Source organism: Pinus tabuliformis, chromosome 6 (genome assembly GCF_031772625.1).
Source record: "Pinus tabuliformis cultivar Carrire ecotype Pingquan chromosome 6, CPIR1, whole genome shotgun sequence".
Classification (NCBI taxonomy): Eukaryota; Viridiplantae; Streptophyta; class Pinopsida; order Pinales; family Pinaceae; genus Pinus; species Pinus tabuliformis.
In genome coordinates this window covers 1609882624-1609954712 of record NC_142292.1, presented here as the reverse complement: position 1 = coordinate 1609954712, position 72089 = coordinate 1609882624, and the positions used below count along the sequence as shown (strand labels likewise).

At 36.9% G+C, this 72089-nt stretch overlaps 1 protein-coding gene across 2 annotated transcripts; it reads right to left on the bottom strand.

The window, feature by feature from the left end:
* Window positions 1-23742: 23742 nt before the first annotated feature.
* On the bottom strand, window positions 23743-41598 carry INO80 (DNA helicase INO80-like protein). 2 transcript variants are annotated; one of them, XM_089429103.1, is made up of 23 exons: window positions 41117-41598; window positions 39340-39421; window positions 39078-39174; window positions 37953-38860; window positions 37149-37349; window positions 36759-36869; window positions 34220-34644; window positions 33986-34094; window positions 33815-33895; window positions 33484-33650; window positions 33202-33327; window positions 32871-33032; window positions 32470-32527; window positions 29591-29821; window positions 28995-29141; window positions 28309-28872; window positions 27867-28124; window positions 27518-27625; window positions 26582-26676; window positions 26213-26369; window positions 25668-25868; window positions 25152-25301; window positions 23743-24962 (listed from the first exon to the last, which is right to left on the bottom strand). In XM_089429103.1, the coding sequence occupies exons 1-23, from the start codon at window positions 41134-41136 to the stop codon at window positions 24654-24656; spliced, it is 4767 nt and encodes a 1588-aa protein (XP_089285229.1). In that variant the 5' UTR covers window positions 41137-41598; the 3' UTR covers window positions 23743-24653. The 2 variants fall into 2 exon arrangements, with proteins under 2 accessions (XP_089285229.1, XP_089285231.1); XM_089429105.1 differs by having other exon boundaries at window positions 37953-38857.
* Between the last annotated feature and the right edge of the window lie 30491 nt (window positions 41599-72089).

Below are 72089 nucleotides of genomic sequence, written 5' to 3'. Positions count from 1 at the left end.
CCGTGTGAAAGAGATGGAAGTGATAGTGAAACTACTGAACTTGCTCTTATGGGTGAGCAAGAAAAGTATCAAATAGAGGCAGTATTTAGAAGGCTTACAGACAAAATTAAAGATCAGCAAGATCTATTGAACAAAAGGGAATGTGCTTTGAAAGAAGAAGTTACCAAACTAAAAGCTCAATCAGAGGAAGGAAACAAGGTAAGAAAGTTACTCAAGGACAAAGAAAATCAATGTCAAAAGTTGCAGGGTGAAGTGACATCATTAAGAGATGAAGTCAATGAAAGAAGCACAACCATCAAGAAACTCAGAGATAGATCCAGTTACTATGAAAGTCTTGAAGCCACGATCCGCTCGCTAAAGGAAGATCTTGAAGAATCAAAGAAGCAGAATAAAGATCTACTCCAAGCTATTGAAAAACAAGACAACGAAGTCATCAGCTTAAAGTCCCAGTTGGAAAGTGCCTTTAGATCTCGTCAAATGCAGCAGGATCTGAATGAAGAACAAAAAAAGGATATTCTCAAACTAAGGGAACAAATGGAAGAAGGAAGGAAAGCTGAAGAAGATTTGAAAATTCAATCTCTTGAAAAGGAAGAACAGCTTCAAGTTGAGGTAAATATCTTGAAAGGTAAATTAGAAGAAAAGGATAAGCTTTTACGATTTCAAGATAGCTCTAAAGTCCTGGATGATATGCTTAGTACTCAAAGGTCTCCTGCTATCAAGACTGGTCTTGGTTTTCATGAATCTTCTGAAGGTGAATCTAGTTCACAAGGTGAGGCAAGGAACTCTAAAGAGAAATCTAAAATGACCAACAAGGAGATGAAGGGTCAACCCCATCAACAATCAAGGAGAGAGACTCCTCAAAGAAAATCTTTTACTCCTCCTATGAATAATGTTGAATGTTATGTATGTCATAATCTTGGACATGTTGCAGCTAGATGTAGAAGAAGAAGGGTTCAAGACGATCATGCAGAAAGCTCATCACACTCAAGGTACTTTAATGGATATTGCTTTTCTTGCAATATGTTTGGCCACAGAGCTGCTGATTGCTACAGGAGGAATATGAAACATGTAAGATGTTATGAATGTAACAAGCTTGAACATATAGCAAAGGAATGCAGGAACAAAGAACGGACATCACACCAAAAGGAGAAAACAACATCACACTTGAAGATATGGAAGAAGAAGGAAGTACAGTCAGAAAGATGTGGCACAGCACAATGTACTCAGACACAGCACAGCACAGACATAACATACTCAGAGGGAGCTGAAAGTATAAAACTTCAGTGCCCTGAATCTCATACGCAAGTTCCATAAAGGGAAGTCGCGTATATACGCGAGTTAGACACTGCAAAGTCGCGTATATGTCAGTCTGAGGAAAAGCAGTGGGGACAGGCTCAGAAAAAGGACGTGATATGATTCAGTCTATTATCTGCTCTATTGATTAATATTTACAGTCTGCTGAGGATGTCTGGAAATGTTTTGATCCTTGTAAGATGTCTAGAAGCGTTTTGATCCTGACTTGATGATGTCTTGATGCTTATTGTTGATATATGCATGATCAGATCTAACAGATGGCACAGGTTGAGGGGGAGCATATGCCTTTAATAATTCATTGTTGGCATTATGGCTAATATTCCTTGGTGATGATGCTTATATGGCTAAATGATATATCTTGCTATGATATGGTTATGAGTTGTCCATGATGAAATATCATATGATTCTTGGGGATACTTAGTTGATGTTCAGATCAGATTTATGGTTGATTCCATGATGATGCATATATGGTGCTTACATGGTAATCTTCATAAGGATAAGGAGAAGTACAAAGCTTGAATTCACATCTTCCTCACTTGATGATGTCATCATATGCATACAGTTATGATGCAGGCACTCTTGTGGATAAGGATTGTTGCTGTTGATGATATCAATAAGTTTTGTCAAATGAGCTTGAGCTCAAGATACATAGTGCTGATACATGGATGATTACTCAAAGTTGCTTTGTTGGAGACATGGTGATGAGTTCTTATCTATATGATGATAGGTTGATACTTACATATGTTGATTGATGCAGATGTTCCCAAGTAATAATACTTGGATCATGTAGATCTTGACGTTGATGTAATGGCTATGGTGGTTTCACATATAATGTGAATGATTTCATGATTATGTTTAAAAGGAGGAGTTGACATCTATGTTCAGACATACCTTGTTGCAGGACAGTTACAGGTTGCTGATATGGAAATGGTTGTACGCAAGTTTCATAAGGCCTATCCGCGTATATACGCTTGTTTATGTGGATGCAGACGCGTATATGGAGTTTTGAAGGAAATCAGCAGGGACAGATGTTGGTTGCAGAGAGTCTGATATGGGTCTGACAGAGACCATCAGGCACAGGTTCAGGGGGAGCAGATAATCTTCTAATAATGCATTGTTGGCATTACCTTAGAAGCTCTTGGTTCTAGTACTCAAGTTGTTTTTGGTTCAGGTGGATCAGCTGCAGAAAGAAGATCAGAAGGAGAACATGACTGCTGATATATACAGTGATTGACAGATGCTGCTGATAGTAGTTATTGATGATTTGCATAGTCTTGATATTTCATCTCTATGTCATATATCTCTTTTGTGGTATCTCTTTCATGGTGTCAAGGTCATGTAACGGCCTATATTGGTTTCCCCACTATGCCTGGGATGAAGATGTAATGTAATTGGTTGTCATATGTAAACTTCTGATGTATCCCCAATTAGTTGGGAGGTTGATCCCCACTTGGTTGGGTAAAGGATGTATGTATGAGTCTTTGGTTCTAGGAAGGTCACTTATGATGTATAGAGTCATGTTCTTTCTTGTAGAACATCTTTTTGCAGACCTTGCTTATAGTCAGGGGGAGCATGAACAGCTAACTTCAGCAGTAAAGAGACTTGGCATGTACTCAGAGGGAGCATGGATAGATTGGTACACTTTGGCATATACAAAGGGGGAGAACATTTGGAGATTTCAACAGGTACTCAGGGGGAGTATGGACAGCAAAATGTTTATCAAGGAAAGAGAATATCTTGGTCCACCCTTTGCCCTTGATGTCAAAGGGGGAGAGTGATTTGGTGTTGTTGCCATCAAGTCCAAAGGGGGAGATTGTTGGCATTATGGTGCATGTGTTGTACTTGATGGCAACCCTCTCACAAAAGATCATCTCTCTTACATATAACTAGATGAATCTACAGAAGGGATATCAGATGTGACTGAATGCATGGGATGCAGGACAGATCAAATGATAGATCTAAGTGTGACAAGTTAGCTTTGCCATCAAGTCCAAAGGGGGAGATTGTTGGCATTATGAGATAAGTGTTGTCCTTGATGGCAAACCACACTGATGACAAATCATAGTGCAGAAGGTCAGCAGCAAGGAATTGATGATCAGACTATAAGAAGAAGAGAAAATTCATATACGCAGGTTCATTAAGCCCAAGTCGCGTATACACGTTGGTTCGCTATATACCAAGTCGCGTATACGCAGGTTCGCTATACACCAAGTAGGGTATACACCCAGGTTCATGAACGGAAAAGAGCGTACGTGTCGGAAAGCTTACTTTTGGTCCGTGGTAGTTAGTCCTCGGTACTTGAGCCTGTGTTTTTGGACCAAAGTATCTCGACAGACGTGTTGATCCCTAGTATTGAGTTGATGGTATTGTTTTATTATGGTTTTGGACCGTGGTATTATGAAAGGCCTAAACCTATATAAGGAGAAGATCATTAGGCCAAAGGAGGAAGTAAGGAAGGAATATCTGATGAAGAGTGAGATCCAAATGCTGGTTATGGGTTGGTGATCTGAACCATGGTTTCACTCATGTGGAGGATGATGAACTATGGAACGGGATCTCAAGGCTTGGAATGATTATCTTCATATGGTTTGACAGTGGATAGACTAGATCTATTGACGCATGTTTATTGTTATGATCTGGGTATGTTTTGATGTCTGATATAGCTGCAGAATTATAAGTTAGGATTTGCAGATCTGTACGCAGGTTGTCTTTGGCAAAAGAGCGTATACACGCAGGTTGGGTTTGTCCAAGTAGCGTATACAATGTGAAGTATGATATTTGAAGATGAAGTTGGATCTGGTTATTGCCATTGGTCTTCACAAACTGGGTTTTTCATATTTATACCTAACAGTTCCTTCTTTTCTCCTCACATTTTGTCCTGATGATGAGTCTAGTTTCAGACTCGAAACGTCGACCAAAATGAGCACTGTGGAAAATCCGATCTCCATTCAAAAATCACACCATAGTAATCTGCAAACCAAAAAAGGGTTTCAGTGATTCAGTATTGGGTGATTCAGAGATTGATGATGCAGGTTGTTTTATGGATCCAGTATGAAAATGTATGAAACGTGGTCCCGGGAAGATCGTAGATTTCAGTAGGCTAGCACCTACGTACTGGTAAACATATCAGCCAGTACAAGAGCCAGGGGGTTGTAGCTCCCTTCCAGGAGCAGCTGGAGAACGAGTAAAGGTTGGAGCATTCTGTAGGCAGGCACCTGCGTACTAGTAAATGGATCGGCTAGTACAAGAGCTAAGAGGGTTGTAGCACTCTGCAGGTTGTAGCCTGCGTGCTGGTAAAGGACTGCACCAGTACATTGTAAAAGAAGTTTCTTATTAAAGGAAGATAGAAACAAATTGCAGTAGGTGGTTTTCACCCACATTGGGTTTCCACCTTATATCATGGTGTTCATGTGTGTGCCTTATGTGTGATGATCTGTTATGTTATACTGCACCTGTTTACTGTTAATATGGTTAATAATGTTCTGATGCATTTACTGAAGATAAGCTAACTGAATCATAAGATTACTGCATGTACGCTAGTTGCCCTTAACGAAGTCGCGTATATACGCTAATATCCTTAACTGAAGCTGCATGTATGAATCTGAGTATGAAATTGAAAAAGTTTTATCTGATCTGATAATATTGATTCAGCCCCCCCCCCCTCTCAGTATTATTTCCAACAATTGGTATCAGAGCAGGTCCTTTGATAGAAGCTTGATCGCTTGAAGGAGATCCGTGGAACAATGGGAAAGAAGCTTAAGAAGAAAGCACCTAAGAAAAGGAAGGCATCTCTGAAGAATTATGACAGTGGGAGAATCGATTGGGGATTAGGCATAAGAAGCTCTTCAGATTCAGAATCAGATTCAGAATCATTATCAGGTATGAATGTGTTATCCTCTGATGTTCCAGCTATATTTCCGTGTGAAAGAGATGGAAGTGATAGTGAAACTACTGAACTTGCTCTTATGGGTGAGCAAGAAAAGTATCAAATAGAGGCAGTATTTAGAAGGCTTACAGACAAAATTAAAGATCAACAAGATCTATTGAACAAAAGGGAATGTACTTTGAAAGAAGAAGTTACCAAACTAAAAGCTCAATCAGAGGAAGGAAACAAGGTAAGAAAGTTACTCAAGGACAAAGAAAATCAATGTCAAAAGTTGCAGGGTGAAGTGACATCATTAAGAGATGAAGTCAATGAAAGAAGCACAACCATCAAGAAACTCAGAGATAGATCCAGTTACTATGAAAGTCTTGAAGCCACGATCCGCTCGCTAAAGGAAGATCTTGAAGAATCAAAGAAGCAGAATAAAGATCTACTCCAAGCTATTGAAAAACAAGACAACGAAGTCATCAGCTTAAAGTCCCAGTTGGAAAGTGCCTTCAGAGCTCATCAAATGCAGCAGGATCTGAATGAAGAACTAAAAAAGGAGATTCTCAAACTAAGGGAACAAATGGAAGAAGGAAGGAAAGCTGAAGAAGATTTGAAAAGTCAATCTCTTGAAAAGGAAGAACAGCTTCAGGTTGACGTAAATATCTTGAAAGGTAAATTAGAAGAAAAGGATAAGCTTTTACGATTTCAAGATAGCTCTAAAGTCCTGGATGATATGCTTAGTACTCAAAGGTCTCCTGCTATCAAGACTAGTCTTGGTTTTCATGAATCTACTGAAGGTGAATCTAGTTCACAAGGTGAGGCAAGCAACTCTAAAGAGAAATCTAAAATGACCAACAAGGAGATGAAGGGTCAACCCCATCAACAATCAAGGAGAGAGACTCCTCAAAGAGAATCTTTTACTCCTCCTATGAATAATGTTGAATGTTATGTATGTCATAATCTTGGACATGTTGCAACTAGATGTAGAAGAAGAAGGGTTCAAGACCATCATGCAGAAAGATCATCACACTCAAGGTACTTTAATGGATATTGCTTTTCTTGCAATATGTTTGGCCACAAAGCTGTTGTTTGCTACAGGAGGAATATGAAACATGTAAGATGTTATGTATGTAACAAGCTTGGACATATAGCAAAGGAATGCAGGAACAAAGCACGGACATCACACCAAAAGGAGAAAACAACATCACACTTAAAGATATGGAAGAAGAAGGAAGTAAAGTCAGAAAGATGTGGCACAGCACAATGTACTCAGACACAGCACAACACAGACATAACAGACTCAGAGGGAGCTGAAAGTATAAAACTTCAGTGCCCTGAATCTCATATGCAAGTTCCATAAAGGGAAGTCGCGTATATACGCGAGTTAGACACTGCAAAGTCGCGTATATGTCAGTCTGAGGAAAAGCAGTGGGGATAGGCTCAGAAAAAGGACCTGATATGATTCAGTCTATTATCTGCTCTATTGATTAATATTTACAGTCCGTTGAGGATGTCTGGAAATGTTTTGATCCTTGTAAGATGTCTAGAAGCGTTTTGATCCTGACTTGATGATGTCTTGATGCTTATTGTTGATATATGCATGATCAGATCTAACAGATGGCACAGGTTGAGGGGGAGCATATGCCTTTAATAATTCATTGTTGGCATTATGGCTAATAGTCCTTGGTGATGATGCTTATATGGCTAAATGATATATCTTGCTATGATATGGTTATGAGTTGTCCATGATGAAATCTCATATGATTCTTGGGGATACTTAGTTGATGTTCAGATCAGATTTATGGTTGATTCCTTGATGATGCATATATGGTGCTTACATGGTAATCTTCATAAGGATAAGGAGAAGTACAAAGCTTGAATTCACATCTTCCTCACTTGATGATGTCATCATATGCATACAGTTATGATGCAGGCACTCTTGTGGATAAGGATTGTTGCTGTTGATGATATCAATAAGTTTTGTCAAATGAGCTTGAGCTCAAGATACATAGTGCTGATACATGGATGATTACTCAAAGTTGCTTTGTTGGAGACATGGTGATGAGTTCTTATCTATATGATGATAGGTTGATACTTACATATGTTGATTGATGCAGATGTTCCCAAGTAATAATACTTGGATCATGTGAATATTGACGTTGATGTAATGGCTATGGTGGTTTCACATATAATGTGAATGATTTGATGACGATGTTTAAAAGGAGTTGACATCTATGTTCAGACATACCTTGTTGCAGGACAGTTACAGGTTGCTGATATTGAAATGGTTGTACGCGAGTTTCATAAGGCCTATCCGCGTATATACGCTTGTTATGTGGAAGCAGACGCGTATATGGAGTTTTGAAGGAAATCAGCAGGGACAGATGTTGGTTGCAGAGAGTCTGATATGGGTCTGACAGAGACCATCAGGCACAGGTTTAGGGGGAGCAGATAATCTTCTAATAATGCATTGTTGGCATTACCTTAGAAGCTCTTGGTTCTAGTACTCAAGCTTTTTTTGGTTCAGGTGGATCAGCTGCAGAAAGAAGATCAGAAGGAGAACATGACTGTTGATATATACAGTGATTGACAGATGCTGCTGATAGTAGTTATTGATGATTTGCATAGTCTTGATATTTCATCTCTATGTCATATATCTCTTTTGTGGTATCTCTTTCATGGTGTCAAGGTCATGTAACGGCCTATATTGGTTTCCCCACTATGCCTAGGATGAAGATGTAATGTAATTGGTTGTCATATGTAAACTTCTGATGTATCCCCACTTAGTTGGGAGGTTGATCCCCACTTGGTTGGGTAAAGGATGTATGTATGAGTCTTTGGTGCTAGGAAGGTCACTTATGATGTATAGAGTCGTGTTCTTTCCTGTAGAACATCTTTTTGCAGACCTTGCTTATAGTCAGGGGGAGCATGAACAGCTAACTTCAGCAGTAAAGAGACTTGGCATGTACTCAGAGGGAGCATGGATGGATTGGTACACTTTGGCATATACAAAGGGGGAGAACATTTGGAGATTTCAGCAGGTACTCAGGGAGAGTATGGACAGCAGAATGTTTATCGAGGAAAGAGAATATCTTGGTCCACCCTTTGCCCTTGATGTCAAAGGGGGAGAGTGATTTGGTGTTGTTGCCATCAAGTCCAAAGGGGGAGATTGTTGGCATTATGGTGCATGTGTTGTACTTGATGGCAACTCTCTCACAAAAGATCATCTCTCTTACATATAACTAGATGAATCTACAGAAGGGATATCAGATGTGACTGAATGCATGGGATGCAGGACAGCTCAAATGATAGATCTAAGTGTGACAAGTTAGCTTTGCCATCAAGTCCAAAGAGGGAGATTGTTGGCATTATGAGATAAGTGTTGTCCTTGATGGAAAACCACACTGATGACAAATCATAGTGCAGAAGGTCAGTAGCAAGGAATTGATGATCAAACTATAAGAAGAAGAGAAAATTCATATACGCAGGTTCATTAAGCCCAAGTCGCGTATACACGTTGGTTCGCTATATACCAAGTCGCGTATATGCAGGTTCGCTATATACCAAGTAGGGTATACACGCAGGTTCATGAACGGAAAAGAGCGTACGTGTCGGAAAGCTTACTTTTGGTCCGTGGTAGTTAGTCCTCGGTACTTGAGCCTATGTTTTTGGACCAAAGTATCTCGACAGATGTGTTGATCCCTAGTATTGAGTTGATGGTATTGTTTTATTATGGTTTTGGACCGTGGTATTATGAAAGGCCTAAACCTATATAAGGAGAAGATCATTAGGCCAAAGGAGGAAGTAAGGAAGGAATATCTGACGAAGTGTGAGATCCAAATGCTGGTTATGGGTTGGTGATCTGAACCATGGTTTCACTCATGTGGAGGATGATGAACTATGGAACGGGATCTCAAGGCTTGGAATGATTATCTTCATATGGTTTGACAGTGGATAGACTAGATCTATTGATGCATGTTTATTGTTATGATCTGGGTATGTTTTGATGTCTGATATAGCTGCGGAATTATAAGTTAGGATTTGCAGATCTGTACGCAGGTTGTCTTTGGCAAAAGAGCGTATACACGTAGGTTGGGTTTGTCCAAGTAGCGTATACAATGTGAAGTATGATATTTGAAGATGAAGTTGGATCTGGTTATTGCTATGTTGTCTATGTTGTTGACAGGGTTTCAGTGATTCAGTATTGGGTGATTCAGAGATTGATGATGCAGGTTGTTTTATGGATCCAGTATGAAAATGTATGAAACGTGGTCCCGGGAAGATCGTAGAGTTCAGTAGGCTAGCACCTACGTACTGGTAAACATATCGGCCAGTACAAGAGCCAGGGGGTTGTAGCTCCCTTCCAGGAGCAGCTGGAGAACGAGTAAAGGTTGGAGCATTCTGTAGGCAAGCACCTGCGTACTAGTAAATGGATCGGCTAGTACAAGAGCTAAGAGGGTTGTAGCCCTCTGCAGGTTGTAGCCTGCGTGTTGGTAAAGGACTGCACCAGTACATTGTAAAAGAAGTTTCTTATTAAAGGAAGATAGAAACAAATTGCCGCAGGTGGTTTTCACCCACATTGGGTTTCCACCTTATATCATGGTGTTCATGTGTGTGCCTTATGTGTGATGATCTGTTCTATTATACTGCACCTGTTTACTATTAATATGGTTAATAATGTTCTGATGCATTTACTGAAGATAAGCTAACTGAATCATAAGATTACTGCATGTACGCTAGTTGCCCTTAACGAAGTCGCGTATATACGCTGATATCCTTAACTAAAGCTGCGTGTATGAATCTGAGTATGAAATTGAAAAAGTTTTATCTGATCTGATAATACTGATTCACCCCCCTTCTCTCAGTATTATTTCCAACAAATATCACATGAATGAGCTCGACCAATTAGGCAATGCATTGTTTAGCATAATTTGAGAAGTTGGAAGACCAGCAAAAGCAACAAAAGTTAGAAAAAAACCCAAAATAAAGAGGTTGAAGATTCACTACAAGAGATCAAGAGTGCCCCAATCACCTTCATCAGAAAAATTTACCAAGAGAGTTCACTTCATTAGTCCTTGGATGTTGGGATCTTCCACTTAATGAAAAGTAAATTCAAAGGACATGTGAAGATGTGATGAATGAATTGATTCCATGAGAGAGAAATATTTCATAACACAACATTAAAGTAGAGTAATACTTTGAAGTTTCATAATGCAGAGTTAAATATATCGCAAGAAAGAAATAGATCATTGGTACTCTTAAATAATTGCTAGATTTATGACCATGAGATGAATAATGGTTAGATTTACAAGAGATGTTAAATACGAGGGTAATGTTTAAATAATAATTTTATATTAGTTTTAAAAGCATAATATATATATATATATTATTTATTTATTTATTGAAGAGAGATTTAACATATATATACAATATCAAAATTGATATATATAAAAAAATTAATATATCAAATTTAAACATAAAACACATGAAAGATATAATATAATACAATACACACACAATCAAACTATATTTTTATTATATATTTATATTTAATTAAGTTTTGAATTTTCAATTGTATTAAGTTGTTAAACTATGACCAACCAAAACCTACTTTCAATAATTAAAGAATCTACAACTCTAAAGATATTCACATGGATATTTCCTAATATAGAAAATGAGAGGATTTGTTTAAGGAATATTGTTAAAAAAAAATCACAAAAAAATTGCATTGATTTACCTCAAATAGATTTAACATGCAAAATAAAAGTGCAGCAAGGCAAGGATGATTGGTAAAAAAAATGCATAAAAACTTATACCATGTATAATATGTGTTCAAATTACGTGGAAGGTTATAAATTGGCATTCTAGTGGAATCACCAAAAGTACTACTGAATTTGCAAACTCAAATACAAAACCTTCATTCATTAAAGAGCAAATGTCCTAAGATTTCAGCGTTAGACTCAAAATTAGCATCAACTTCAATGTCTATGTGAACACCAATGGCGTCAATAGCATAAACACATTCAAATTATTCCTATCCAAGAATTACTATAGCATTATGTACAAGTTTTGTGTCTCTTTGTCAAGGGATTGGTGCTGAGATTTGTTAAGATGTTGTAAGTTTTGTTCCACCAAGTTCCTAGAGCACGATAAGGGAGTGCACATGGGGCCATCTGGGAACAACCCCATATTTAGAAAGATTCATGGGGGGTGGGGGAATGTTGGGTCCCTCACATAGGGGCCCTTGTCTCTAAAACTATAAAAACTAATAATGATGATGATAAAATCTCAACTTCAACCATTCATCGCATGCAACTCATTAGTGCGCAATGTAGATACTAAATATTAAATGTTGAATAGTGAAACACTAAATTCAAATTTCTAAATGATATAAAAACAATAAATTTATATTCAAAATTAAAATATATTGATTCAAAAATGAAACAAAAATACTACATTAATTTTAGATTCATCATTCATCCTTTTTTTTAACTTTCATAGACAGGAAATCAAAGTGGTGATTGTCCCTTATAGTGAGGGGAGTGCCTCTCTAGAGACATATCCACAGATCCTCTTTTTTTTTTTTTTTTTTTTTTTTTTTTTTAACACTAGGACAATCGGTAACTGGTGAGAGTTATCCTGGGCAGGCCCAGGATCAAACCCAACTGGTTGCCACTATAAACCTAGGCTAGGTGCAGCAACCTGCAAGCCACACATAGCAAGAACTTATGCCTCAACAAGAGCCGAGACGTCCACTCTGGGGTCGCCTACTCTTCGAGCCAAGACACAACAGGCCATGTACTCAACGAGATTTGAACCTCCGTCTCGTGGGTTTCACCCAACGAAACCCCATATCACTGTACACAGATCCTCTTTTTTTAGAAACATGCCCATATAATGAGTGGAGGCCCTTTCTAAAGGTACATCTAGAAATTTATCTTTTTTTGGAAACATGCCCACCACAAGGAGACATGTTTCCTAAAGTTTTCCAAAAAATAAACATGGAGAATGCCCCACAAATCCCCCTACGAGCATGGAAAGTAACAAGGATACAAACCGTCATAGGGGATGTATTCCAAAATGAACCACAAACCCCACTACAGAGAATGGAAAATAGCATTGATACACCTCCACAGTAGGAGATGCATCCCTACAAAACCCATATTATAACTAGTATTATATATGAATTTTTTTTAGGTCAAACACCCATTAAAGCTAACTTGACTCTAGATCAAACACCTAATGGAGTCAAATTGCTCATTATGAGAATCATTGAATCACCATTTGTGGATTATTTGTTTTTTACGATCAAGTCATTCATGAATCATTATTATTATTATTATTATTATTATTAAGGTCATAGCCAAGCTAGACACCAAATTGGTGTATGATACCTCTTTGTTTGTGGGACAAGGGACCCACCTCCACACAACGATTTATATTAATGCATTGTCAATGAATTGATGACAACATTGTTTCATTGACTCAATCAAACCATTGAATAGATCTTCTGCACTGAGTTAAGCTACATATACCACAATATTGTCTAATAACGATTGGGGAGTCAAAGAATAATAAAACCTTATTGCACATTTTCTTACAATGTTTACAACTTTACTACTTCTTTTTCTATGTGTGAATGTATATTATTATTTTCTCGTATATATATTTAATTGATTCCTTATGAATGTTTTACTTTTAGGTGAGCTAAGAACACATACTAATTGCATTAGAAAATGAGACTCATATTCTAATCACATTTACATAAAAGACTCGTTTCTAGAATAGGACAAAGTCCAAAAGTAATTATAGGTATTGTGGCAAGTCACATGGAATCTAGTATGGAATATGGTATGAAATTGAGATGACATTAAATTTTTTGTATGCAATAATAAATTGAGATGGAATTAAAGTTTTATATGGAATTGAAATATGGTATGAAATTGAGATGACATTAAATATTGTGTATATGGTAAGGAATTGAGATGTAATTGAAGTTTTATATGGAATTGAAATGAATAGTAACATAGAAAAAAACAAAAACAAAAATAAAAAATTTTGGTTGAAAATTAAAACGAAATTTTTCAAGACAAAAAAATATAATGTGCTACTCAAAAACACAAATTAGGGTACACTGAAATCCAATCATATGACCACATTTTGGTTGCAAAATATATGTATGGTACCAAGGTCAAATGAAGAGAAATCAAGTACTTCCATCTCATCGTGATCACAAAAAGAAGATAGTTGTAGTGATCTCATCCTTTCACAATCACAAAAAGAAAGGGAAATAAAATTGAAAACATCACATGAATGAGCTCAACCAATTAGCCAATGCATTGTTTAACATAATTTGAGAAGTTGGAAGACCAACAAAAGCAACAAAAGTTAGAAAAAACAAAAAAGAGGTTGAAGATTCACTACAGGAGATCAAGAGTGCCCAATCACCTTCATCAAAAAAAATTACTAACAGAGTTCACTTCATTAGTCCTTGGATGTTGGGAGATTCCACTTAATGAAAAGTAAATTCAAAGGACAGGTGAAGATGTGATGAATGAATTGGTTCCATGAGAGATGTGTTTCATAAGACAACATTAAATAAGAGTAATACTATGAAGTTTCATAATGCAATCTAGTTAAATATATCAAGATTATAGGTACTCTTAAATAATTGCTAGATTTATGACCATGGGATGAATAATTGTTAGATTTACAAGAGATGTTAAATATGAGAGTAATGTTTAAATAATAATTTTATATATTATTTTTAAAAACATAATAATAAACTATATATATATATATATACTTTCACATATTGAAGAAAGATTTATATATATATATATAAACATAAAACACATGACAGATATAATATAATACACATACAATCAAACTATTTTTATTATATATTTATATCTACTTAAATTTTGAATTTTCAATTCTATTAAGTTGGTAAGCTATGACCAACCAAAACCTATTTTAAATAATTAAAGAATCTACAAACTCAAAATAATAATTAAAAATATTCACATGGATCTTTCCTAATATAAAAAATGAGAGAATTTGTTTAAGGAATATTGTTAAAAAAAAATACAAAAAAATTGTATTGAGTTACCTCAAATAGATTTAACATGCAAAATAAAAAGTGCAACAAGGCAAGGATGATTGGTAAAAAAATAAAATAAAAAATTATGTATAAAAGCTTATACCATGTAAAACATGTGTTAAAATTATCTGGAAGGTTATAAATTGGCATTCTAGTGGATTCACCAAAAGTACTACCAAATTTGCAAAGTCAAATACAAAACCTTCATTCATTAAAGAGCAAATATCCTAAGATTTCAGCCGTAGACTAAATATTAGCATCAACTTCAATGTCTATGTGAACACCAATGGCATCAACAACATAAACACATTCAAATTATTCCTATCCAAGAATTATAGCATTATGTACAAGTTTTGTGTCTCTTTTTCAAGGGATTGGTGCTAAGATTTGACAAGATGTTGTAAGTTTTGTTCCACCGAGTTCCTAGGGAACGGTAAGGGAGTGCACATGGGGACATCTGGGAACAACCCCAAATTTAGAAAAATTCATGGGGGATGGGGGAATGTTGGGTCCCTCACATAGGGGCCCTTGTCTTTAAAACTATAAAAAATAATAAAGATGATGATAAAGTCTCAACTTCAACCATTCATCGCATGCAAACTCATTAATGCACAATGTAGATACTAAATATTAAATGGTGAATAGTGAAACATTAAATTCAAATTTGTAAATGATATAAACATAATAAATTTATATTCAAAAGTAAACTATATTGATTCAAAAATGAAACAGAAATACTAAACATTAATTTTAGATTCATCATTCATCCTTTTTTTTTAACTTTCATAGAGAAGAAATCAAAGTGGTTATTGTCCCTTATAGTGAGGGGAGTGCCTCTCTAGAGACATATCCAGAGATCCTTTTTTTTAGAAACATACCCATATCCTTTCTAAAGACACATATAGACATTATCTCATTCAGTAAACATGCCCACCACAAGGAGACATGTTTCCCAAAGTTTTCCAAAAAAAAACATGGAGAATGCCCCACAAAACCCCCTACGAGCATGGAAAGTAACAAGGATACACCCCGTCATAGGGGATGCATTCCAAAATGCACCACAAACACCAGTGCAGAGAATGGAAAATAACATTCATGCACCCCCACCGTAGGGGATACGTCCCTATGAAACCCATATTGTAACTAGCATTATATATGAATGTTTTTTGGGTCAAACACCCATTAGAGCCAACTGAGTCTGGATCAAACACCCAATGGAATCAACTTGCTCATTATGAGAATCATTGATCATCATTTGTGGATTATTATTTGTTTGTGATCAAGTCATTCATGAATTATTATTATTATTAAGGTCATAGCTAGGTTAGACACCAAATTGGTGTATGAGATCTCCTTATTTGTGGGACAAGGGACCCACCTCCGCACAACGATTTATAGTAATAAATTCTCGGTGAATTGATGACAACATTGTTTCATTGAGTCAATAAATCCATTGAATAGATCTTGTACACTGAATTAAGCTACATATACCACAATGTTGTCTAATAATAATTGGGGAGTCAAAGAATAATAAAACCTTATTGCAAATTTTCTTACAATGTTTACAACTTTACTACTTTTCTTTCTATGTGTGCATGTATATTATTATTTTCTCTTGTATATATTTAATTGATTCCTTATGAATGTTTTACTTTTAGGTGAACTAAGAACACATATACTAATTACATTAGAATATAAGACTCATATTCTAATCACATTTAAATAAAAGACTCGTTTCTAGAATAGGACAAATTCCAAAAGTACTTATAGGTATTGTGGCTAGTCACATGGAATATAGTATGGAATATGGTATGAAATTGAGATGATATTAAATTTTGTGTATGTGGTAAGAAATTGAGATGGAATTAAAGTTTTGCATGGAATTGAAATGAATTGGAATATGATATGAAATTGAGATGACACTAAATATTGTGTATATGGTAAGAAATTGAGATGGAATTAAAGTTTTTTATGGAATTGAAATGAATCGTAACCTAGAAAACAAAACGTTGGTAGAAAATTAAAACAAAATATAATGTGCTACTGAAAAACACAAATTAGGGTACAATAAAATCCAACCAAATGACCACATTTTGGTTGCAAAAGGTATGTATGGTACCAAGGTCAAATGAAGAGCAATCAAGTACTTTCATCTCATTGTGATCACAAAAAGAAGATAGTTGTAGTGATCCCATCATATCACAATCACAAAAAGAAAGGTATTTAGTATGGGACATTATGGCCTTAAAAAGGTATTTTGAAATTAATAGTCTATTTACTTCTTTGTAGAAATTAAATAAAAAAATCATATCATTGTTAAAAATAAAATTAAGATAAAAACATCTTATTATAATAACAAAATAAACTTCATAATGGAAATCATAATTATCGTTATTTCTATCAATGAACATCTTGAGTAAACTAGAAACACCATGTAGGCAATAACAATATAAATTTCATTTTAAAAGTAATAGTGATTATTAATTTATATCCATTAATATGTGAAATAACATTAAAAATGAACATCAAAACATAATGTCATAGTGTTGATACCTCATCTTTATTCTAGCAACCAACAAGTGACAAATGTGTTATGGACATAAATAAAATTGTAAATATGTACAGTGAAAGAAAGAGTAGACAACTAAGATCATATATCCCACCAAACAACACATTTTGTAGTGAGCAATAGTGATAAGGTTGTCCACTCCCATGGAGTTGCATGTTTGCATGAGGTGACGTGAACCATCACATCAAGGTTAGATGGTCATGAAAGGTTCACATGGAATCACAAGGTGAGGTCATAGATGACTATGTACATCCTACAAGGCCCTAACCAAGGACTCAAGTGAGATGGGTATGTGGCTTTGAATGCAGACTCAAGGCTATGTCCCTGCTTTGGATGCCTTATTAGTGGACTTCAAAGGATATAACCTCCTAAAACAGAACTCAACCAAATCACTATCTAAAGGAACTGGCCAGCTTCTCAAAACAAAACTAAAGTGATGGTGGTTATTAGAAAGTAATCCTATTTGTTCATTCGCACACCATGGTGCAAGCTATAATGCACAAAGTGAATATGCATGAAAGGAGCTTTCTCTAGCTCGGCATGAGTGATAAATTCAAAATTTGTTACTCCATTTCCAAGATGGATCGTAACATTGGGCACTTCATGATTAAATGTTTTATGTTTAATATCAATCTTCACATTTTTCGTAATTTCCTATTTTAATTCACAAATTAAAAAATCATATCAAATGTTGTTTTATATTCAAGATCAATCTTCACATTTTTTTTAAATTCACTATTTTCTTTCAGAAATCAAAAAGTCATGTCACTAGGCACCTCAAGCATACAAAAGCCAAATCTAAGATTTAATATTCCATTTCTAAGATGTATCATACACACATTGTGACATAAAGTTGTTTTTTGAACATCAATGTCACATTTTATTTTCTACTTCCATCTTTTAATTACCAAATTAGAAATTCTTACAACTACCATACAAAAGCACATGAAGTCAATGTTATGTACTTTTGTATCAAAATTCCATCTCTAAAAGCGCATGAGGCCACTGGACTTTGGATCTCTATTAAATTTTATCTCTAATTGCTAAGATGTATTCTCGTTCTCTCCTTATCAATGACACTTGACCTTCTATATCCACTTTATCCATAAGTTGTCTTTATGTTCTTTTTCATATTTATATCTATCCCATATTAATCAACATATAGGTAGTTATAACCCATTATTTTGCAGCTATTAAAGTCTGCCATAATCAAACATGACATGAATTGACCATTTTTAGTATCAGTCAAGGATGCAAAACCAAGGATTTTTCCCTAAAATCGGACAAGAATCATATTGAATATGATGGAATTGCAAATGTGAAATGTTAACAATGCACAATCCTATTGCAACGGGAGTATTCAAGTGTCATGAACCCATTTATGGATTAAAAAAAATTCATCAAATCTCAAATTGCAGTTTTGGCAAAGATTCCCTAACCAGATTTGTATTAATGAAATTTTGAAAAAGGTAAAAAAATAAATAAAATGTTTTTTAACCACCTTAAAATTTAGTGAATTTTATCTTTATTGAAATATCTAATTCCAAAATAACACCAAAAAATAAGGAAATTTTGGCCACCTGGCAATTCTATAAATGTTAGGTCCCATTTTGTTAAGTCTCTTAGCAAGACCAAGTTTTAATATAATTGAAACATATTGTCCAATTAAAGACAATCGCGTACCATTAAAACATGTTCCACATCATTTATTCATTATAGACTATTCCCTAAGTTATTTCTTCTTTTTCTACTCTTACATGAGAGCTTTTATATTAACCAAAAAAAGGCTTGTGGAGCTACAGAATAATTTATTCATGCTAGTGGGTAGCATTCAATAACACCCACTACCATGCACAAGGAAGGAGTTTCACCAATGCTCAAAAACACTCAGCCAAGCAAAACCACCACCAATTAGCACATAATGCCTTTCCAGAAGTCCTCACTCTCCTGACAGCCAAAGCCTCTTCAATCGCATTGTAGTCCAATAAGCTATAATCCCACCATCATAAATAAAAATACATCAACAAGGTACATAATTGTATGTAGGCATGAGCCTAGGAGTGTGGCAGGAGACTAAGGTCTCACATAACTTCCTCTACTATATAGTTAGGTTACCATGCATTGAGCCATGTGACACCTTACTGCACTACTATGTGGCTTGGTCCGTGTGTTGAATTGTTTATACTATGGGTCATGGATTTAAAAATCAAAACTACGTTTTCAACCAATTATCTATCTAACCGGGATTAGAACTGCAATTGAATCAAACCAAATAGAGTGTCGTTTGGAATATCTGGTTCTAAAAATCAGAACTAGGTTTTAAAACAATTATCTATATAACCAGGATTAGAATTGGAATTGGATCAAACCAAATAGAGTATTGTTTGGAATATCCCATCTATAAGTGGGTAAGCAAGATAGAACTACCCTTATAACCTTAAGACACTAGCCAAGATAGGAACTAGAGAGTATCCAGGGCATATCACCACTAGAGACAAATGCAAAGTTTGCTATCTATATATTATGTAAGGGTGAATCTATCAAAATGGCACAGAGTACAATACATATTAACAACAAAGTATATAATTAATGAGACTCTAAGTGGCCTCCAGAGTTCAAAAACAATGCTACAAGTTATTGGGCCATTACTACAAATCAACATGATCACTCATCAAACTCATCACTAATTCACCACTACTAGAAATGGGATAATCAACAAGAGCTACATAAACATCATCTAGCTCAAGGTCTTCAAACTAGGATAATACCTCAACCTTATAATATGGCGGAAACTAATATAGCTTACTATGTCAAACCAATGATTTTGGTTTAAGTGAAAGGTTCATCTCAACCTTGTATGGTAGAAAAAGTTTAACATGTTTAACCAATTATTTTGCTTCGAGTGAAGGGTACATTTTTGTGAAGGCCATGGTAGAAGAGTTCAACAATTAATACCACCAATATCAACATAGTTCAACAATCATTGCCACCAATATCAAGGTCCAGAAAGGGTTTCATGCTCTTGATCAAATGTCAATCTCATACCCTCACACAATACATTACAATCAAATGGAAACATTGCAGTCCCCCAAATCATGAAACCCAAAAAATTGTTAAATCTTTTGGATATTGAACGATATCTACAATTATAGATTTTCCATATGAAAACCAATGAGATTGAAACCACTCCCAAACATCCTCAAACAATGAATGGTCATATTAAAAATTAAGTAAAAGATGAAAATGGAAGATAAATGAAATTTTGTCCTTAAGAATTTAACAACCATTGATTACCAACATTGCGAATAGGAACTACCCTTATAGCCTTGAAAAACTGGCTAAGATAGGAACTAGAGAGTACCTCGAATATATCACCGATGAAAGGCAAGATGTCTCGTAGGTGTTACACATGTTTTAGGGAGTCAAAACAAATTATTAATTTTTAATGAATATATATATAAGATTTCAAATCATGATTCCAAACCACCAGAGACAAATGCAAAGTTTGCTATCTATATATCATGTAAGGGTGAAAATATAAAAATGGCATAGAGTACAATACATATTAACAACAAAATATATAATTAATTAGACAAGTAGCCTCTAGAGTCCAAAAGCAATTCTACACGTAATTGGGTCATTACTACAAATCAATGATCAACATGATCACTTATCAAACTCATCATTGATTCACCACTACTAGAAATGGGATCATCAACAAGAGCTACATAAACATCATCTAGCTTAACCAAATATTTTGCTTTGAGTGAAGGGTACATTTTTGCTGAGGCCAAAATAGATGAGTTCAACAATTAACACCACCAACATTAGAGTTCAACAATAATTGCCACCAATGTCAAGGTACATAAAGGGCTTCATGCTCTTGACCAAATGTCAAATCACATACCCTCACACAACACATTACAATCAAATAGAAACATCGCAGTCCCCCAAATCATGAAATCCTGGAAACTATAAAATCAGTTGGATTTTGAATGATATCTACAATGATATCTACAAAGATAAAAGGAATTGTTATCTACAAAGATAAAAGGAATTGAGATAGTTTTTTGCTTAGGTTTAGGGTTTACAAGGGGGCAGGGTCGGTTTTATTGCAAGGGGAATTGTTTTGAGAGGAACACCTCTGATTTCCTAAAACTACCTAAAAACCCACCACTAGGGGTCGCACACTGCCCACGCATGTGAGATCTAAGTGGGCCATTAGGGTTGGAACTGACCAAATAGGGTCAATTTGTACCAATTAGGTACCAAACCAACTGATTTGGTATCTAACCAATACAAACTAGCCCTCCAACTAAGTTTTTCAAACAGTTTGTTAACTAGCTCTATCTGACCCGCCGGTTTGACCAATTCCCAGTTCAAATTGGCCAATTTTTAAAACTATACTACGTGTAAATCATGTTTGTTTCCATTAATACTAATGACCCCATATTTTGGCTTAATTACCAGACCTATCCACAATTTTGTTATTATACTGGAGGTACTTGAAATTTTGTTATTATACTGGAGGTACTTGAAAGAATTTGATACTAGAAAATAAATCACCTCCTCTTTTTTTTTTTTAACTTATTCTAGTATTGAAGCTAGTATATTATCCATGAAACAAATCTGTTGTATGGTTGGAAACAATGTCTAAACTAAAAACAAATGGATCACCTCCTCTCTTTTTTTAACTTATTCTAGTAGTATATTGTCCATAGTTGTTGTCTTTGAAACGTCTAAACTCCAAACAAATGAATCACCTCTTCTTTTTTAAACTTATTCCAGTATTGATGCTAGCATATTGTAGTTGTCTTTTTTTAACTTATTCTAGTATTGATGCTAGCATATTGTCCATAGTGTCTTTGTTTAACTTATTCTAGTATTGATGCTAGCATATTGTCCATAGTAGTTGTCTTGGAAACAAATCTGCTGTATTGTTGGAAACAGTCTAAACTCCAAACATTCCAACAGTCTAAACTCCAAACAAATGCCAATTATATTCTTGTTCCTCTAAAGCTCAAATGCCAATTATATTGTTGTTCCTCTAAAGCTCATAGTAGTCGCTCCCCATGCCACCCCACCATATATTTCATAAAATAGATTAGGGGGAATTGAATCCCCCGAGATTGACAAATTGCCCATTTAAAAAATAAATAAATAATTGTAATAATCTATTATTCAACTTCTTAAAACACAGTTGTTCAATCTAATCCTCCTCCTTGATAGAGTTTATATGCTTCTTTCTGTAACTTGAAATCACAAGATAATCATCTTAAATAGAATATTTGATCGAGTAGACGTAAAGGTTGATCCTACATAAGAAACAGCATAAAACAGAAACAGCATAAAACAGGCAAATTATCTAATTAAGTTTTTACATAAACTTCAGCCACGTGGTCAAAGCACTGCTGGGAGCCGTCTGCACCTACAATAAGGATTAGCCGTAGTCTAACTAGCCAGAGGAATTGCCTGGAAAGTTATGGAAATTCCGGTCATATTTAGAGAAAATCCGGCAAGGATTTTTGTAAATCTAAGTTATAGTTGTTAAACTTCAAAATTTTAAGTGTTCTAGACGTTTTTGATGGTGCTGAATCCATTTCGACCCTCAAAAACACGATTCAAACACTAACTCTACAAGATTTTTTGAAATTTTTTTGCCCAGATTCCGGCCACTTTTGACCGTCTAGGCAATTCCTCTGCCTCATTAGACGTCTCCTAAGGAATATATGGTATCGACTTGCTAAAAGTATTATAAAGCGGGACACCATAAAGCTACTAATGCAGCAGTCAAATCAAACCACTGGGATTTAAAGGTCATTTACTCTAATTTGACACACCTGTGCCATATATCCAATATGCCTAGCAATTTTTCCTTAAACCACCAATAAGGGACGCCAACTGCTGGGAGCCGTCCGCCCCTACGATAAGGATTATATGGTATCGACTTGCTAAAAGTATTATAAACCAGGACACCATAAAGCTATTAATGCAGCAGTCAAATAAAACCACTGGGATTTAAAGGTCATTTACTCTGATTTGACACACCTGTGCCATATATCAAATATGCCCTAGCAATTTTTCCTTAAACCACCAATAAGGAACCCCCTTTACGAGAAACATCTTAAATCACCAAAAACCTATTGTGACATAAAACCCGATGAATCAATAACGAAAAGACAACGGTGGTTCATTCCCAAACTCCCAATTAATCAAAATACTCAATTTGATTGGAGTTTGTGGAATCTACCGTTGGCCCTTTCAAATTTGTACCGTTTTTTAATTAATTGCAATATTTTTAGTAGAGTTTTCTGGTACATTATCAAGGCCTCTAAAGCATGCTATCGGTGTGCCAATTGTTACTAGTTTGACTGTGTAAAAACTATGTGTCTATATGTTTGTTACTCCAACGCCCTTACTGTTTTTTGCCCCTTCTGCTAAACTGTCAGCGCATACATGCTCGGAATGATATCATCTCTTTACTGCCATATTTTTTGTTCAGTTCCTTGAATACATTTCTTATATATGCATATAGCATTGTCATCATCCATCCTTTACGTGTGCATTTTTCCTGTATTTTAACTGGCACTATCTATTTCGAGTCTATGTCCTTGTCAATGTCAATGTTTTGAAGAGATTTCTATATAGATTATATAAAAAAGCATATCCAACGTCAAATCTTGGACCTCAAGAAAAAAGACTTTCCAAACAAGATTAGTGGTATTGCTTTATTTAAGAAACACAGTATCCAGAAAGAGAAATCACCATTAACCTTGCATTAAAAGGAGTGCAAAGGAATCCACCAAATATCGATAATATAAAAGCCTACAATAACAAAAGAATTATGTCCACAAAACCATACAGGCACAAAACAGAAGTTGTAAATGAGATACAAAAATTCATCTGTGATAGATTATAAAATAATAATAAAGTTATCACAAAAGGAGCTATACAAAGAAGTCACCTACAGCACATACTTGGGGATATAACAGCTTGTAGCAACTGCCATAACTTACAATGCAAACTCAGTTGGGATGTTGGCCTGACCAAAAAAAATACCATGCACGGGTCTTTTCCTGCTCTCTGTACCCAACAATTAAAGATTGTTGTGCTAATAAAATGCTAAAAGAAAAGGCGTCATAAAAGGAGGTGAAGATGCTTATGAAAGTTAGCATCTTGGAGTTGGCAGCATACACTAAAGTATAGGCTACTACTAAAGGATATGTGGACCAGCAGAAATAACTAAAATCTAAATGGAAGACAATAAAGACTGATTCTCAGCCTGGAGCTGCAACCCACCGCAATGAAGATGCCAGAATTGGGTATACATAGAAAAGCGCAACACAGTCTAAAAATGTGTTTGCAAAAACCATGGAGAGAGGGGTTGCCAAAATGAATGGTATGAATAGCACCGAGTATGACATGTACACCCACACATCTTGATGCATGGTGGGAAGATTTCATTCATCTCAGAACATAAAATACATTGAACCGGCCTCAGATAGCTCTCAAACCTCTCATATGCCAAAATATATCCTGCTTCAAGTTTTCTGTGCAATATTGGAGTCTGAGAGCATGGGAGTTACTTTAGCTTAAGCACCTTGAGAATAGGGCATGTGTATCACTACATAGTAGTTTCAAAGGACCAAAAGGTAGAAATTTTTGCTACTGCTGATCCTACCTGTACAAATTTTTGCCATCAGATGCTTCTTGTTGGATAAGACCAAGGCCAATGTGATCATCTAGTACCAATAGCATTGCAATACTGGTTAAAGATAAACCCAGCAAATGGGCTTCTATCTTGGAGAAGACCAGCTGCGAGAAGAACTTTCTTCTTCAATGTCTGCATTGGCATCAATATTACCTGTATTAACAAAAGAAGGGGATTCTGCAGACTCTCCAACTTTCTCAACAGGTCTGCCTGGTTGTGAGACATCATTTGCACTCTTCTTCATTCTCTTCCCAGGTCTTCCTTTCTGTTTAGAATCACCATCTATTCTCAAATGTTTAGGATCAATTTGTTCTAGAGGTACCTCTGAATCCTTCATAGTTTTCTGTGCATTTTTAGGTTTTGAAGATGGCTTCCTCTCCGAATTAAATTTTCTCTGCAAAATTTAGAACATCTTCTAAAATTAGTTTCCAGATCCCTACAAACTGTCTAAGAAACAGAGCATTTTATGTTGCCAAATGAAAAGTTTGTAATAATAAACAGATCATACGAACAAACCTTCAAGACAGTTTTTTTTCTCAGCATTCTTTACTCCCAATCAAATACTGAAAAGAACCAAACTAACCTTTCTAGTTCCTGCCTTTCCAGTATCTAGTTCAATAGCATTCTCTTGTGCTACTGCAGAATCCTCTAAATAAGCATCACCTTCAGCATTGATCCGAATAGCTTTTGCTGCACTGGACATGCCCTTTCTCTTCCTCTGCCTATCCTTACCCTGGTGATTTACCATCACACAAGCCAAAACATGAAAATAAGATGATGAAAATGGAAGGAAGCAAAAGGAAGAATAATTGCTGATAAAAAGACCAGATAAACGGAACCAAAATTAAAATGCAGTGCAAGAATTTTAGCTACATAGCAAGACACTTAGTCACAACATATTAATCTCTAGTTGCACTCCTAATAATGAGAACTGCATCATCCTAACAAACAATTTATATAATCTTCCTGCACAAACCTAGTTCTTAATTGTATTTTTCAATGAACTTTTATACAAACTAAAATTGGTGAGAACCTCTCTGCACGAATACACAACCAACTAATATCCACCAGAAAGAAGCCCAGAGAGTCTTAAAAGCACCTGCATAGGTCCTTGCTCCTTTATCTTCTGTTCCAGCTGAGCATCATCCAGCAACAAGGAAACGACATCTTCAGCATGCAGTAAATCACCTTGTGCATGACCCCCCGTCATAACAAGTTGCTGAACAGTATTTTTTTGACTAGCTCTTTGCAAAATTTTCTCTTCAACAGTCTCCTTACAAATCAGTCTGTACACTGTGACCTGAACCATAAATTACATAATTTATGAATGTGCTCAAGCAAAAGCCAATATAAGGAAAAAGAAGGGAAGGTGGTAACTAGAAGGAAAAATTCAGGACAGAGAAAACATTGTGCAGGAAAAATGTCAGAAAATAACAAATACATGCAGAATAGAGCTTAGCGATCCCCTACACACTAATAATGACATAAGTACATCTGAAATTATCAAGGTAGTAACAAGATCACAAACTTTGAAACCTTAACCACAGTTCTAAACTTCCATTACATAACGAGCAGCCTGCCATAAAGTCCAACATCAGACTTTAATTCAAAGAGACCAACTTTCAAGATAGAATTTTGACCAACCTCCTTCGTTTGTCCAAGCCGATGTGCCCTGTCCATGGCCTGTAAGTCCAAAGTTGGATTCCAATCGCTTTCATAAAATATAACAGTATCAGCAGCTGTGAGATTGATTCCCAGGCCCCCAGCTCTTGTGCTTAACAAAAAGACAAATATATCTTGCCTGCAAAAAAGTCATCCAAAAGGAATTTTTCCATGTGCATTATGTAACTAGAGAGAATTCATCTGCTAGATTAAGCCACAAGCAACCAATTGAACTCACGACATACTAAAAATAATTTGTGAATGCTGCTGAATATATTGCAGAGCTTCACATCTTATCAAGGAATGAGTAGACAGTTATTAGAATGCCAGAAGTTAGAACAGCATTCCTACTTGCTTTGGAAGTCCCTGACCATGTCACGGCGATCCATTATGGTTGAAGATCCATCCAAACGAAGATATTTGTACTTCCTGTAATTCATGTAGTCCTGTACAAAAATCAGTTTGTAAGCCATCTGTGACATCAACCAAATTTTTGGTACATAAAGGAAACTAGAGAAAATGCAAAACTACCATTAGGGGAATTCTGATGTCAAAAATGGGTCTCAAAACAAAAAATATACTATCTAAATCAACTTTAAAAGAACTAACAGGATTCAAGATGATGATGCCAAACACAAGGGTAAGTATTTTTGGAGGGAAAGGAAAGAAACTACTTTCTTTAATTGTATTTTTGAAACATCTCCCCTATAGGTATACTCTGATTTCAGGTGTAGGCATTCGTTGGATGGGGAATTAAATTCCAAATCCAACAAATACCCACTCTGCATGTGTTCATTGGAGATAAGTCAAAAATATGATGTTAATAAAAAGTAGTTTTTTCCTTTTTCTTCGAAAAATCATAACTCTTATTTTATTATTTTAACTATTATTTTATTATTTTCCTTAGGAGGCCCATTTTAGACCTGAAATTTCCCCTAATGAGATGTTAAAATGTAATGAAAACAAATTTCAACCATTCTTGTAATTATGCTCTAAGCACAGATTGCAACCTTTTAGGGAACAAAACAATTTAAACCTGTAAAATTCTATACCCTTCATCATCATCATACACCATAGAAAAACAGTAACTGCACTTGAAATGTAACACACTAATACACACTTTTTCTTACGTCTACTTCATAATCAGTAGTAAGAATAAGTGAGGTGGATAACAGAGAAGCCGCTAGAGGACAGGATATTGTGAAAAAAATTGGATGGCTCCAACAACAAAAACAATTTTAACGAATATAATTATCATGAATTCATCTGCTTATTCTTGCAACTCACCTCAAGAATATTGAGCATTTTAGTCATTTGTGCAAACAGGAGAATTCGATGGTTTTCAGCACGGAGGCGTTTCAGCAAAGCATCTAATGTCTGTAGCTTCCCAGAATCCTGTCGCATATTAAGTCATATTTAGATAACAAGAATTTTGACTTTTTTATTCTTCATTTTGTACTTCATTTAGCTCAGACAAATGTTTAAGATTAGAATTACAGGAAAAAAAAAAAGTTTTGTAGAATCAATATTATAATAATACTTGCTCCCTTATAAAGCAAACAGTCTGATGCAATTTCTAAACACAAAAATCATAATGTCTTCAACATCCAGATATTCATAATAGTATTAGGTGTACCGTAAGCATCTTTGCAAGATCAAAGCTTTGCAAAGGAGGTGAAGATCCAAATATTCGATTTGTAAGCTGAAGAACTGGCTTCTCAGAGAGTAAATCTGAGTCTATTTCTTTAATCAAATAATGAGGATCCCGAGGTTTTGTAGGACCATTGAACTCAGAAGTACGAGCAAAACCAACAAGTATTTTTTTCATCCATGGTTGATGAAGTTCTTCTGCATTCTGATATGCAAAACCCCTGTCTGAGCAGATGACATCAATCTGCAGCACAATGAACAAACCTCAGTGGAACTCTAGCACTTACAAGTCATACAGCCATGTTTTAATCATAGCAAACAAGGCTTCCAGCAAATATAATCATTTAAAAACACAATGAAGCACTCGATCCAGGTAAAACAAATCTGTTTACACATTCAAACAAAAATCAAACTAAATATAAACATACCGGGGGAGCTCGAATTGGTGGAATGAAAGAATAAACAGATTTTAACAGTCCAATATTATTAAGAGAACGGTCTTGATGGGAGATGACCAATCCTGCAAAATTTACATTTCCAGGACCAGTAGCACGCTTTCTTCTCCAAAAGATTGACTCTGCACGTGTTGGCAGCATCAACAATCTACTGACAGCTCTCACTTTGTCTTCTTCAATCTGATCACACTGCAAGATATCCTTCTCACTTTCCAGGAAGTCTTCAATAATTTCATCTAAAAATTGGCGATCCCATTTCGCTAAAGAATAAAGCAACCGCTCCACAACTGAACCCTTAGCAAGAAAAGCAACCTCAGCTGGCGAGAGGTCAATCATCCGAGAAAAGCCAAATGTGCCACTTTTAGCAGGAAAAGCAGATTCCCCTTCTGCTTGCCATGGAAAAATTGATGAATGAATATTTTCAGGCGAATAGACATTAAACAAGTTGTTCAAACATCTGTGTCGAAACCCCTGAACTGATCCAGAGCAGGACATGGGTAGGCTCTGAACGCCCTCTCTGTAAACTAGCTTGGGAATCTGGAAACAAAAGTATTGAAATCAGGATTGTACATGATAAAGTCATTTTATAAGTGCAAAAAAACAGCATTATTAATGTCAATCCAGAATAAGAGAAATAGGAAAAGGTTTCTATTTGTTACCTTGTATGAGATAAGATTTCGACTTCCAGCATAGTGTATATCTTCCAATTCACCAAAAGGTGGTGGTAAAAGAGAATTCCCAATTTGCCCGAAGTACATAAACATGCGCCCTTCATTCCTTTCAAATAACTCTGGATGATTGCATACCTGATATAATAAAAAATGAAAATATTTTAACTTCAATTAGAAACAGCCATCCTCAAAAAAGGCCTAATATTTTTGGAAGATCAGACAAGGAATAGCCCTTCTGTATGAGGCAAAAACTAAAGCATGCTCCCTAATATTTTGTTATTTCATTGGAAGCTCAGCCTAATTTCTTTTACATTGTTCAATAAGCATGCGTCTGACAGTCTAATCATTATTTTTTTCAAAATTTGACCTGAACATTGAAAAAACTAAAAAGCAAATCCAGTAAAATTTGTAATCAAACATGTCCTTGTGGTTTTAAAAACGAGGCAGTTCCAATGAAAACTTTTGTACTAAAATGAAAATCCATTTACGATAGTAAACTGAGTTAAGAAATGCAACCAGCTTTTGCAATTAAAACAACAAGTATCTTCAAGAATATCTATCAGCAAGGGTGGCACTGACCATACCTTTCTCAACTGGATAACAATGTTCATGAGGTTTTCAACCTTTTTGTAGTTTATATGACCTCGGGCACTATCAAGTAATTCGGCTACAGAAATCTTGTTCTTGATAGCCTGATAAAAGGCTTGCTGGCGAGAGCTCAATGTACAGTTCATTGTTACTTCCTTTTTATTGGTCATTTCGGTGATCACATCTTTCTTGACTCGACGCAACATGAAAGGCTTTAGAACAGCATGCTGATGAAGAAACAATCATAAAAAATTAATATTTTTAGCTGCTTATTTATTGTAAAATGAAAATGAAATTGATAAGCCAGAGAAATGAAGGAATAAATCTTTACTGTGAGCTAAAAGTAAATTTGACGATTATGCATCAGAGACCTGTGCTCATGATTTGTATACTAAGCCAAACTTGCAGCAAGCAATTTCTCATTCTACAAGCCCATGTCCTCTAGAGTAGCACATGCTTCTCTATTCTTTCACTTCTTTAAACTATAACAACAACAGCTAAAAATCCACTAGGTTGGTGGTGGTCGATGGACCATTATAGGCACTTCGGCAAAAATACCTGTAGCAACTACCCATACAACAGAGGCATAAAGTTGAAGGCTTGGATTGGATGGTGGCAAAAATGATATTTTTCCATTTTTTGGTTGATGCTTTGTAGTAATTAAGTTATACTGGCGAGGATGGTGACCAAAATGATATTTTTCCATTTTTTGGTTGATGCTTTGCAGTAATTAAGTTATACTGGTGAGGCATATTGATTGAGGTTTGCTGGGAGAATGGAAAGCTGGAAATCATCATTTCTATGAGGCATTTTTGGCCATGCTCCCTTAATTTTCTGGAATGAAGTACTTTTTGAGAAATGTTTCAACAACTCAGTCACTTAGTGGGCAAGATTAACTTTAGAATTTCAAAAAATTGTTTGGAAGATGTCACATCAACACAAATGGCATCATGCAGCTGTGGTCCACAGGGAACATCTAATGCCACTGGAAATTCCACAAGGGTTCTATCAGCAGGTTCAAAGAAATGAAAAATTAAAAGTGGGGAGTGGCTGGCAATATGTGCCACAAACAATTAGTCAGCTTTTAGGTTTTGCAAATTATTTCAACTACTTGCTTAGTACTTTCAGGAACTCGTTTCAGTGCCCATAATGTTCTTCTAATTTTATAGAGAAACCCGGTTCAGTAGTCGCTAGATGAACTTCAGTTGCACCTAGTAATAGATCAGCCGTGCAGAATTTGCAGTCAGTGGAAGCACGTAAAAGCACTGTGCCCATGTTATTGGAAATAGATTTTATTCATATTTGAATTCACCTAGGACTCTCATATAAAGATATAATTCCAAAATAAGGGACTGAACAATTTAGCCAAAAGGGTTAGCTCAATTGATTGTCACCAGTGTTGTTGGACATTTTGCTAGTTCCATGCCAGTTAGGCGCTCAATTTGAATCTCCCTGGGTTAAATGCACTAGTCTATGCCAATGAGTTTACTAGGGATGTCATCCACAGATGTGGGGAAGCATCCCTTGGGCTTCCCCACAAGGTTCCTTCGAAATTTGATAGATAAGCCTTTAAAATGACTTTGAATTCTGCTTTAGTTTACAAATGCAAAGGACTTTGGTCATTCAGTTAATTGATGAGTTGACTGGATAGTACATCGACAAAGAGCTATAGCATATTTCCTTGATCAAAGAGACTGACCACTGACAAGTCTGAGAATTTTAGAACAGGAACCAGAGTAATGGAATAGGGACCCTAGCTTTGGGCGAGTTCAAAATTACCTCTGAAACCTCATTTCAAAAGTTTGATCCAACCTCATTGGTTCTCTACTCTACCCTTGTCTAGGTAAAACTTTGAAGTTTTCCCTCCATTCTCAGGTTGATGATACTCTGGAAAGAGTTAAAAATTACATTAAAAAGGTCTTTGTGTTCAGGGATAGGCCAACTGACAAAGACCTGATATCTTAAGCTAGAAATTCGTCAGGAACTAAATCTTCAAAGGTGTCTGAAAAAAAAAGGTAACCCTTGAATTGCCAGGAATCTGCTGTAGGCAAATGCTTGATTATATGAACATAGCCATTCAAAACCTAGTGTGAGAATAAAAGGTGTCACAAGACATGAATGAAAAAAGTAACGCACTGAAGAGTCATAGAGTTTGCATTGGCATGCTTGAAACAAAAAGCCTTTTAGGAAAGACCCAAGAAGGGCAATTATCAAGAAAGTGATTCATCAGTTTCGTGAGGGTAAGGAAGGCAACAAAAAAAGGCCAACCTAGCTCCGGGATGACCCTTTGACATTTAAGGAATCAGACAAAGAAGGAGGCCAGTGGACTCTCTAGATGGCAGGATAGTGATGAGGAAAATGAGAAGGACCAATAGGTATATTCAAACAGACAGGCAAATAAATAAAGTGGACAAGAACAGGATTAAGAGTTTCCTCCCAGTAAGTAGCAGAAACAGGGGGCAGTTTTTGCACAGGAAGAAAATGAGAATATCTCACAGGCCTGAAAAGGACCTAAAGAGAGAAACTTGTGAGACCTGAATATCTCTGTGAATTTAGACTATTTAGTAACAAAGTTGTGAGACTTGTCTGGAACTCCTGAGTCTTGCCGAGTTTCACAATGTCAGTTCTGAAACGAACACTGGAACTCACCTCCCTGGACAAAACTCACCAAGACTCGTCATTCACTAGTCAAACTCCTGTATCATATGTTTTGAGCTTTTTTCCTATGTACCAAGTCTTGGAGCCGAGATTTACCAAGTCACCGAGTCCTCCAGACTCAAAAGGTGGCCAAGCTTTTGCAAATCTGAGTCTGAGAGCTTTCAAAACTAAAAGCAAATTCATAAGAAAAGAAAAGATAGAAATAAAAAACACTTACTAGTCGATTAAGTTGGTGTTCATTCAAAGTGCCTCCATGCTCTGCATGGTTTTCTATACTGCCAAAGGCATCAAAAGCGTAACAAATGTTAGAATGTGATAAAAATATTTACTTAACCTCAACACCAAATAACATTGTATAGTAAACACATTTTGTATATTAAGTGTGTTGGAGCTTTAAAAGAACCCAATGTTTCAAGAGGACACTTCACCCATCACAGGCTTCAACTGGATCCAATGATGGATGAGTGTCCACTCAAAGAGTTGGGTCATTTTAAAACTCCAATACAGTTCATATCCAGGAAATATTTACTAAATGTATGGCCAACTGTGAAAACCTACATGCTCAAACCATAAAACATGCTTGGTTATCAAAACAACCATTGATGAATGAGATCATACCCTTTGGAGAACCATTCATTGAATTGCTCATGGCTATCAAACAATGTTGGCATAATAAAATGAAGCAGTGCCCAAAGTTCTGCCATGTTATTTTGAATGGGTGTTCCAGTAAGCAAAAGGCGATTTCGACAGTTGAAACCCAAGAGCGTTTTCCACCGTATACTGCAAAATATAAGTGACTCTTTAGAAGTTAAATCACTTGTATCTGACACCTATAAATTCCTTTTGAATGGAACACCAAAAACAAAAAAAGATCCCAAGCATCAGATACTGGATAACATTTTGACTCTTTGGAGCTTAACAGTGATTCAAGAAACTATATTTCACCTACCTGTTTGAACTCTTAATCGCTTGAGCTTCATCTAAAACCATATACTGCCATTTAACTTTCTTTAAGAACTTCTCATCAGTTACAAGGAGCTGGTAACTTGTGACAAGTATATGAAAACTTGCATCCCTGAAGAAGTTAACAAAATTGAAGCACTTTCATATAAGATGAAATTTATTATCACAAGAAGAAAACAGTAAAAAGCAAACATGTTTTATGTAGATATATGAAATATAGGAATCAGAATTCGGCCATGTGCAGAACATGAAAGCTTACAAGTACTACCTTCGATAAAGTCGCTTAGGATGTATATTTTTTCGAAGTACTTGCCGTTCATTACCCCAGTAAGGGAGACATATCAAATCAGGACAGAACCTTCCAATTTCATCAGTCCAGTTACTCAACACCGAGGCAGGTGCAACCACAAGAAATGGTCCCCATATGTTCTTTTCCTGCCAAAGGACAAAACCATGACTTTGTAAAATACAATAACGAAAAGTGCATATCAACATAGCCTGGCACTGAACAAATTAACAGCCTAAAGCTTGAATTTTTTATAAACAAGAAAAAAATGATTTAAAAGGTAGCAAATATTGTCAAAAGAGAAATTAGATACCTCAGCTAAATGAGTTAAGAATGCCATTGCTTGAATGGTCTTGCCTAAACCCATTTCATCAGCTAGGATGCCATTCAGTCCCTACATATATGAAATAAAATTACAAACCGAAAAAGAGAATCCCCAAAAGGTAAAGAGTTATTTGTACAGCTTCATCTAAAAAGTACTCACCTGTTCATAACAATTTACAAGCCATTGAAGACCCTTGAGTTGGTACTCTTTCAGAATACCAGTAAACATTTTTGGTGTTTGCACCGATGAGGTAAGAGGCATTGAGGAACTACACAGGACAAGATGAGCAAGGCACTTTAGATTCCAGAGGGCATAACAAAGACAGCAATGCAAGAAGGCACTGAACAATCTTATTTAAGTATTAAGTTAGAACTTTATCGTCTAAAAGCTTACGGGTTGAGCAAATCCATGTTGCTAGAACCGTCAGCCACACCCTCCAGTGTCAGGCTATCAGCTCCACGAAATTTTAAACACTCGTCATCAAATGCACTCGTTATTTTTTTCTGTTCAGAGACTGCGTTCTTTGCAACTCTAATGGCTTCTTCTTTAAATGCAGTTTCTTCTGGATCTTCTTCCTCTGTTGGTTTCACATCATCTACATTTTGACCCACATCTGCTTCGGAAGTAGAGGCTCCAGCAGCTAGCATTGAAGGTTCAGCAGCTTGAGAAGCCGATTTATTCTGCATGAAATGACTGTAAAGCTCTGTCTGTGAAAGTAAAAAGTTTAGCCTCTGCTGTTGTCTTTTAGCTTCTCTGAGCTCTTCCGCACGCTTCAAAGCTTCCGCTGCATCCCTCTCTTCCTTTTTCCTGATTTCAGCCTGTTAACAAAGCCACCATTTACCAATATTATAAATCTGTCTTTGAGAAAACCAAGAAATGATTATTTTCTTCTAATAACTCACATTCAGGATTTCTTTAAACTTATATAAAATAAATTAAACAAAACAAAACCAAAAAAAAAAAAAATTTACTAATATCACTTTAAGTAATTCTGTACTAGTCAAATTATGCAGCAGTGGGCACATTGAGCTTGCAACAAATGTGCCAACTTAGTTGGCTTAAAGTCTCATTCTATTGTACAATTCAAATAATCCTGATTTGCATATGAGGGGTTTGGAGGGATTGAGTATCCCTCTGTATCAGGCATGTGCAACACCTCAGTCCTTCAAAGATGCCATCACAAGTGAGCAACCTTCAGAGTGCAACGTAATGTGTGATGCATTGGCTTCACACTCTAGTTTTCTCCGGCTGGTGCACACCTGAGGTTAATCTCATCCATTACTGAGCACGATCTCCAAGCCTTTTTTGACCAAGATTTGTATTGAAGGCTTTTCAACTTCTGTGGGGTGGGTTTGTGACAAGTCATTGAATACTTTTCCTGTGCTAAGGGCTTCTTTGTTGTTGGCTTCAGAAATCAATACCGTTGTAGAAAACTCATGGAAATGGCGCCCAGGTTTTGGGGCAGAGCTAGTCCCTTCCTTCAACCATGTCACCCAGACTTTAATGATTTATCCCAGCTGGCTAGTACTTTGTCCTGGTTTGGTCCACCATACAAACCTCTGCACCTTTGCTCCAAACTTTAAAGACATTCTCAAGCACACCAAAAATGCAATTAGCAGGTTCATCTTGGTAAATTCTAGAGATAAAGATAGCATTTTGACTTTTCCTCGAAGTTTGCATTGTTGTTGGTCACTACGAAGACCTTCCTGGGGCCATAAAGCTTGAATTTAAAGATGTTCCTAGGATCAAAAATTAGAATATTAGACTGCTGCTTTCAGATTAAGAGTTTGATCACATCTGGAAATTTCCCGCAGCACGAAGCCAAAGGACATTCCACTGACAAAGAAAGGAGGTTTTAGGTGTTTAACAAAATATTTAGAACCCAATATGGGTTCACACATTAAAGAACCAGAAAAATAAGTCTCAAATATTGACCTCAAGACATCTGCAGACAAGGACACTGAACAAGGAGAACCTGACATTGATCGGACTGAAGGCTCAAAAGAGGAGTTATAAATATCTTAAACTAAAAAACCTGAACAGGGAGGAGAAGCTGAGTAAAATCAGCAGGGAGAACCTGCCTCAAATCCACCAAGAGAAGTATAGTTTGTGGGAGTATCATGAAGCTGTTCCAGACCCTAATTTGAAATATATGCAAATGCATGGCAACATGTCCCCAGAGATTTCATACCCCTCTGTGAATCATGCAGCTAAAATCGATATTGGCTTCTTCATCTAGAGAGGGAAGAAACAAGCCTGAGAAGACCATATGAAGATATTTCTGTGGATAACTCTTAACCAAATTCAGTTGGTTCATCCAGTTTTTTCCATTATTGCACCTCTCTTTACATGAAGCTGGAGGACTATTCCCAAGAAGCTTTAAGATCAAAGCCTGGTACAAGTCATGGCTGATTTTGATAGAATAGATACCACTTGCCCATAGATGCTCATAGCAAAATAGATGTTGGAACTCACTGCAGTATATCAGGGAGTCTCAATAATTTGGCTATATAATGTTTTGTAATTATTGACCCCTTAGTCACTTTCCATTCTTAATAAATTATCCCTGCTTCCTTTTAAAATGGTAGGAAAGTCTCATTCTAGTGAACTTTTATTCAATTTTCACATTAGGATATATGTATAGATTCTGATTTATATGCAGAGTTCAGTCTCCACATTTCTGAGATATGATTCATCTTGTGATTCTTAAAGTGTACAGTTCCTATTCAGCATTTCAGAGATCTACTTCTACACTAATGTCCTCTAATCCGAAGTACGAACTAGATTTTCAAACTGTCCTGACTCATGAATCTAAACAGATTCATTTGTTTATAGTGTTCTCTTTCATCTACATTAGCCAAATTTCTTTCTTATAACAAATAAAGGGGCATAATTTGTTTTCCTTGTTTCACTTCAGCTTGAAGCACTATACCTGTTCTTTGTCAGCTTTTTTATAGTATAGCAGCATATCTCGAGCTAATTTCCTGGTGCGCATTGATGCAGCCTTCATCAGCTTCAAGGACCGTGCAGATCTAGCCTTAACCTGAAACATAAATTGACAGACAGATGAGAGGATACATATATAATTTGAAGTATAACTACTTAAATCATTCAAAAAAACAAGTTCAAAGCATAGTCATGGATACTACAGTTGACAGATATATTTGAACAATCTTAAAGAATTCAAATATACCCCCAAGATGTTGAATATCAATTTGATCTGTAGCAGATAAGAATATGAACAAATTATATGAATAAGGGTAATCTTAGGTTAATTCCATACAAAGAATATAGTTTACGTTTTATAGAGATTTTTATATACCTCCTTTTGGCAATATTCTGCAAATTTTTTAGCATCATTTGATTGTTTTCTGTGATATAATGAGAAAGTTTTATGGTGTTTTGGCAAGTCTCTTTTGACAATGTTGGCCCAGTTCTTTGCAATTTTCTCAGCATCCTCCCTTTCAACCACAGATGGATCTTTTTGTATGGGATGCTTCTTGGGTAGCTTGCGTTCAATAATCTGTATACATTACAACCACAAGTCAACTTAGTTATCGTCTCAGCAAAAAGGTATAAAGAAATAAATTAAATGAAGAATTTCTCTCTGCTTCAGAAGAGATACCAAACAGCTAACTTAAAAAGGGGTAAGCCATAGAATTTGTTTTGTAACATAAACATTCTAATCACATTACTTATATAGATACTTTAAAGGGTAGAAGTGCAGAAAACCAAATGACTATCTATATTTCTAAAAAAGTAAAGTTCCTAAACACATGCACCACAGAATAGATTGCCCACTTCTGTCATAAACAGGTTTGGAAAATCAGTCCTGAGGTTATGCTCAACTACTAATGGATCTGTGGTTAGCCGGTTTTCCAACCATGAAGAAAAGTTTTGGTAGCCAAAATAAATTAGTTCTAAATACAGGGTCGGAAAGAACTAGCCTCTTAAAATGACCATACTTGATGAAGATACACAGAATATGCAAAGATGCATTATATTATTACAAATTAGCGATGTATACATGGGCAAGAATTCTCTTGTAATCTAATAGAATGCTAAAAAAGACAGTATGTGGAAGCAGAATGATAAGTCAAGCAAATCAATAAAATGTGTATTGAACCTCATAGCTATCCCCTTTCTCCAAGACCTTCACATAACAAATTTGCAATTTGCCTGTTTCAGACATAATCAGCCTTTGAATGCCTAATGATTCCTGCTGTGTTGGTAATGCTTCCAAATCAGAATCAAATACTTGCAGACAGAACTTTTGGCTTGAGTCACATGATGATGATAGTGCTTTCAACCTGCCCTGAAGAGTCTCATACTTTGTGGAAGGTTCTCCCATTCCAGCACAGTTCTGACGTCTAATCCTTTTATCAGCAGCCATCATGGCAGACAAAGATCTCAAATCTAGCCTACCCTTCAAAAAACTCTCCTCTATTCGAACATCTGTAAAGTTTGGCAAGTTAAGAAGTGGTGCTAATTTGTCATAAACTGGCGGAATTTCAAAAGTAACTCCCTCTGCTATCTCCAATAAACCAGATGTTGTTGTATGCAGACCATGTTCAGGTGCAATGTCAAGATGGTTGTAATTCCCCAGATTCTGGACTGCATCGTCTATATGAGGACCTGCCAAAGCAGGAACGTCTAATCCATGTGGAGTCCTCTCATCTTTTAGAACCATCTGAGAGCCATGACTTAATTTCCGACTTTTCCCGTTTGATGTACGCTTTGCAGTGGAGGGACCTATGCGGGCAGCAGCAGCTGCTGCTGCTTTCAACTTATTGGCTTTCTTGAACTTTTGTGCATGTTCCCCAAGCATGGTCCGATAATATTCCTCTGATATGTGCTTCTCAAAGTCATCATCATCTTCATCATTGCTGTCTGCATCTTTCCGTGCAGATGAGTTATAACCAGCCTCTGGTTCAACATGGTACCGTTTTCTTTTTAAAGCCATCTCTGATGGTAAATCTGATGGCCTCTCAGCCCGACCACCATTTATTTGTGCAAGCACTGTGTCATAACCTGCTTCATTAAAGTCAAAAGAAACAGAGCAGAATGATCAGAGATGTTAATCAAATTATCCCAACCCAACCACTGTTACACTGTTGTTAAACAAGCAAGTAAAGAAATTTCACACAATGATCTCTACCTAGCTATGATGGACAAAAACAAGGTAAGCCCAAAAACACCCTAATAGATTTCTATAATTCAAAGTAACAAATCAACATCATCTTTGTGGCACCTTTAATTCCATTACTCTCATCTTGACTACTGCTAGTGTAATTATCTGGATCATCATCATCATCATCATCATGTGGTACCTGAAAATTCCGTACAGACTGGCAATAAAAATACATGTATCAAATACAAGTACTTCAATTATAAAAGCATTTAAGTAGCCTAAAGCATAAAGCTGCATAAAACTAGTATAGAGCAAATATAAATGCTTCGCTTGTATCCCACAGGACTACAAATACTACTTGAATGACATCAAACAAACTTACATCCAGGTTAAAGAGTTCTGAATATTGATAATTATTTTTAGCCAGATGGTAGCCATTAGTATAAGGCGACTTGTGCTCCATCCTGATCATAATGACACCAAAAGAGAAGACAACATGTTAATTGCAAGTCAACGAGTCATAAGAAGTGCTTTCAAAAACAATCTAACACATTTTTATTGATTTCAACAATCAAGTATATTAAGCAGACCATAACATAAAAGCACAAAGCACACAAACACTTCTAAGTGATTTTAGTACCGGAGGAAGGGAATTTTCAGAACCTAAGGAACTAAAGGATGTTTCTTCACACAAGACAAATCACAGCAGCAGCAATCACTGCCATGTCAGCAACAGCAGAAGCATTAATTATTAATCTGCAGGCTAACAAGTAGCACTGCCCAATACAGCCATTGGAAATTCAATACCAGAAACAGGGACCTTTCATGAGGGAGAAGGTGGCATTACTCTTCTGGATAGCTAGAAAAACTAAACAATCAAGGCTAACTAATCAGCACTCACAAAATAAATAAAATGGTGAATATTGTTGTAAATAAGTCTCCCCGACTAGCGGGGCCAATCACTTCAAACAATTTATAAATGGATGATGAATATCTTGGGGCAAAAACAAAGGTAATTGACACCAAAGAGTATGAAAGGTTCGTGTAACAGACAAGAGTATATGGCCTTCCCACAGGCTACAAGAAGTTCTACCTTGTTAACAGCAGTAGCAATCTTAACGTGCGGGTTAAAAAGTAGAGCTTCCCATTCCAGAGAGTTTGGAGATTCAATACAAGGAACGAGACAACTTTCAACGGGTACAAGCCTCGAGGTAGCATTACTCTATGGGCTAGTCAGAAACACTATAAATTTAGTATTGGCTAATCAACAGCCACAAAATTTATAAAATGACAAAAATTGATGTGAACGAGTCTAGGCCGGGCCGTGAAGCAAATCATTTTAAACAGCGATAAAATAGGATTACAAATCCCAGGGGGCAATAATGGAGATAATTAACACCAAATACCACAAAAGGGTCATGCAACAAACAGTACTACACTCATACGATAGCCATTAACCCACGCGGCTACAGTTTGGATCTTGTGCTCGGAGGGCGACCGTGATTGTCCAGGCTAAGATACAGCTAGATTCTTGTTCCTGCTACTAAAAACTAATGCAATCACACCTACCGGTGCCTACTGGATCTTGTTATGCTCATACCTCCCAGTGCATATGCAATAAATAAATATAATTTAAACAAACAAACAAAAAAGAACACGGCCATCGTACAATTAAGTGCGGGAATTCATGTCCAATAACTAAATAACCTCTACTCAACGCAATTGTGCATAGAATACGCAGACAAGGTACTAACAACAAGAATGAATGTACCTGAAATTGGGACAGAAGAAACTGTTATCACCTCCAGGAGCAGTGATTAGACTTGTACCCTACTCTCTTGCAATTTTACATAAACACCAGATCAATTACAGCCAAAATTGAACCCCAATTACAGCAAAACCCCGAATTTAAATAATAATAAAACTTGCACAAACCCTGAAAATTCACACTCAATGTGCCAGACGCAGTGAACCACCAGGAAAAAAAAAAATTATAATTTCTACAGAAATTATATAGGATTCGCATCACTCAATTGACAAAACCGAGAATATGCCCACACAACTGAATAACCTAACACTGAGTAAACCCAATTTCAGCCCAACAAGAAAAGAACAAAACCGCAAAACTGGATCTCAAACGAGCTATAAAAAAGCTGTACCTTTGACAGGGCGCCTGCATGATAATTTGTCGCTGAAACCCTCAGAAATTCAGCGGCGAGGGTCTGTATTTCGTTTCGGAAACGAACCGGCGAACAGCCGGTAGTCAATATCTCGAGTGCCCTGAGGCTCCTTACGCTAGAACAAACCTACTAAACTTATAAGAACGGTGGAGAAATCTAGGTTTTGAGGATATGCGGGGGTTTGGACCTGGCCATATCTTCTTCTACCATATTTCCAATGCTATGCCGCTTGCTTGCTTCCTGTTTATTCTGAGATACCACTTACCCCGTGTGAAAACCGACTTTATCAAACGGGATCATGGTTGTTCTTCTTTCCTTTTTTTTCTTTCCTGTATCTTTGTTCTGGTCATTAACCAGGGTCTGATCTGGTTAGGCCTGTTGTCATTATTGAGGGCGCGCCCCTATCCCACCCTCCATTACCTGGCGGAGTTGGAGGGGTGATAAAAAAATTTAGCCCCCCAGCTTAGCCATTAGATTTTGTTAATGTTTTAAGTTGGTGGAAAAAGTAAGTGGTATTCCAAAATGTTTGGAGCTTAGGATTTTTTTGAGCTTGGTATAGAATATTGATTTTTGAAAAAAATGATAATAATAAGATGGAAATGGTTAGAATATTATTCTTGGCATTCAGAATTTGTTTTAATATATAATATAAAATATTAAAATATTGTTTTACATGGATTTTGTTTGACTTGAGTTGACTTTTTGTGAAAAAGGATGGTAATAGTTATAGGTGGTTGGAAAAAATTTAATATTTAAGATAAAGTTAATATAAAGATATATTAGTAAAGTGATAGGTTTAAGTGCCAAATTCCATCCTATATTGTTATGTATATATAAGCAATTATGACAATGTAGTCCATAATTAAGAAGAGGAATATTAATTTAGAATGAGATTTACTATAGAAATGCATTGTAATAAGATAATATGTAATGTTTACATATAACGAAAAAAAATTATAAACAATTGACCAAGCATAATGAAGTTATAGAATAAAAGAGTATATTATCACATTGTCTAAAATTTACCATTTAAAGAATAAATATATAAGAAAAATACATATAATTTTTTATTATTAGGAGATGATAATAAGTACTTATATAGCCTTCTATATCTTCTTATCCTTATTTATGTGTATTTTTAAATTGAAAAGGCAACATCACATTTGAACATCTCTCTTGCATTTTACATTATAAATCAAGTTGTATTTCTTGAAGTGGTTGGTTTAAATAGTTTCAACATATTCTAGGCTTAACCCTAAATTTTCATGGGTGAATTTCTCAAGTATTGAAACATTTCTCAATGAAAGGATTTCATTTATCTTGTGGTTGTGGGTTTTTATTAATTGTATTTCATTTTGTTAAAAGCAAAGAAATCATTCTTTACGCTAAGGTATAATTTATCCCCAAAAAATGTTAAATGCATTAAAAAAAACTCTAGTCTCTTTTTTCAAATCCCAAAACTTGAGCCTTACATAAATTATGCTTTCCAATACATATTTATTCTTTTATAATTTTAAGCATCCAAGTATTTAACACATACATATAAAAATAAATAAATAAATAATAAAAAATAAATAACTCAACTCTTTTAGAAGTTTTATATATGTGTCCTTAACTCTACAACATATATATACTCTACAACATATATATTATAATTTATGAGGAGTTTTGTATAAAAATGAACTTCGCAAATGACTTATTTTAAGATAACTTGATAGTAGTGGACAAGATTTGGAAGAAAAAATTAAAATGTGCATAAATAACATTTAAATAGTGATTATTTTTTATATAGCTTTTTACTAACATCTTGTTCAAAGAACTTGTGAGGCATAAACTAGTTGGTTTGCATGGGTTTTAGCCCCTGTCAAGTTATAGGTTCAAACCTCATGGGGAGGGGTTGAGGATGAAGCCACTTTGAGGGAATTAAACTTCCCAAGGAGTGTCCAAGCTTGACTAAACTTCATTGTAACGTACCTAATTTTCTCTCAAAAACAAATTAAAATATCAATTGTAACATTATATGTATTCTGTACAATTCTTAGGACATTTGTTTCATGGTACTTTCTTGATTACTCTAACATTGTATAAGTTCAGTAAACCTTGTTCTCATGTTTATATTTTCTCATTGTTATTACCAAGACTCCTTGTTTTCTAAGTGAAGATCTATCATTCAATGTCTTTAGTTCACCGATTATTTCCAAGGGGACTTATAGAGGGCTAATGTATACAAGTAACTATAGCACTAAGGCTATATTCATCTATGACTAACTCCTACATTTATTCGTTCAGGTGTCAAACTATGGATTTTAGAATCCTATGCTTCATATTCACTTATTTAACTTTACAAACTTGTAACTATATGCATAAACTGTACCTAGTCATAATCATCATGTCCACATGGTATGATTCAATTATCATATATTGCATTCATACAAATCGTATAGCATGGCGTGCTTGATATTTGTTTAGTTTTTAATGAGTATGGGACAATTGTACACCATATAGGCTCTGGTATACACTTGGTGCTTTGAAATGATGCCATGGCAAAGGCGACCATGTGAACATCACATGGTGCCCTACCCTTGCTCATTCGACAATGTCGATTGAATCCGTAGATCCAACGGTCGAGGGTAGTTAGGGTTATCAAATTGACTACCCTACCCTTCCACTTATAGTTTCCAGGTTTTTCATTTGTCACTTTCCAGGTAGCTAGAGCGACGCTCTATCTAAGCCTCTCCATACCATAGTTCCTTTGTGCTACTACATTTACTACACTAGGAGTGTAACAGCCCTGGTGAAAATTCCATGTAATAAAAGTTAATAAAGGCAAAAATAATAACCACGGTTGATGGGACACTTATTCCAAGCTGAATGTTGGGTAAGACATCCTAGGGGGTGTTCATTTGGTTGTTTATGGCTAAGGAAATTGGCAAAGGCAATGGGTAAGGCTTTGGAAAGGCAAATGGCATTCTTGGCAAATTTATTTATGAAAATAATGGAAATTAGGAGAAAAGGGAGGTGAAAGGTCATAGGTTGCATGTGAGGAGGAAATTGAAGGAAAATAATGGAAAATGAAGAAAATAGAAGCCTCATTCATAAAAAGGTTTGCAAGGATCGATTGGTAATCTTTTGTCAGTTGAGTTTTGGAGCTCTCTCATTATTCTCTCTCTCTCTCTCTCTCTCTCTCTCTCTCACACACACACCCTCTCTTGGATACTTAGAGTTTTCTTGGAGCATTTTGGCATTGGAGCAAGAAAGGCAAAGAAGGCAAGAGGAAGCAAAGATCAAGTAGGGAAAGGCAGGATCAAGCAGCTATAGCAGGATTCATTGCAGGTATCGATTTGCATGTGTATTTTCCTTGCTAGATTTGGCATGCATGGTATTACATGTGGTTCTTTTGTTGTTGTGGCATGGGTTTTGTCAGGTGTAACAGTGTTTTCAGCCTAGCCTTGCCATTTCTGGATAGCCATGGTGTGATGGGGTTCTCATGTTTTGGTTGAGTTGGATTGTCAGATGGATTCAAAGCTGAGTGGGGTGGATCTCTGAATGATAGAGCACATGGCCTAGTGGTCCCTGAACTGGACTGTGGATCACGGTAAAGCCACTGGCCTAGTGACCCCTGAGCCAGACTGTGGGTTGCGGTAAAGCCAGGATTGTGTTACCTCGGTGGGCCTAGGAATCCTTGTCGGTGAATGGTAGGATATATGGTAAAGCCAAGAGGTGGTTTTCTCTCCGTTGGGCCTAGTAATCTTGGGTTTGGGATATGCGGTAAAGCCTGGAGAGTGGGTCTCGGTTTAGGGCCTAGTGATCTGGGTTTGGATTGCGGTAAAGCCTGAGAGACTAGGAGACAAGAAAATTCCTCACGATGTAGGTGGAGAAATCCAGTGGCATCCATGCTTGTTTGGCCTAGTGATTGGGTGGAGATCACGGTAAATCATGTTATGATGTGTTCATTGTGTTGGCCTAGTGATCCGGGATGGATTACAGTAAAGCTTGGTTTCTATTGATGAGGGTGAGGTGGTTTAGCCTCGGTATGCCCTAGTTGGTTCTTTTGGTTTGAGTCCCACATTCATGCTTGGAATATGGCACAGGGGTGAATGATTGAAGAGAGATTTGGCTCAGTCATTCTATGGACAAGTGGAACGTGGAAGTCCCATCCTGGGTTTGGTTTTTGCATCATTAATGAAAGGTTATTTCTCCTTGTATTTCTATGAGCATTTTGATGGATTATATGTGGTTTATATGGTTGTAATTTCATGAGTATTCTGGTTGTTATTATGTTGATTATATGTATGTTTTATGACAGCAGCTATGTATGCCTCTCAACATGTTTTTACTTGTAAATGAATGGATAATGTATCTATGGCCTAATAGATGATAATGCAATAAATGACATGAGGGAACAATGGTTCATAGCGATTCTCAGATAAGTATGAGATCCCTACACTTAATTTTGTTGTTTACACATGTAGGTTACATGTTGATGATATGTTTGACGAAATGCCTGGCATGGCTAGTAGGGGTTTGATTAAGGTCTTGTTTAACTTATTGCTTTTGCATAATTATTTCCATGTTCTTTTACTGTTCCTAAGTTATCATTCCATTCTGGGCAGTGACCTGGGCTTTGGGCCTGAAAAAGTGGCTCAAATCTCGGGGTTGTTGGCATAACATTGACAAATCTAGTCTTTGGTCGCTGGCAGGCAAGCTTATGAGAGTGACTTTCGGTTTCTTGATGCTCTCTTACCTATATCATTAGAGTTGTTGTCACTCACTGCTAAATGTGTTTTCAGTTGCCCAAAGTGCAAAAGACTAGTGAATTTTGAAGCCATCTTCCAAGCCATAAAAGCTCTCAAATCTAAATTGGACGCTCTCCATTGGATATTACTTGGAATAATCTTTCTAATGGTATGTGGAAGTCCAAAAATGGACTTTTGGATCAAAAGTTAGAGCAGATTGAAGTTGCCCTTTAAAAGCTATAAAACAAAGAGAAAACGACCAAGGGTAAGGTCTCCGGTATATCGGAGGTCCCAGCTCATCGGAAATCGTAATTGGACTTTTCTGAAAGCAGTAGCAAGGGAGGGAAAAGAAAACCAGCGATCACTGATCACCAATTATCAGAGATCATAGGTCCGGGAACATATTGCCGTCGCAAATCGGAGGATCAGGCAACATGGCATATTGGAGGTTCCAACGACATCGCATATTGGTGCATCACGCATTAAGGCTTTGATATATCGTAAGTCTAGCAGCGAAGCAAAGTGAAATCAGTGATCAACGATCAGCGATCGTAGATGTTGCAAATTGGTGATCGGGGGGTTTCAAAGTACAGTGCAATCGACAGTCGGTGACCAAGCCATATCGCACATTGGTGATCAGCGTTTTCAAAAGTGTCAACTCTAAAATGTTGTGATATCGTGAGTTGTGATATGTTATTGTTGAAGCACCAAGAAGGTCGAAAGCAATTTAGAAAGGAAATCAATGTAAAACCAAGGGCAAGCGAGCCTTTTTTCTCTCTCCTCCAAGGGGCCATGTGGCAGAATATTATTGGATCCAGTAAAGACATGACATCAGCATGACGTGGTAGTACAGAGGACATGTGGCACACAGATCTAGCATTTTCAATGGTCCAAAGAGGGCATATCCGGGTGACACGTGTCACCACTCAGGAAGTGCCACGTGGTAGTGATGATGTCACATCGGCAATCACAAATTGAAGGTTGAGGCTTATGGGCACTTTGTGACGTAGTGCACATACGGGAAAGTGCGATAAAGGGGCTCAAATAAGGGGGTTGGTCCATGGTCACATTAAGAGCCGAGGAACCAAGGGGTAAGTACTGAAGGGCTATTGTAATCAGAGATCACAAACATGTTGCAGCTCCAATATAAAAACCCTAACTAGAAATCATCGATTTTCCGACCTCCGATATTTGGCCAAGCACCAAGTCACAGCCCCCCGGTCAAGAAGAAAGGTAAAAAGGGGCAAAACCAAAGGGGGCCAAAGGAGATCAGGACTCGTTGTTCGTAACACTTTTAATAGTAAGAGTCCTGAGGTGGTGATGTTCCACTAGCGTGATAGAGAGCTTTGAAGGTGGATGGGTCGGCAGGTGAGACTTTGAATAGAGGTATGGAACGGTTGCAAATCGATATGGACTGATCCTGTGGAAGCTTCTGCAACAAAGAAACCCAGGACAACAATTACCTCAGAAATAAATTCAACCACTTCGTTGCACGTCTTCAGAGAGTAAATGGAGGTATGGGACTTAGGAAGACTTAATGGCTCGGCATGGGGCTCCACTCAGATACATAGCGAAGGACTACCAGGATATTCTCCACTTCTACTCTGTAACAGGCAACTCACAGTCGATCCACACCTAGCTTCGGAGAATGATCTATTCAGGGAATTAAGGTGAAAGCGACAGAAACCGGCCAAGAAGCAAGAGTGACACATTGTGGTAGAGACGTGGCCTGATTAAGGGCCTTCACAGGAACCGCAGGACGTTATTTTCCTCCATCATCATTCGGTTTCCTTATTCTATTTTTCTGTAATTTCTTTTATTCTGTAATTTCCATATTTCCAAGAACATAATCAAATATGAGGAAATCAGTTTGGGTAGCAAAGCTATCGCAAGCCTAGACAGCTAGTCAATCTGAAAATTGGCCCTAGGTTGAGATATTTTTGTAATTAATTTATAATATCTCCCTCTCCTTATAAAAGGGAGGAAGAAACACTTAATAGAGGTTCCGAAATTCTGCACCCGCAGTGGTCCAAATTCTTTGGTTCCGTTTTGGCTCTAATTGCTTGTTCATGAGGGACTTGTGCGATACGCTAATGAATGTAATGGAATGGGGATTCGGACTCGAGGATTAATGAAACTATTCTATTGATTCATATCAGAGCAATGTGTAATATGTTTTCCCCTCTGTAAATCTCATTTCATATATGTTTTTCCTTCTCTGAAATAGTGTAATGAAGCTGTCGGTTTCTCTCTGATTCATGGATTTCTCTAGGCTTCTAAATAAGTGAACAGTCCATGTGTTTAAGATAGCATTACTTTTGTTAGTCTATAACCTGCAGTATCTGTGTAGAAGACAGATTTACTTATGTTATTCGATTAACATGCAGTACCTGTGTGAGCCCAGATTTACTCATGTGGTTTTGCAATAAAGGTATCCATGATCTATCTGTCATGAAACCTTCATTAACGCTCCATTGTTTCTACCATTCCACCTCCTCCCTCTTCCATATTTCTACTGGAACATTGTTGCTTAGGATTCTTTTTGTTTACAGCCCTATGCATCGAATTCCCTCCTTTATTTCCTCCTCTTCACTTTACTACAGCGCCAATATTAAGTTGTGTGTTGTTGTGTGTCGGCAACCATAACAAGACATTTCTCTTTGAAGATGGCCTGATTTATCCTCTGAACGTTCAAATCCATGTATTGGCTTGATTCTACCTTGATGAAGGGCTATTGAACCAAGCCCCCTTTTATTCTCTTTTTAAAACTTCGTGATAATTGGAGTGCAGCAAAAATCCCCCATTGATAATCTTCCATGCACTCCTCTATCTAAGATGTCCTAGGCATTGGTCTACAATCAACCCAGAGGCTGTCTCTAGGAAGCTTTCTATATCTCCTGGAGCACTTGTGCTACAAATGATAGAAAAAGTGACAACAGGAGCAACTGAGGCTTAAGATGTCCACAACATCAGTGGGACCCAGGGACAGGATGTTTGAGTCACTAACATGTCTGCTGAGGGTTTTGTTGCTGATGTGGATAGGTTGGTTGATGTGTTCTGTCGATTCCACTTCCTTAAGGTCACATAGGAGGTCGAATCCAATCATAGTAGCCTCTCGTCACACGTTTACCCGATCGACATGATTACTTGGGTAGATGTGGGAGGAGGGTGTTACAAGGAGCTCAGTTTTGGCATCCATATGGGAACAACACAACAGGTTATACTTTGCCTAGCTTCAAGGATTTCACCAAAGCCCTACTTTTTTTCTTCCTTTATATCCAGATTCTTTGTTATTTCACCATCCTCCTTTTTTTTGTTATTGGTGTTAACAGGATAATCTGAACATGGTTGTTGGAAGTTATGGCATTTTCAGAATGCAAAACCCCCAAATCTTATAGGTATACGAAACTTACAACAATATTGTTATTCAATTTTCGGCATGGCCATTTTGTTTTCTTTTCAAACTTGTATCTTGAGTATTGAACTCTCATACTATGGATTCCCATTTTCTTCTAGCGCGGCAAAGTGGAAAAATGAATAAGTAAATTCTTGTACTTTCGGTTTAGCTGAGAAATGTCTTCGACATGCTCATAATTTCCCTCAAAACTGGGTTTTTCTTTTATCAATATATATTTTCACTCTAGGACTATAAACAATTCCGGCCACCGTCCAGTGATTTCATTTTCTTTGCCTATTATTAAATTATGAATTTTGTCATACGCCAAGTACTCCTCTTCATCCCAACATACTCTTTTCTTCCCTCGGTTCAAGTGAAAATGGTAGTGACTGTGTCCCTACCGTGGTAATGCTCTTCTAATGGTTAACACTTTGTTTAGATGTTCGGCTTGTCTATTATTTCATTCCCTATGTAGCCCCAATCCTTTGAAATTCCTTGTAATCATAGGTATGACCTCGAAGTCCCACTATTGGATGGAATTTTGTGAACTTCCATTTCGTTTTCAAGACATTCATTCCAGTTTCAACAATCTACAAGTGGGGTTCTCTAGCAAGCTCCTATTTCATATGACGAATCTGTTGGCATTATGATGCATGTGTTGGACGCACCAAGCTAAAATGTTGGTTTATTTATCAAGCAAGACCCAATATAGGGCGTCATTTTATTTTTGTTCCTTCTTACGCATTCAACCCTACCAGGGTTAACTATCATGGCCATCGACCTTAGTTTGTTTAATATTATGGCCCTGGGCCTTAACCCTTATTAATTTTTTTAATTACTAGTATTTATGAATCCATGGTACGTTAGTTTATTTTATAGTCTAGTTACTTAATAATTTTCCATACGCTTCCAGAACTTGTTTCCAAAACAAATGGAGAATTGTTAATAAATTGGAAGAGAACTAGTTGTTTTCTTAAAACGATAACATATTGTTCTTATTTTCTCACAGTTTGAATTATGTGTTTGGTGTGGCATTTTCAACTCCTCTACTTAAATGGTATAAGTGGTTTCTTTTACGCTAGTAATTTCTTTAATAAATATACCTAAGTAAATTATAATTAGTAACAAGTAGTTTGTACACTCATATACATATTTATATTATTTTCCTTTTGAAAATAACCTTGCTTATTTGTTTGTTCATTCCATCTGTATGTTATGGGGTTTATCTAATTCATCTTCTAAAAACTGTTCATAGTTAACTCGAATTTGTCCACAGAAATTACTCCACCCTTTTAGGAATTTATTTCTCTGTGTGTGTTGAAAACAACAACAATAAATGTTAAAAATAACATCAAGAAAAATCAGAATTTAATTTGTCCTTGAATTAAATTGTACTTCTAATTCTCATATCAACTTGTGATAGTTAACTAAGTTAAGTTGACTTAGTTAGCTCAGTAAGTTCAAGTTGGGAGTCTATCTAGAGTCATGTAGAGTGGTTCCTAAATTTTAGGGGCTCAGGTTAAGTTCTTTTGAGTTGTAATTATTTAATTCAGTTTAACTGAGTTAAATCCAGTTAAACTAGTTCCAACAGATGGAGGAATTAGTGGGAGATTCAGTAGTGGGGTGTAACCAACACTGCTCAACTAGTAAACTAAAGATTCACCCATAATTAACTCATGAATGTAGATCAGAGAAAGACCCAGTTGATATTAGAGTTCAAGGACAATGTACTATCAATTGTATAATCATGTGAATTGTACAGGTGGTGCATGCAATCATAGGAAGGCTTATGATGGATTGCGCAGTTATGGATGAGGAATTTCCCAATTAAATATGGCCTAATTCCCTAGGAAACTCCGCAAGGAAATAGGAGCTTAGCAGGAAGCAGATTTAGCTAAGTATTGGCTTAAGCTGGTTTGTCAAGCAGTGAGATAGATTGTACTTGTGCAGAGATTGTTCGAGATGAACAAGCATTGTATTTTCTTCTCAGATCTTCTGATTAATGTAATATACAAATAACATGGGGTTTTAGCTGTGGCTTTCCCCATAAAATTATTGTGTTATGTGTGATTGAAATTCTTCCTTTTTCTGCTTTGTAATTTCATCGATCAATTATTGTTTACACTTATGAGTAGAGTAGATTCAAGTCAATTGTTTTAGCATATTAAAATCTGCAATTTGAATCTACATGGTATCAGAGTTAGATTTGTAGAAATTTCTCAATGGTATCGGAGTTGAAATCATGATAGAAGAGAAGAATTTGAAGTTGTCATTGCAGATTGATGGAGCTCTAGTTCAGGGCAAATCCAAAAGACCCTGTGTATAGAATTCTTAATGGAACAAGAAGGTTGCTAGTGGGAAGATCTATGAGTCAAGGTTTAGTGACACAAAAAGGATTTGTGATCATTGATATTGGCAGAATGAGGAGTAGAGGTATTTCCCATAGGGAGATCGAGACTCAAAGGGAGTCTAATTCCAGAGGGAGCAATCCTATGGAAGCTAATACTTCAGGATATGGGGAGCTCAAACTCATTATTGCAGTGGTTGCAGCAGTAGTGTAGAAGCAACAATAGAGCAGTAGCAGCAGCAATATGAGTATATCAAAGTTCACTTTGCATGCAGTTATACCTCCTGGTGAGAGGAGGGGCGTTGTGAAGTAATAGTCCCAAGAGTTGCAGAAATTTGGGCAGGGTCCATTGAGGTATTTTTGTCTCATGGATCATTACCTTGCTACGGTGAACCACAATATTCAATAGCAGAAGGATCAGTGTTAGTCAAATACTGAGGAGTGCAAAGCAGTGTTGAAAACAAAGCAAGATGCTCAGTAGTAGAGTCAGCAACAACACATTTTTCCCAGTAGATAGTTGCAGACATAGTTGATTCAGTTTATTTTTTGGATGTTTTTTGGTTGCAGATGTTGCAATATCAACAACAACAGTGACAAGAGTTGCACGTAGAAAATTCCAAAGGTATCAGATCGGAATAGAGTTGAATTCCTTTCTTATTGAGAGGGAGTTTTGAAAATAACAACAAGAAATGTTAAGAGTAGCATCAAGAAAAATCAGAATTTAATTTGTCCTTGAATTTAATTAGGAATTAAATTCTAATTCTAATTCTCATGGCAACTTGTAATAGTTAACTAAGTTAAGTTGACTTAGTTAGCTTAGTAAATTTGAGTTGGGAGTCTATCTAGAGTCATGTAGAGTGGTTCCTAAGTTTTAGGGGCCCAAGTTGAGTTCTTTTGAGTTGTAATTATTTAATTCAGTTCAACTGAGTTAAATTCAGTTAAACTAGTTCCAACTGATGGAGGAATTAGTGGGAGATCCAGTAGTGGGGTGTAACCAGCACTGCTCAACCAGTAAATTGAAGATTCACTCATAATTAACTCATGTGTGTGAGATCAGAGAAAGACCCAGTTGATATTAGAGTTCAGGGACAATGTACTAGCAGTTGTATAATCGTCTGATTTGTATAGGTGGTGCAAGCAATTAGAGAAATTCCTATGGTGGATTGTGCAGTTATGGATGAGGAATTTCCCAATTAAATATGGGTTAATTCCCTAGGAAAATGTGCAAGGAAATAGGAGCTTTGCAGGCAGGGGATTTGGCTAAGTATTGGCTTGAGTTGGTTTGTGAAGCAGTGAGATAGATTGTACTTTTGCAGAGATTGTTCGGGTTGAACAAGCATTGTATTTTCTTCTCAGATCTTCTGATTAATGCAATATACATATAACAGGGGTTTTTAGTTGTGGCTTTCCTCAGAAAATTATTTTTTTAGCAACCCTGGTGAAAATTCCATGTAATAAAAGTTAAAAACAATAACCGCGGATGATGGGACACTTATTCCGAGATGAATGATGGGCAAGACATCCTAGGGGGTGTTCATTTGGTTGTTTATTGCTAAGGAAATTGGAAAAGGCAATGGCTAAGGCTTTGGAAAGACGAAATGGAATTTTTGGCACATTTATATATGAAAATAATGGAAGGTAGGACAAAAGGGAGGTGAAAGGTCACACATTGCATGTGAGGAGGAAAATGAAGAAAATAGAGGCCTCATTCATAAAAAGGCTTTTGAGGATCAATTGGTAACCTTTTGTTAGTTGAATTTTGGAGCTCTCTCATTATTCTCTCACTTTCTCTCACACACACTCTTGGAAACTTAGAGTTTTCTTGGAGCATTTGGCATTGGAGCAAGAAGGCAAGAGGAAGCAAAGATCAAGCAGGGAAAGGCAAGATCAAGCAGCTACATCAAGCTTCATTGCAGGTATTGACTTGCATGTGTGTTTTCCTTACTAGATTTGGCATGCATGGTATTGCATGTGGTTCTTTTCTATCATGGCATGATTTTTGCCAGGTGTGACAATGTTTTCAGCCTAGCCTTTCCATTTCCAGATAACCATGGTGTGGTGGGGTTCTCATGTTTTGGTTGAGTTGGATTGTCAGATGGATTCAAAGCTGAGTGGGGTGGATCTCTGAATGATAGAGTACATGGCCTAGTGGTCCCTGAACTGAACTGTGGATCACAGTAAAGCCACTAGCCTAGCGACCCTTGAGCCATATTGTGGGTTGCGGTAAAGCCAGGATTGTGTCGCCTCAATGGGCCTAGGAATCCTTGTCAGTGAATGGCAGGTATACGGTAAATCCAAGAGGTGGTGTTGGGCCTAGTAATCCCGGGTTTGGGATATGTGGTAAAGTCTGGAGAGTGGGTCTCAGTTTAGGGTCTAGTGATTTGGGTTTGGATTGCGGTAAAGCTTGAGAGACTAGGAGACAAGAAAATTCCTTACGGTGTAGGTGGAGAACTTTGGTGGCATCCATGCTTGTTTTTCCTAGTGATTGGGTGGAGATCACGATAAAGCCTGTTATGATGTGTTCATTGTGTTGGCCTAGTGATTCAGGATGGACTACGATAAAGTCTGGTTTCTATTGATGAGGGTGAGGTGGTTTAGCCTCGGTATTCCCTGGTTGTTTCTTTTGGTTTGAGTCCCACATTAATGCTTGGAATATGGCACGGGGGTGAATGGCTGAAGAGAGATTTGGCTCAGCCATTATATGGTCTAGTGGAACATGGTAGTCCCATCTCCGATTGGTTCATTGCATTCATTAATGAGAAATACATTCACTTGATTTTCATGTGCAAATGTATTGATGTATATGTGGATTTTAATGGATGACATGTTTTATGGTATTTATGTTCCAATTATGTTGGTTATATGTATATTTTATGACAACAACTATGTATGGCTCTCAGCATGTTTTTACTTGTAAATGAATGGATAGTGTATCTATGGCCTAATAGATGCTAATACAACAAATGACATGAGGGAATAATGGTTCATAATGATTCTCAAATAAGTATAAGATCCCTACACTTAATTCTATTGTTTACACCTGTAGGTTACATGTTGATGATATGTTTGACGAAATGCCTGGCATGGCTAGTAGGGGTTTGGTTATGGTCTTGTTCAGCTTATTGCTTTTGCATCGTTGTTTCATTGTACTTTTAATGATTTAAAGATATCAGTGCATTATGGGCAGTGGCCTGGGCCTGAAAAAGTGGCTTAAATCTTGGGGTCGCTGGCATAGAACTGACAATTTTGGTCCCTGGTCACTCGTAGGCAAGCCTGTGAGAGCGAATTTAGGTTGTTGGTCGCTCCCTTGCCCATAGCATGAGAGCGACTATGACCTAAGAGATCCAGGACAATAATGGGACCCAGGGATAGGCTATCTGAGTGGCTGACTTGTCTCTTAAGGGTTATGTTGATGATGTCGGATGATTGTGTGTGATGTTTCCTTCGATTCCACTTCCTTAAAGTCACATAGGGGGTTGAATATGATCATAGTAGCCTCTTGCTCATGTTTACCCCGGTTGACATGGTTACTTGGGTAGATGTGGGAGGAGGGCGTTACAGATTGTTATCAGAGCATGGTTCAACTCTCGGACTAGATGGGTGGTGTGTGTTGGTCATGCATGCATGTCAGTTGCATGTGTGTCTCTTACACTTGCATTTCATGTGCTTGTTGCATTGGCTTGATGATTTATTACGATTGTAGTATGGTTGATATGGAGAATTTGATATTGATTTCGTGAAATGTATTTGTCATGAGTATGTGATTGGTTACATATGGATTACATGCCGCTTACATGTTGATTTTATGTCTCCTACTTACATCCTTGTATGTTAGGTTACATTCTTGAATATTTTGATTACATGTATCAGTCTTGTAGGTTGATTACAAGAATTGATCGCTTATGTTCGACTACATGCGTTTATGCGTATGTGTAGTTGATTAGGCATTGGTTATGCATGTTGATGGTTGCATGTGGCAATGTGAGCGATGGAATAATGGTTGTTGTCATGCATGAGGTCATAGCATGCATTTTTTATATGGCCTTACATCGATGACTGGACCCTAGCTAGAGTGATGTTTATGTGTTGATACATTTATTTGTGTATGTATATATGTTGTTATGATTATGTTATACATGTATCACGCTGATTTGGTGATCTTGCAGACAAGGTATCCTCCCCGAATTATGCTAAGGTACATTGAGTTATTGTGATTTGGTTTATTTGACATATTATGCATTACAGGAAAGAAATATCAAATAAATAACAAGATCGTTGACTACAAAGACTCTCCCTATGAATCTGAAGAGCATCATGTTGTTGGGAACTCTTCTGATTCGGTAGTTACACTGAGAAGCTTGAAGGAAGAGATAAGGAGTTGTAAGGCAGATAATGACTGGATCATACAGGCACAAGAGAAGCAAGCAAAGGTTAATGCTATAATTCTTCAGAGTTTGTTAGACTTGCAGCAACAAGGGTTGCTTCGAATCAGCCATGGACATGAGGATAGAACTAATGGGGCATATGGTAGTAGGTCTCTTGGTAGACACGGGTCAGATAGATCTGATAGAGTGAGAGATGGCAAGTTGTTGGACACTCGGGATAGGAGGGGTGATGAGTACAATTACTATTTTAGTTATGGTTCTAATAGACATCATGATCGTCATCGCTATCATCCTTAGAGGAGGAATGATAGGGGATACTTGCCGGATGAGTTCAAGAAAGCAGAGGCTTGGATACTTGGAATGAAGAAATTATTTGAGTTGCGTGATTACACAGATAACATGAAGGCCATAGTAGTTATCTTCAGCTTGAAAGGTAAAGAAAACATCTGGTGGGAAGATGTTAAGCGGGTCAGAGACATCAAGACAGATGACTTGAGTTAGCAGGAGTTCAAGAGGCTTTTAAGGAAGAAGTACTTGTCAGAAAGGTACTACGACAGTAAGGCTAAAGAATTCTATGAGATAAAGATGGGATCAATGACAAATGAAGAGTACACGACCAAGTTTCTGGAGCTATTGAGGTATGTACCATATCTTACTGATGAGAAGGCTAAAGTTTAAAGATTTGATAGTGGTTTGCCATTAGAATTTAGAGACCATATTGAGTATGATGAGCCTTAGTCACTTGAGGAAGTTATTGGGAAATTAAACCATTATTAGGAACAATCAAAGCGTAAGAATGAGTGTCAACATGGATGGAAAGGAATGGAAAAAGGTAAAGGTAAATGGCAGCCTAGGAGGATGAGGCCTTCGCATGCAAATGAGAAAGAGAATGTGGCATCGCAAAAGAGATTTAATATATATAGACAGGGACATGGGTCACATAAGCAACAACAACATAGAGGTGAGGGCAATGGTCAGTTGGAGTGTTGTACATGCGGTAAGGAGCACCTTAAGAGAGATTGTCCAAAAAATCAGGGCACTAGGCCTTAGATATACAACGCATAGGAGGCGTAGACTATTGGGGATGTTGGTAAGAGTATTCCACATATCTATGCAGTAGTGGACAACAGGCAGGCAGAACACCAGACATCTATCATTGAGATGGACAGTAAGCTTTGTGATCAAGTTATTTCTATTTTGATTGAACCTGGATCTAATTATAGTTATGTTAGTCTTGACTTGGTGGATAAATGTGGTTTGAGTAAGGAATTTCATGTAGATTCTTGGTTAGTGAAGTTGGCTACATGTACAATGAATCAAGTTTACCATTGGGTAAGAGCTTGCGCATTTGATTTGAATGGTATGCCTACAACAACCCATTTGAATGTATTACCGTTGGGTTCATACAGTATGTTATTGGGCATGGAATGGTTGTAACTTCATAGAACCAAGGTAGACTGTTATGAAAATGTTATTGAGTGTGTTGATGACAATGGAGAACCAAGAGTCTTGCAGGGTAAGAAGAAAGCCACATTAGTTACGATGGTGACAACTATGCAAGCAAAGCATAGTCACAGGAAAGGGTGTATGTTATTTGCAGTAGACATTTCTAGTGATAAGGGTAAGGAGGTTGAGGATGAAAATGTGTTGAGCAGGTACCCAGTTTTGCAGTAGTTCAGGGATGTATTTCCCGATGACATTACAAAGTTTCCACTTCACAGGGAGGTAGACTTTTCTATCGAGTTAGTGCCAGGGGAAGCTCCAGCATCAAAAGCACTTTACAAGATGAGCACACCTGAGTTGGTTGAGTCGAAGTTGCAGTTGAAGGAAATTTTGGATAAGGGATACATTAGGCCAAGTGTAACACCTTGGGGCACACCGGTCTTGTTTGTGAAGAAGAAAGATGGTACATGCATTGATTACAGGTACTTCAACAAAGTGACTATCAAGAATAAGTACCCTTTACCGAGGATTAATGACTTGTTCGATCAACTGAAGGGAGTAGCAGTGTTCTCGAAGATTGACTTGAGATCCGGATACCATGAGGTATGCATCAAAGAGGAGGAAATTTACAAGACTGTGTTCAGGACCAGGTATGGGCATTATGAGTTTGTTGTTGTTCCATTTAGCTTAACTAATGCTCCAACTACATTCATGTGTTTAATGAATAGTGTGTTGCGTCGATATTTGGATAAGTTTGTTATTGTGTTCATTGATGATATACTAGTGTATTCTAACAATGGGTAAGAGCATGTTGAGCATTTAGCAACAATGTTGAGGTTGTTGAGGGAGAAAGAATTGTATGCTAAGCTCGGCAAGTGTAGTTTCTTTCAGACTGAGGTACACTACTTGGGACACGTTATCTCCAAGGAAGGTATTGCAGTAGATCCAGAGAAGATAAGGGCCATCATGGAATGGGTAGCTCGTAAGAGTGTGGATGAGGTGAGATATTTTCATGGGTCTGGTAGGCTATTGTTGGAGGTTCATCAGGAACTTCTTGCATATTGCTTATCCTATTACATCATCACAGAGGAAAGGTAAGAAGCTCAAATGGACAGAGGAGTGTGAGGCTAACTTTGAGCAACTTAAGCAGTTGTTGACACATGCACCAGTGTTACAAATTGCAGATCCGAGCAAAGAGTTTGTGGTATGCACAGATTCTTGCAAGAGAGGACTTGGTGGAGTCCTTATGCAGGATGGATAGGCGGTATGTTATGAGTCCCGGAAACTAAACGAGCACAAGCAAAACTACCCGACACATGATCTTGAGTTAGAAACTATCATACATGCATTGAAGATGTGGTGACACTATCTTCTTGGCAGGAGGTTTGTACTTATGAGTGATCACATTGGATTGAGGTATTTGTTTGACTAGCCAAATCTGAATTCTAGGCAAGCTAGATGGTGGCCACGATCAGCAAGTTTGATTTGAAGATCAGGTATATCAAAGGTAAAGAGAATAAGGTGGCAGATGCTCTCAGTAGATGGATACATGTACATCACTTGGCAATGATGAGATCCTATGGGACAAACTTACAGGATAGGATCTTGCAGGCAGGTCAGCAAGATGTCAAGTATATGGAGATTGTGCACAAGTTGCAGCAGGGTGCTGGTACAGGTACAAGTGATATTACAGGTACATGTGTGGTTACGGGTACATGTAGTGGTACAGGTACATATGGAAGTATAGGTACATGCACATGTATAGATACAGGTGTAGGTACATAGAGTATGGATTATTGCCTTACAACAGATGGATTGGTCAGGTTCCAAGACAGGATATATGTGCCAGATAAAAGTGAGCTCAAGAAGGTAACCTTGAGGGATTTTCATGTGAAACCTTATTCAGGTCACCCAGGTTATCAAAAGACACTAACAACGGTGAAGAGATTATACTATTGGCCTAATTTGAAGATGGATCTAGCAGAGTTTGTGGTGAGGTGTTTTGACTGTCAATGAGTGAAAGCAGAGTGTAAACATACAGGTGGACTGCTACAGTCGATTGTGATTCTAGAGTGGAAATGGGAGGTCATTTCCATGGATTTCATCATAGGGTTGTCGAAGACAGTGAAACAACATGATTCCATTATGGTTATTGTGGACAGGTTGATGAAGGTTGCACATTTCATTATGGTGAAGTCTGGATTCTCAGCTAGTGATGTAGCACAGGTATTTATCCAAGATGTGGTTAGACTGCACGATGTTCCGAAGAAGATTGTGTCAGACAAGGATACGAAGTTCACTTCCAAGTTTTGGAAGGAGTTATTTATAGGTTTGGGCACAAAGTTGGCCTTTAGCACAACTGATCATCCACAGACAGATGGATACGCAGAAAGGGTCAACAAGATATTGGAGGACATGTTGAGAATGTATGTGATACATTAGTAGCGGACGTGGGAAGAGTACCTTCCACTGGTTGAGTTCACGTAAAACAACGGTTATCAGGAGTCATTGAGGATGAGTCCTTTTGAGACATTGTATGGGTGGAATTGTAACACTCCCATCAGTTGGAGTGATCCGATTAGCAGGGTATTGATTGGACCAGAAATGTTGGCAGACATGGAACATGAAATATAGGTGATCAAGAAAAATCTAAAGGCGAAATAGGATAGGAAGAAGATTTATGCAGATAGGAACAAGTAGTTCAAGGAGTTCCAGGTTGGGGAACAGGTGCACTTGTGCATCAAACCAATTAAGAGCTCCTTGCGGATTGGATATTGTGCCAAGTTGGCACCACGGTTTTGTGGACCCTTCAGTATCACTGAGAGGATTGGGCGAATAGCTTATCAACTTGCACTGCCTCTGACAGTGAAAGTCCATGATGTTTTCCATATATCTTTTCTTAAGAAGTATGTTAAGGACATTAATCATGTGATTGATTGGTCTGTATTGCAGGTGGAACCAAATGGATATTCCAGTCCGAGCCTCGATGTATATTGCAGAAAATGGTGCTCCTGCTTCGGAACTGAGCAATCGAGCAAGTTAAAGTGCAATGGAAGCACTTTTGGCCTGATGAAGCTACATGGGAGATGGTGGATCAGATGCGGGCTATGTATCCTTCCTTGTTTGCTGGTTGAAGCAAAGCAGCTTCGATATGGTGGGTTGGTATATGGTTTATGGTGGTTTGGTATATGCTTTATGTTGGTTTGGTATATGCTTTATGGTGGTTTGATATATGCTTTATGATGTTTTGATATATGCTTAGATATGGTGTTTAGTATATGTTTTAACATATGTTTTGTTATATGATTTGATATATGTTTTGGTATATATTCACAGTGATGTTGATATATGTACATATGCGTATGGATGTAAATACCTCCATGAGTTATGTTATAAAGCTCCACTATGTGATATGGGTGTTATGTCATTATGATTATGTTGTCATGTTACTATGTTATCATGTGGTTATGTTATCATGATGTTATGATGTCATGTGCGTTGGTACTTAACAGGATGATCATTCTAAATATTGTAATGAGTTGTGTTATAAAGCTCCACTATGCAGTATGTTATCATGTTGTCACAATGTTTTGTTTTGAGCAGATATTTCATTGTGAATACTACATCGAGCTGTGTTATAAGCTCCATGAGCAGTATGTCTTCTTTCAGCGAGTTGCTAAGGTATATGTGTGATTGAACACTGAGGACGGTGTCCCCTAAGGGGGATGGTTCTGTAACAACCCTGGTGAAGATTCCATGTAATAAAAGTTAAAAACAATAACCACGGTTGATGGGACACTTATTCCAAGTTGAATGTTGGGCAAGACATCCTAAGGGGTGTTCATTTGGTTGTTTATGGCTAAGGAAATTGGCAAAGGCAATGGCTAAGGCTTTCGAAAGGAAAAATGGCATTTTTGACACATTTATTTATGAAAATAATGGAAATTAGGAGAAAAGGGAGGTGAAAGGTCATAGGTTGCATGAGAGGAGGAAAATGAAGGAAAATAACAGAAAATGAAGAAAACAAAGGCCTCACTTATAAAAAGGCTGTTGAGGATCAGTTGGTAACCTTTTTTCAGTTGAGTTTTGGGGCTCTCTCATTACTCTCTCTCTCTCTCTCTTGGACATAAATTTTTCTTGGAGCATTTTGGCATTGGAGCAAGAAAGGAAAAGAAGGCAAGAGGAAGCAAAGATCAAGCAGGGAAAGGCAACATCAAGCAGCTACAATAGGCTTCATTATAGGTATCGACTTGCATGTGTATTCTCCCTACTAGATTTGGCATGCGTGGTATTGCATGTGGTTCTTTTCTATCATGGCATGGGTTTTTCCAGGCGTGACAGTGTTTTCAACCTAGCCTTTCCATTTCCGGATAGCCATGGTGTGATGGGGTTCTCATGTTTTGGTTGAGCTGGATTGTCGGATGGATTCGAAACTGAGTGAGGTGGATCTCTGAATGATAGAGCACATGGCCTAGTGGTCCCTGAACCATGTTGTGGATCACGGTAAAGCCACTGGCCCAGTAACCCCTTAGCCATACTGCGGGTTGCGGTAAAGCCATGATTGTGTTGCCTCAATCACATAAACCAAGGAAGTTTTCCCAAATTCACATTTAGACATCTTCAAATATAACTTTTCCTTTTTTCAAGACATCTAAAACTTGTTTTACATGCTTGACATGCTCTCCATGAGTCTTACTAAAAATCAGAATATCATCTAAGTAGACTATTACAAAATCATCAAGGAATTGTCGCAAAACATCATTCATAATTCTCTTGAATGTGGCAGGTGCATTACAAATCCCAAACAACATAACTAACCATTCAAACAAACCTTGTTTTGTATTAAAAGAAATTTTCCAAATATCATCTTCAACAATCCTTATCTGATGATAACCGCTTCTCAAGTCTAACTTAGTAAAATAAACAACATCCTTTAACTGATCTAGAAAATCATCAATGTGAGGAAGAGGATAATGATTCTTTACTGTGATCTTGTTCAAAGCTCAGAAATCCACACACATGCGCCATGTACTATCTTTATTTGTAACCAAAACAATAGGATACCCATAAGGTGTATTAGGTTTTATTACTCCTTTGTCAAGCAGCTCTTGGATTTGCTTCTTGATCTCTGCATTCTCCAAAACTTCCATTCTATACATGTCAATATTCAGAAGTGGTGCATCCTGCTACAATTGTATCTCATGTTGGATTCCTCTTTTTGGAGGTAACCCTTCAGGTTCCTAAAACATCTTGTCACAAGTATTAACAACTTCAACTAATTCATGCTTGACTTTAGAATCACAACCTGAGAAAGCTTCAGATTTAGCAGTATCTTTAGCTTTTATCATGAACAACACAAAATTATTACTAGCATTCACAAGCTTTTTCATTTTTCTTGCACTAACAAGAGATAAGTTCATCTTCTTATGATGTGCTCTAACAATATTCTCAACTCCGTCTTTGAAAATATGATACTTGTTCTCATGACAATAGAATATGGATTTTCGGTCATATAAATATGAACTCCCTAAGACAATCCCACAAATGTCAAGTGGTACAACATCAAGCTCAACCTCATCTATAAAATTAGCAATGATGGCAAATTTGACTTTACATTATCCTGTCACTTTCAATTTGACATCATCACATATCCAACCCAAAGAGTAATGTTTTGTATGAGGCACAGTCTCTAAATTAAGTTTCTTGACAATTGCTTCAGAAAATGAGATTGACTTGAGATCCACTATCAAATAGTGTATCAACCTTAGTATGTTTTGAATGACCCTGATATGAAAAAACTAACTTCTTTCTTTATCAATTTGAGATTCAACATATTTGCTAGAAAAAATGGTACTTGCATTAGAAGTTATACCTTTCATTCCCATGGTTGTGATTTTAGTTTCATCACCTGATTAAGATCCTAGATATTGTTGAGTTGTAGCGGTGGTCTTTTGTTTCCCCTTGTTATTAAACTTCTTTGGTCTCAATTTTGGATGTAATTTCCAACAATGGTCTTCATCATGAGCATATTTTAAACAATGTTTGCAAGTAAGTTTATCTCCCTCTTTCTTGACTGTAGAACTCTTCTTGCCTTTGCCTTTAACATTCCGCTTTCCTTTGTCTCCAAATTTAAAGGGTTTCTTGCTAGCCCCTTGAGGAACATTCTTGCCTCTTGATTCTAAATGAGTATCCTATACACATACTTCATCTAGATTGGTGGGATTAACATAAGTATAATATGTATCAAATAACTATGCAATCCACCTATATATTTAAGAAGAGAATCATGTGAGGTCAAATCAACTCCCAAGATTAATGCTCTCTTTCTAATTTCTTGTGTGTAACTTTGGACACTCTGACCTTTAGCTTGTCTAAAATTTTGCCAATCCATTATTGCTTTTTTCATGTAAACTAATGGATCAAATTGTTTCCTTAATGCAATTATAAAGCTGTTTCAAAAAAGAGAGATAATTTTAATACTTTTCTTCAAATCTTCTTGAGTTCTCGCTTCCCACCAGATAAGAGTTGCACCTCCCAAACGAAGAGGAGCAAGTTGGATCTTTGTGACATCATCATCAATCTTTTGAATTTTGTAGTAAACTTCTATTTGATGAACCTAATTATCGAACTTTTCAGCATTTGCTTCTCCAGCATACATTAGCAATTCAAACTTGACATCAAGCTTAAGCAAAGGAGACTTAACATGTCCTCTTGGAGATGTAGGAGGAGTTGGTCTATGTGAAGAATGAGGTGAAGAAGGGGTTGAAGGAGGAGGTGAAGGAGGAGGTGAAGAAGTAGAAGGAGGTGGAGGCTTTGTCCCCTCACCACCAGGACCTTTTGGATGATTAAAACTTTTTCCTTGCAACCGTGTTGTTCTTTCATTATACAACACTTTCACCATTTCAGTCATATCAAGGAAAGCTTTTCTGAAATCTCTCTCATCTTCAGACATCAGTTCTTGTCCTTGTCCTTATTCATGAGCCATGACTTGTGGAGTATGTGGTCTTCTTAAGCCAATTATAGGGTTAGGTTCTTCCTCAATCTAGACCTTGTAAGCATTCAAAAACCTTGCAAATTCTGTCAAACCTTCACAAAAGCCATGCTCTGATACCAAACTGATCCAAAAATGAAAGTGAAGGTTCATTGATTAATTTGTGAGTTTGTTTATGTCCTTTTAGGAAACAGATCGATATTTCAAAAGTACACAAACATAAGTTAATTTGCAAAAAAATTATAGTAATACGAGGACAAAATGTAGCATAAGACAAGAGAAAATTGATAATGAAGTTCACCCATCTTGGGCTATGTCTCCGAGTCCAACTTCCAATGGTAAACACTTTAATAAAATGTTCAAATGTTCATCACATAAGTTTACAATATTCAAACTAAAAATTTGACATTTCCACGTTGCTCAAAATGCTAAAAAAACCCCATCTAGGTTTTTCTTGAGCTAAAAAAGGCTTAAAATTGAGCAAAATACGACCCCTGTTCCAAACTGTCTGCAAATTGTTCTCCTCATTAGCTCTCAGCCTTGAAAATTTTTCAACAACATGGGCCTTTGGCCCAACGATGGAGAGTTTGCTAGCAAGTCGTGGGTTCGAACCAACGATGTAGCCATATGTTTCAGCATTGTTTTAATATATAACAAAAAAAAAAATCAATTAACGGGTCATATGCCTCGTCGACAACCTGCACCTAGTTTCCGTGCCAACCACATGGCATTGGGCCATGGGCGTGGATGGTGTGCCACGTGCCCCAGTCCCCTCCATTCTGTTGTCGGTTACGTGCAGTCATAAAATCTTGGGCTGAGCTGGTCAGGCGTGCCCGTCGGCTCGCCCTTTCCCCCAACCACTTACTCTATCCATAATAAATATAATGCGCCCACCAATGTTTAATAGGGGACACGTGGCCCAATTGGTCGGGCGGTCGATTTATGTAATAGAGGTTGTGGGGTTGAATCTGCTCGAGGCTGGTCAGACTGTTAATCAAATCTTTGGCACCAATTCCTGGGCCATTTGGCAGCCTCTCATAGGGCCACATGGCTCCCTATGATTGGCACACATGGAAGCCTGTGATTGGTCCAACAAACTGACTGTACGCCAATCAATATATGATGTTAGCACCACTTGCCCTTGCGTGATTAGTCCACCTACCATCTGTATAGACCAGTCAACTATGCCACATCAGCGTACAGACTACCATGTCAGCATCCATACCCTACAGAGTCAACCCCGCAAGTTGATTTTTTTCTTATTTGGTCAAAACTTCATAATGTGATAACTTGCTCATATGGTGTCAGATTGAGGGGATTCAAGTATCATTGGGGTCAAAATGACAAGCTCTACGTTTTGGCGTTAGTTTCGAGAGATTTTGAGCACATTGATTTTTGAGCATTTTCTAGATCCCCTCGATAAGTTTTTAACCTTTATTCTTATTGAACTCAAATCTATAATTAATTTAGTTACGCATGAAGAGTTTAATATGTGCATGCAACAATTAATTACTTAAGTTTTGAATTCGATTCATACACCTTATCCACAAACTATCTACAATCTGCATTCTAACATTAATTCCATACATAATAGAACAAAAATAATTCCTAACCATAATAACATGCTTGGGGAATATTTAGGAACAGAGCACGTTCCACCCAACCACGAACTAAGATCTTCTTGCATTTAGAAATCAACCCCCCTTTGATTCCTATGTCGTTTATTTTATAGATTTTTTCCCAGTAGATTTTAGCAGCATCCTACTTTAAGATCTGCTAGCTTTTTGCCTAGGCCTCTTTGTTTTAGTTTTGTCGAAAAATATTATTTCTTTTTTCTTTAAAGCACATCTTTCTCTCCCACAACGCTTTATTCCACCCCACTTAGTATTTCTCTCCAACTAAGTGATTAACATAATTTCCCATCATGTTAATTTAGTTAATTTTAATTATTTTCTCCCAGGGATTTTTAAGAGACTTTTAGGGGAGGTCCATCATGTGGACTTAACCACCAACAATTTTTTCTAAGTTGGCAAGAAGTCTTCTAATCTCTAGTGCTCCTTCATGAATTATTTCCAAGAAATTTATTTATTAACTCAAATAATAATAAAATAATTACATCATAACATAAGTCTCATCATAACTTCCATAGCCATTCAATCCAATAATAGTTTAATGTCTAAAATTAGTAAATTTTTAAAAAGTAAAGCCATAGAGGTGTTAGAGTTGCACAATCCTAGTGATAAAGATCTCATTGTGAGTGGATCAATCTTCTTCCATCTAATAAATGAGCTAACCCTAACCTAGATTCAACCTAATAAAAAACAAAAAACAAAATATCGTACAAAGAAAATTTTGAAATAAAAGATTTCTAAACTCTTTATAAGAAGAAATCAACCAAAAAAAAAAGGCACCCAGACTTTGTTGGTGAAAGGAAATGAAAAGTCACCATCCTTTAATAGAGTGGATGAATCCATAATGTGAGTGGAAGTTAAAAGATGAAAAAAAGGTCTCTAATTATTTGAAATTGTGTAAGGGAGGCTCTTATACTTATTATCCCTTATGGAAACAAGTAAAAAGGGAGTTCGTTGATCGGAGAAAAACACACACCACCGTTTTCGATTGAAGCGAGTGATTCTTTTTTTTTTAAGACTATAAACAATAAAGTGAAAAAATGTGTGGAAAAAAATATGATCGTCAAAATATATATATATATATATATATATATATATATATATATATATATATTAAATATATGTACACATATGTACACATTTATTTAATTTTTTTTTTTACAGCTAAAGCATTTATTATTTTAATATACTTTACAAAACAAATATAAGTGAATCAATATTTTTTTTTCGAAAAGAAAAGAAAAAACTAATAAAAAAATATTATTATTAGGCAATAGCCATCTTCTCATTTCCTAGCAATTCAAGCTCTAAATTATTTCAAACTCTCTTTTGAAATTATGCATCTAAGTTCCTTTCTAATATTTATTACCTGAAATTTGTCTTTCTAATATTTATTACTTGAAGCGGTCGCAAAAGCAAGAAGGGTCATTCTCAATCCCTATGGAAACAAGGTAATAGAATATTCTTGGGGTTTAGGGCACATGACCAATAATCATGCAAAGACATGTGTCATGCTTCAAGGAGTATTTTTGGCTAAAACAACTAGGATTGATGCTTTGTTGGTAATTGGATATCTACAAATGATCATTCAAAACATGGTGAAAGAAACATTGTCAAAAGACAACAAACCAAGGGACATAATTGAAAGAACAAAGGCCATAAAGTAATCCTTCTCCTCGGTTTGTTTCTATCACGTCCTGAGAAGTCACAATAACGAAGCAAATAGGTTATTCAATGAGGGATTGAAGTTGCAAGTGGGTGTCCTAGTTTGAAATGGACATTTAAGGTTAAACCCCATCCCATAGGATCCATGAAAAAATATACAATAAAAAATATTAAAGGGTGGTATGGGAGATCCACGCTATACATGGCCTCCCACCCATAAAGTATGCTTTCACTCCTTAATCATATAAGGGGACCTTAGTCCATCTTGAGTGTAGAGTGATGGGAAGAATTAGGTGGTGGTGCAAAGAAGAGTAGGGGGCATTAATGCACATGCAAGCAATGTTGTCAATCTGTAAGGCATGCAACAAGGGAGCTCAGCTGCCATTTGTCATGGTAGGCCAAGTTGTGACAAGACTTAGCTTATGAAAAAATAGTAATTCACCTCAAATGAGGCATCTTCCATTCAATTTGGAATTAGTGGGTGATTGGTATGGTTTTAGAGAGGTTTATTTCAATTTGGGAGTGATCCATTATTATGTCATTGTGCTCGGCAACATCTAGAGCAACACTTGGGACAAACTCCTTAGGGTAACTAACACTTTTGGGCATGATCCTAGACAAATGCTAGTGGCGAAAGGGAGCAATTATAGTTCGTAAAAGCAATGCAAAGTGGGTTCACGTTGATATATTATAGGTTGGTAATATTCCAAATCCTTGTCAAAATCATTTGCATTATAAACTTTAATTGTGCAAGGCCAACATGTTGGGAGCTTAACTATACTGAGAGGGGGAGGGGTGAATTAGTATAGTGATTAACAGGTCACCAATTTAATCATTTTTCTTTTTCTTTACAATTTATTAATCATTAATAATTACTAGCATAATATCAAATCAATAGTAACCCATGCATACAAAACATAAGATCATGTGAGCAAAAAAACACAGAGAACATAAGGAACATAAAACATAAAATCACGTAAGGACACTAGAGATTAGGTGGAAACTATTCCAGGAGAAAAACCAGTGAAGATTTGTCTTCTTATTCTTTATATTCACTCTTCTTTCACATCATATACTGACACTCACTAGCATGCAAGCACTGACTTGCGAGATATGTGATCACCCGCCTGCTTAAGGCCACTACCTGATGAATGCACCCACTTCCACAACTTATGAAAACACCCATCTGCTGGATGCATAGACCCCCAAATAGTTTTTCAAGCCACCACCTAAAGGAAGCCACTACTCCCTATTCAACAAGCCACTTCTTGCCTTGAAGGCCATAACCTTCTATTCTTTATGGACCTTGTTTCATCTATTTTCATACTCGATCCACAAGGTCTCTCTTTTATCAATCTAAATACATAAATCTGTATGTTGATACAATACACTCAACAACATGCCAACACACTCTCTCTGCTCATACTATCAACATATCAAACTTGAGCAACAACCAACATACATACTTTGATCATCAACACACTAAAGCAATAATACAATTATTCTCTACTTATACAACACTCTCACTCACCCATCTATACATGGTTAGATACAAAACCCCACTCATATATACAAACAACAACAACACATTACCAGTAGCAACATATATATACTCACTCAGCCACACTTTCAACCACAATAGTAACATGACAATACAAAGCTCAACATCTCAGCTATACATGACATCAAGAGAAATACAAGCCTCACACATAGCCAACACTCTCTATGCATCAACAACACAACTCAACACTCAACACCCACACTAGACCTCTGTTATAATTATCAAGCATTGGCTTACACGACAATACAAAATACATGGCATCAATGAAAGCTCTCTACAATATACAAAACCTAGAAACACTAACAACTCATACTTTTGATCTCAACTTGCAACAATAGCAATGTTAACAACATAACAAGCCATGACAAGCAACTCTGTTATAGACTCCATACAATAACAACTACATTCTATCATACTCACTCAACAACAACAACTTTGATATAACACATCATCATTACTCTGTTTAGGAGCTGCAATAGTATTATGTTCTTCATAGCATCATCACACAACACCATTGATCCAATGCATAACTACTGTAAAACACATTATCACACATGATCCATAGGCATGTAGCTAATGCAAATCTCACTGTCACACATAATACATAGGCTACCATCAATTTAAACATTAATGCACAGATTTGAATATAACAATACACAACATACATCATTTGGTATGCTAGATATCAGGTGTAATCGTTGGGTTCTAATCACTCTACTTCTCGATCCATCACTATTTTAGCCCAAAAGCATTGCACACAACTTAGCTCAGATATATTTACATTTGGCATCCATGCACACTATGTCCATCATATCTCTATTTTTCATTACATAGATTGGTAGCTACAAAAACTTAAATAATGCAGACATAACCTTGGCCTCTAATGGCATTTCCTCCCTAGCATCTGATCTCTTACTGTTATCCACAATACACTTTGCCAACCAGATTCAATTCACTCTATACTATATGCAGGCAGGCACTATGTGTAACCTCTAATCAAACAATGACATTAAAATTTAAACCTAATTTCCAAAACACCAAATCAGGCCAAAGCCACATATTAACTAGATCCAAATATCATACACAAAATCAACACCCATTAACTACCTTATATCGGTCAAGCTGCACTTAAAGGAACCCACTATGATACCAAAAGTAGGGAGTTTGACTATACTAAGGGGCGGGGGTGAATGAGTATAGTGCGTAATGGGTCACCGATTTAAACTTTTTTCCTTTTCCTTTACAATTTATTGATCATACATAATTACCAACATAATATCAAATCAATAGATAACCCATGCATACAAAACATAAGATCATGTGAGCAACAAAACACATAGAACACAAGTAACATAAAACACAAAGCACACAAGGACACTAGATATTAGGTGGAAACCCTTTAGGGAGAAAAACCACTGAACATTTTTCTTCTTCTTCTTTATATTCAATCTTCTTTTACATCATATACTGGCACCCACCAACATGCAAGCACTGACTTGCGAGATATGTGAGCACCCACTCGCTCCAGGCCACTACATGATGGAAACACCCACTTTTGCAACTATATGCAGACACCCATTTGTTGGAGGCATCGACCCCCAAATAGTTTCCTAGTCCACCACCTAAAGGAAGCCACTACTCCCTAATCAACAAGCCACCACTTGCCCTGAAGGCCCCAACCTTCAATTCTCCGAGGACCTCATTTCATCTATTTTCATATTGAATCCACATAGTATATATTTTCTAAATCTGAATACATACATCTCTTTGTTGATACAACACACTCAACAACATGCCAACACACTCCCTTTGCTCATACCATCAACATATCAAATCCAGCAACAACCAACATACATACTTTGATCATCAACACACTAACTTAGGCAATGATACAACCATTCTCCACTTTTACAACACTCTCACTCCCTTAACTATACATGATTAGATAGAGAACCCCACTCAGCCATATAAACACCATCAACACATTACCAGTAGCAACATATACATACTCATTTAGCCACACTTTCAACCACAATAGTAACATGGAAATACAAAGATCACCATCTCAGTCATACATGACATAAAGAGCAATATAATCCTGGCACATAGCCAACACTCTTTTCTCATCAACAACACAACTTAACACCCAACACCAACACTAGACCTTTGTTACAATTATCAAATATTGGCTTACATAGCAATACAAAATACATAGCATCAATGAAAGCTCTCTGCAATATACAAACCTTAGCAGCACTAGCAACTCATACTTCTAATCTCAACCTACAAAAATAGTAATCTTAACAACATAACAAACCCCTGGAATGACACAAACAACTCTGTTATAGTCTCCATACAACAATAGCTACACTTTGTCATACTCACTCAACAACGACAAATTTGATTTAACACATCATCATTCCTCTGTTTGGGAGATACAATAATATTTTATTCTTCATAGCATCATCGTACAACACTCGTAATGTAGGTTTTAACCCCGTACAGAAATTACCTTCATACGAATTCTAAAACACAGAAAATAAATAATGTGAGAGCAGAACACATAAAACACATATACACAAAGATTTCCCCTGGATCCCAAAACCGGGACTACTAGCTTGATTTTTCATTATGTTCCTTTCAATGTTATAATACATATTTATACATGCCGAAGCATCCAATACCATGGACCGAAAACCATCGCGTCCAATACCATAGATCAAAAACCATGGCGTCCAAAAAAAAACATGTGCGAAAATCATGCACAAAACCATAGGTGGCTCCACCCAACCTAAC

What these genes read in the sequence shown, in the direction of transcription:
- INO80 (XM_089429103.1), bottom strand. Translation starts at nt 41,136, where the DNA reads ATGCAGGCGCCCTGTCAAAG. An exon ending in TTGTAAATTGTTATGAACAG is followed by an intron (nt 33,896 to 33,985) that starts GTGAGTACTTTT and finishes TCATATATGTAG; the next exon opens with GGACTGAATGGCATCCTAGC. An exon ending in ATCTTGCAAAGATGCTTACG is followed by an intron (nt 27,626 to 27,866) that starts GTACACCTAATA and finishes AATATGCGACAG; the next exon opens with GATTCTGGGAAGCTACAGAC.